The following is a 72,089-nucleotide window of genomic DNA, read 5'->3' as shown; positions in this document are numbered from 1 at the left end:
CCCTAAATTTTGTATAATGAAGCTCAGTGTAAATATGTGAGAGAATCAGTCAGAAGCTGGAAGGGAAGGAGTAGTTCTAATAAGAAACTGAGAGCATTGTAGGGATGATGTACAAGAGGAAGCTAACAGGGTAATTCCCTTAAAGAATATTTGTCTTTCAGGAAAAGGCATGGATATTTGTTTCTCTCCTCTCCAACCCAGTGCCCCAGACTAAGTGATTACCAGTTGCCCCCAGAGAAAACAAATGTACTTACAAGATCTCTATTTATCAATTCTGCAGACCATAGTAAGGCCAAGACCTCTCTGCTGTATGCCATGCTGTGCCTTTCTGGTGACATTATATTGGTTTTAATTAATTAGTAATATGACTGAATATGAGAAGTTTTAGAATGTTTTCTCTACAGATAGATACTTAGCACTATGAGTTTGCTTCTAGAAATCTTTGGTGAGAAAATTAATAGGCATATAGTTGTTTGCTTCAAGGTACTTAAAAATTAGAGAGGTGACTTTAGTAGTATTAAATAAAATGTGATGTAGAACAGAATTATTGTTACTACTGTCCTTTTTAACGAAGTTTAGAGATCATCTTATGTCCTGTTTTTTACTCTTTGCCACCTTCTTTAGAGACCTTCCATTATGTCAGCCTGACCTGATGGAGCCTGTAGAAAGCTCCTTTGGGAGCTGCTGGTACCACTTCTATATTTGGAAAGGGAATTGCTAAGAATGATGCAAAGTGTTCTTCATCTCTGGGACAGATATACTGTGGGATATATAAATGGGATCCTCATGCTCATCTCTCCCAAGACCCTTAGTTTCTTTATAGACAGAAGATTTTGTGGAAACCAATGTCCTCTGATGTCCTTAGAGGAAGAGTAAAAATGTTGTTTTCTGACAGATGTGTCTGAGGCATGGGTAACTTTGAGGCTGTACAATTGTGTGACCTACCTCTTAAGAAAAGAAAAATATTCTAAGACTTTCTAAGCACATATCCTACATGCGTATCTTAGCCACAAGACTGAACTTTCGATATAGTATTATTTAACAAGAATATGTAGTTGTAAATGTTATGAAATTCCATTCACGCAATGGTATATGAACATCTGGTCCTAAATGTTACTTTATTTACTTCCCGTAGAAGTTGGGATTTTGGGGATGAAGGGACTGAAATTACTTTATTCTTTGAGAACCTAAAACATGCAGTCAAAGCAAAGTGATGACTACCTTCTTAGATGGTGCTTTTGTGGGCAATTACAACAAATTTCCAATGTACTTTTATAAAGAAGCACAAACACCATATTGTATCTATCAGTCTTAGAATACATAAAATATTTCTAAATTTGGAAAGGGAGCTAACAGTGATATTAACACAGTATTCTACACTGTTAGTATCACTGTGGAATACATAAATGGAAGATAGCAGGTTTTCTTTGTATCTGGCATATGAATGTTATCTTTTTGAAAAAGTTGTTTATGCTCTAAACAGAATAATGAGAAATACTGGTATTGAGAACTCTTGCTTGAATGAAGAGAAAATAAAGTGGATGATAACAAGTATTTTAAATATTTATGATGGTGGTGATTAAATAATTTAGGCTGTATTTGAAGGAAGAGTGTAAGTGACATGCAGTTATATTTCCTTTGCAAAACAAGTCTTCACAAGATTTTCAATTAACAAATGGATTTATATTAAACTGTTGGAGCTGCAGACTGCTCCAGTGGTATCCTTGGAGAGTAATTTTGTTGACTCTTGGAATATCTGTTGTTTGTTTAAAAGATGGCTTTGGATTTTTATGAATGTGACTACCACATGTAATGTTTTGCAACTGCTGCAATGCCATCTCTTATTTGCAGGTGGGCACTTGGCAGTATACAGGGACTACACATACTTGATGCTAACACTATACACTAACAATCATAGTGAACTTCCTTCCTTTACTCCTGCTTATCTTTTTTGTATTTTAATACCTAATACAATTATTTTCAAATTATTAGGATCTTGAATAATATTTTGCTGAGTTACCTTGTCTACTATTTATAAATGTTTGTTCAACTTGCATCATTGTAACTGAGGATTGATAAATGTTCACAGAAGCAAATGTTGTGGGAATATATATCAATTTTTTAATGATTTCTTTTCATAAATCAAAAGACTTACTTTCTCTAAAGGAACTGAAGAATCATAAAGAATCATTCATATGAATTTTTATCAACCATCCCCTTTCCTGGTCCAGTCCTGAGGCTTTTGAAATGTGTTTCAAGCTCTTAGTTGGATTCCAGTGAGTGCACTTGTTGCTTTTTTAATCTATTTATTCCTTTATTCTACTAGAATTTTTTTATTTTAACTTTGAAAATTATCAACGGTTTATATCTGTTGTTTTTGTAGAAAACATTTTTGAAATATGTCAAAGAATACCTACTTAATGAGGAATAAGATAGAAGAAGAAAACTGAAAAAGAAGCCTTTAAGATCTTACATCTATTTATATGAGGACCCTAATGTAGTTGAAAGTCAGGTGAGTTAGATGTAGCATTTGGTTTTCAACTAAAACATTACTTTGTAAAGCATAAGTTTCATATTACTAGCATCATGTGCAAGAGTAGTGAAAAAGTGATAAATTATGTAGCCTTTCCTTCCCAATATATAAAAAAATTAGTTCAGGCAGGACCTTTATGCAATAGAGATAAGGAGCTTTCTGTTCAGTTTTCTAAAATGGGGCTTAATGCAAATAGCTATCTCGCGAAACTTGGGTTTGTTATTTAAGGTTGGAGGGTTAGATCCTTTTCCATGTAAATACTTGTGTTGACTTCAGTGAGACTACATACATGGACTTTCAGTTTTGTAAGTGGGACTGAGTATACATAATCAGTGGAACTATCAGCATTGTATGTTTGCTTTTACACTACTGATGAAACAGAAGATACAGACAAAACATAGTTTGCTACTAACAGGAAGAAGGTGATTTGTGACTTCCATTTTTGTTTCGAGGCTTAATTAATTTACCAGTGTTTAGTAAATAAAAATATATGTTTTTTTGCAGCAAAGTGTGCTCTCAAGGTGCAAATAGGAGCTCATGGAACTAAGCAATCTTTTATGTGTCTGTGTTGGAGCAGTGACCAACTCCTAAAATAACCACCCTGCATTCTGGGCAGCTTGGGACAGCACTGAGCTCTGCAAAGGCTAGCTACAAAGGAACGTGCTGTGGGGGCATGGGAAGGTTGTTCATTCTCTGCTGTTGTGTCTGCACTGCAGTTTATACATGAGTTACCTAGCTGATACTCAAGTGTGAGTTCATCGACATGAGATGCAGTCAATGTTTGACTTAAAAAAATTGCCTATTTCTTTGATACACCTTAACGCAAATATTGCCAGCTAACATCAATATTCTTTTTTTTCCTTCCCCAAAATTGCACTAGGGTGCAGTGAAAACATCTTAGATGCATGCCACCCTTCCTGGAACTTCTATTTGTCTTGCATAGTTTTTGCAGCCCTCTTTAGCAACTAGCTTGGAACCAGTTCTTAGGGTAATTAGTACTATGTAAAGATTTTGATTGGGATTATTTAGATGTGTGGAATTCATTGCAGTGAGCACGTGTAAATTATTGTGTGGTGAAACACAAGGTCTTAAATCAGGGTTGTCACAGTGGTCCTTTTACAGTACACAAGTCCTACTAGTCATCTTTCAAACAATAATGAGCATGAATGCAGGAAATAAATCCTGGAAGAGCTATAGAAATTAGGAATATAACTTATTTTTCTATGTATGACCAAAAGTTTTGTCATGGAAAAAATGGTTTTGAAGACTTAAAATAGTCAGTTAATTAAAAGCATATCTGAAATGAAAACAAAAGCTAGAGTTCTCACTAACCTGCTTTGTCAAGGGGGATAGACTAGATGATCTCCAGAGGTCCCTTCCTGTAGGAATGTGTCTGAGAGAAAATGGTCACATGAGCCAGCCTCCCTACTGTGAGAGATTAGATTAAGGGCAAAACAGGTGGTAGAAGATGGAATTAGTACATGGGAAAAACGGGAACTGAGAAGGTAGAAAACATGTTGTGCTAATGACTAAGCAATTTACTATGCGAATTCTTGTAACCAATCTGATCTGTGAATGAACTGCATGGACAGCGCGTGAACAGAGACTGTAAGCCAATCATATAGCTGCCGCTAGCGCGTGCTCTTATTGCCTGTCTATATATACTCTGTGAAAACTTGAATAAAGGGAGAATGATCATACTCATATTGAGACTCCATCGTTACTCCGGGTCCGTCTCCCACTCCGACATCTGGTAGCAGAGGATGGTTCAGCGCGACTGAGTTCTCCGAGACTGCGGTAAGCAGCTAGAGGAGGGGAGTGGGAAACTTCGGCTGGGAGACGTGCTGCTTGGGCGCATCAGCGGGAGCAGACAACGGTGTGAGGTTGCTCCTCACCTCCCAGGCGCAGCTATGGAAACAGAAGCTGCGGCCACGCTACTCGCTGGGATCCTCTCTAAGAGAGGGATTGAAACACCAGCGAAACAGTTGCTCAAACTGATTAAGCCGGGGCAGGAGATGGGGCAACAAGTAACAAAAGAAGAAGGGGCTATATTAAGACTTCTCCTGCATATCCTCTCTAAGAGAGGGGTGAAATACAATGAGCGTATGCTCCGAAGGTTGTTAACCTGGTGCAGAGAGAACGGATTCGCACCAGAGCCCCAGACAGCTTTTAAACCAGAAATATGGGAGGCTGTTGGGAGAAACCTGTGGGAAGTGATAAGTAAAGGAGACAAAGAGGCATCACCGTTAGCGATGACATGGTGGTTGGTGTTATCGACCTTACAAGATATGAAGGCGGAGCGAGCCACGGCAGCCGGGGCTTGTGCAGCATTACAACCCATGGGAGGGGGATTGAACAGGCCAGGTCCGAAGGTCTGGGACGATCCCCTGCTGATCCCCTCTGCTCCACCTGAGGCCGAGGGAGGAGGCAGAATGTCAGCAGAGAAGGACAGAGCCGGAGCTGTTTGCTCCTGCCATTGCCCGCCTCGCCCCCTCCCCTCCCCAGTCGTCTCCCTGAGATAGAAGTGCTGGTTTGTATGTCTGCTGTGTAAGTGTGTGTGGGCGCCAGCTTATACCTGCTGATCAGCATCGGTGCTACTGTTTGCTTTTTGTTGTGTGCAGTGTCGTTAGGTGACTCCACTTGAGCAGGTGTTCTGCCTGGTGTGGTACTGTTCTCGTATGCAACTAGGGCTGACACTCCGTCAAGTGAAGAAGTTTGTATATACACAATGTTTAGACGTAAGGCGAGCGCGCCCCAGGCAGATACACCAGGATGGGCTGTAGAACCGATGGAAGTCCTGAAATATTGGGGGAGTTTTCACGAGCAGACACGTTTACACTCTCGGGAACGGCTCGCCCATGCAGGGCGTATGGCTGGTTGTTTGTTGTTTCCCTATAAGATCATGGTTGATTGGTAAAAGGAGTTGAGCCAAAATCTATAGGATGCTCTGTAGGAAAATGAGAAACTTAAGGAAAAATGAGAAACAGCTCTTGTTGCAAAGGCAGACTTTTATGTCAGTCGTAAGTGATGGGGGGAAAAAAAAAGAAAAAAAGAAAAAGAGAGAAAAAAAGAAAAAAAGAAAAAAAAAGAAAAAAAAAGAGGAAAAAAAAAAAGAAACCAAACAGGAACAATTAGATGGGAAATGTGCCACGTTAGCACAAAAGTATGCCATACGCATTACGAGAAAGCATCAGAAAAAGAGAAATAGGACACCTGATTCAAAGCAGTACCATAGAGATATGTTTTTGGGTTTTTCCTATATGTGTATATGTTATTGCATGCCTTAGTAGATTGCTCTGTGTTATACCCTGCGAGACTAAAATGAACCCCAGCAGAAGCGGTCTCTTGAGCAAGGGGGTGGAATAGGGGAAAGCAACGGAAGATCGGCGAGGAGGACTGTAAATACACTCAAGGGACTTGCACCTGGGTGCTGGAAAACACATATATCACACCAATTGTTATTCAGTCTCGGGTGCTGGCAAGAAAAACATTTGGATGACATAAGCCTGTAATGGACTCACAGACACCTCATCTAGCTGCTTGAGAATCTTGGCCTGTTGTGGAAGAAGATCAAAGCACAGTACCAGCAAGAACAGGGAGTCCGCATGCGCTCTTGCTAACAAGGACTCTTTTGCTGCCAAGGATTCTTGATAACAAGGACTCTCTTGCTGCCAAGGATAAGTTTAACAATGCTACTAGTACAGCTATTTCTGAGGTATTGCTAGATGTAGATAGTATTCGATATGCAATGTTGCAAAACAGAACTGCTACTGATTTTTTGCTTTCAGCTCACAGACATGGTTGTCAAGATTTTAAAGGACTGTATAGTATGAATCTAAGTGACCACTCCAAATCCATCCATGCCCAGCTGCAGGAATTGCACCGACCGAACCAGCAACTTGTGGAGACCACTGGGTGAAATCTCTTTGCTGGATGGACTTGGGGGTGGGGTTGGTTGAAGCAAATTATACTCATTGCCTGTGTGGAAGGAATTTGTCTGTTATGTTTAGTATGCTGTTTGCTGTGTTTAATAAGCATTATACGATCAGTTGTAGATGCCGCTTTGCATCGTACCCTTGTACGAGTTGTAGAATATGTTGCTCTAAAAACTATGTGCTTCTCCCTGAGAATCTGCCCTTCACAGAAGAAGATAACAAGAAGGGATTACAACAATGTAGTCACGTATCAGACAGCTGCTGTTAGCAAAGCTGGATCATGAGTTTGGTGAGACTCGCTGCATACGCTGGCCACGCGTGCAGCGACTCTGGCCTGTACTTCTCCACTCAATCCAGTGCAGGATATAAGGGGGCTGTCTCGGGTCAGAGATGGGGAGAGAGACATGAGCGCACTTTGAAGATACAGGGGATGCCCTGAAGCACTGTGACTGCCCCCGCCCCCCCCCCCCCCATACGTTCTATGTTCATTAACCCCAACAGCTCAGAAGGCATTACAGCATGTTGCAAGATAAGATATAGTCTACTACTGCTGCAAGACGCATTGAACACCTTCCTGCAAGAATTTCAACTTTATGCCCTGATAGGACAGTGGGATGATGCACTCGCAAAGAGCCTGACTGCATTAGAGTGGGTATTTTTGCCACATACCTTTTCAAAAACAGTAACTATGATGATTGAAATGTTACCATGATTGTTTTTCCAGGGTCGTTTGTGCTGTCAGCAGCTTTCTGGAATGGATCCAAGCCACATATATGTCCCCATCAAAAAGGATGACCTTGACCCTTGGTTATCACAAAGTCTTAACCTACAAATTGCCTTAGTACATTATATTGGGCAAATAAATTATTCTTTCCCCTAGCACAGACTATTACAGTCACTTTCACAAATTCCTTTACAGCCGCGCATCCTGCTAGCACCAAAGCCTCTTGCTGGCACCTGTACGGTGTTTGTAGATGGTTCAGGGACACAGTAAAGGCTTTTGACTTATTTCAACAGGAACTGTTAAATGTAGGCAGAATCTCAATATGTTACTGGTATTGTTCAAAGACTTGAAGGTGCATTTACAAAACAAGTAGAGAACCAATTGTTATTTAGTCTCTTACTGCAATTAATGTTGCTTTTATGAAAAAGACAGTTTCGTTATTTTATTGTCCACGTACGCTCTCATAGCTGTTTACCTGGTCTTTTAACTGAGGGAAACACAGTTGCAGATTATCACACTGTTGGTAACAACTCCGAACATTATGCAGCAAGCTAAAATGTCACATGATTTTTTTTCATCAAAATGCAAAGGCATTGAGGAAGCAATTTTCTTTAACACAACAACAAGCACATGATATTGTGTGAACTTGTGCCGATTGTCAGCAGCTGGCTCCTCTGCCATCATTTGCGGGGGTTAACCCGCGAGGGCTTACACCTGATGAACTTTGGCAATCCGATGTTACGCGCATTATGGAATTTGGACATGTTTCAGTTGATTTGTTTTCTCACTTTGTTGTAGCTACTGCTCATACAGGAGAGAAGGCTCGTGATGTTATTCGACATCGGTTGCAATGCATTGCAGTCATGGGAGTACCGAAAACTATAAAAACTGATAATGAACCAGCTTATGTGTCCGCTAAAGTACAGGCCTTTTTTTTTTACAGATATGGGGTATTAAACATGTCACCAGTATTCCTCATTCCCCAACTGGGCAAGCAATTGTGGAGTGTATGCATCATACTTTAAAAACCATGCTTGCTAAACAAAAAAGGGGGAATCCCGTAGGTATGACACCTCAAGAGTGATTGTATAAAGCAACTCATGTTTTAAATTTTCTAAACATGTCTTCTTTGTCATCCACAGCAGTAGAGCGACATTTTGTAAGAACTGTTGAATGGCCTGAACAACCGAAGGTGTATTACAAGCACCTTAAGTCGGGGTGCATGCTAACCACAGATAATACTGCAACAAATAGAAGTTGTGAGCAAAACAATTCTGTAATGATTTGTACTTCTCATCCGTCTGTTTGCTTCAGCTCAAAATGGAAGTATACAAGAATGTAATCAATCTTATTGTGTAAATTTAACGCGAGTAAGGTATAAAACAGCAGTAACATGGATAGGGGATCGGCAAAATGCATTAAAAACACATCTTTCTCTGTATTGTGATTGGGAGTACAACTCTCGAAGACTTTGTGTTACATCTCTCCCCTGGAATACGTTGCTACATGGCTGAGAAATGGTTAAACACCATCTCCAAGGTGCTTTTGACATGTCGTTGCAACAAAATATTCGTCCTTTACATGATCAGCTAAAAGCTCAAATACTAAAGATTCAAGACTTAATGAACTGCAATGTATTTGAAATATTACAGAAGGATTTCTCGTGGGTAAATCCAAAGAAATTGGCTTTCTGGGCTAAATTTAGGAATCTGGGTATTTATTGCCTTAGCAGGGTTCTTTTTGATTCTGTTTTTAATTGTGTTTAGTATATAACCTGCTAAGAGCGTCACAACAAGTAGAAGCACAAGTCATGGCGACCTTGTTAATAAATGGTCTGGTGTTAAACAAAAAAGGGGGAGATGTGGCAGATCTACGAGCAGAGGCCTGCATACGGCCAAAGACACAGTGAGCAGAGCACACAGTAAACACAGAGCCAAGAGAACAGTTCATACCTTCACTCCATCCTGTGACGACCCTATAACATTCCCGAATCTTGGACAAAGAATAGGGCTAAGTATTCTTCCTTCGCTAGGAACAGCAACGGCATTAAATATGTTGAATAAGATAGGGTGTTGGGCAAGTAAACAGATAAACCTTACAACTGAAATCCTATCTAGCTTGCTTACTGATGCTGATAGCATTCGGCATGCTACGTTGCAAAATCGAGTGGCTATTGATTTTTTGCTGTTGGCTCAGGGCCATGGATGTGAAGATTTTGAAGGTATGTGTTGTATGAACCTTTCCAACCACTCATCATCATCCATTCATAAGCAGTTACGGGATCTGAAGGATAACATGTCCAAATTAAAAGTGGTCAAAAATGGTTTCAATGATTGGTTAAGCTCATGGGGTATAACGGGATGGTTATCAGATTTACTAAAGCAAGGGCTCATGCTATTGTTGGTTATATTATTATTGGTTATGGTAGCCTCGTGTGTTCTCCGCAAAGTGACTGACATGATAGAAAATGCCATGCATAAGGTCTGGCTGGCTCAAGAAGAAAAAGGGGGTATTGTAGGAATGTATCTGAGAGAAAATGGCCATGTGAGCCAGCCTCCCTACTGTGAGAGATTAGATTAAGAGCAAAACAGGTGGCAGAAGATGGAATTAGTACATGGGAAAAACGGGAACTGAGAAGGTAGAAAACATGTTGTGCTAATGACTAAGCAATTTACTATGCGAATTCTTGTAACCAATCTGATCTGTGAATGAACTGCATGGACAGCGCGTGGACAGTGTAACTAGCTAATCAGAAATAAGCGAGTCGCGTGTACAGCTACAACACAGGGTATAAAAGATGATGATCTGTGCTTAATAAACGGCTTCTGTTGATTCACATTGGATCGTCTGGAGTCCAGTTATTTCTCCTCACACACTAATTATTATTCAGGCTCGGGTGCTTGCAAGAAAAACACTTGCACTTAGATGACATAAGTCTGCAATGGACTCAGGGACACCTTATCTAGCCGCTTGAGAATCCTGGCTTGTTGTGGAAGAAGATCAAAGCACAGTGGGAAAACTATGCCTGTTTGAACCCTTTAAATACCAACAAGAACAGGGAGACTGCGCCCACTCTTGCTAACAAGGAACAAGGACTCTCTCGCTGCCAAGGACTCTTGCTAACAAGAACTCTTTCACGCGCTGCGGTGCCTGCGTCCCCTGCTTGCGTGCCTCTGCCCGGGTGTTGCTTCGGAGATTCCCCGGTCTGTGAGGTATCGAGATGAAATTTGTTCTTTGCTTTCCATCTGTGGTTTGTGGTTGTTCCTGCATCCTTCCTGCATCGACTCACACATTTGGCGTAGTCGTCAGCTGCAGGAACAACCATGCCATGGCTGAGGAAAAAATGGTGGGCTGGGGGGGAAACTGAGATGTCTCCCTATATTCTGGAATGGTCCAGTACCGAATACTGGACTCCCATTGCTGCTTTTCTGGCTCAACTGACTCCGCCACAGGCATGGCCTGAATTAGATGACGGAGCAGTGATTACCCCCCAGGCAATTGAAACGGCTATGCGTCAGTTGCTGTGGAAAACAGCATCGCGTTCTTCGTGTGAATTAGCAGGGAAATTAGGCTGGCTGTTAGCTACTGGACTTGGAGCTCTTAATCGTGAAGTTGTTGCATTATGTAGTAAAGTGAGAGAGTTGAAAAAGGAATACAGGAGTTTACAGGATGAAAAGGAGATCGCGCAAGAAGTAATTACTGTTCAAGCAGAGCGGTGCCATGAGCTGCAAGATAATGTAGACCGGTTGGTAGCGGGTATTGTTAATAAACAAAGGGAGAAATATGGGAAAAGTAAGCTTTCAATTTCCCAAGTTCGTGCTCTCACCACAAAATGGTCATGGGATCCCGAGGAATGGGATGTAAATATTTGGAGTGAACCCTCCGACTCTGAGACTGAGTTTGAATTTGATGTGGACTTAAAAAGCAGTGAGGTGGTGGTAGCACGACCCCTCATTCAAATGAGGGGGGAGCAGGAACGAGCAGACAGGGGAGTGCAGATCGCGCGTACTGACACTCCGAAAGAGTTAAGGGAATTTTGAGAGATTTATCAGCAAAAGAGTGGGGAAGGTATACTGGCATGGATTCTGCCAGCTTGGGATAGTGGAGCTGCATCTATCCATTTATCAGAGAGTGAAAAAGATTTATTAAGCCCTGTCCCCATTCGTGATCAGATACGAGGAGATGCTCAGCTGCAAAATGTCAGAGGTCCTGACGGGCAAGACATTATTGCACCTACGTTGTATCAGTGGTTGTGTGCAGCAGTTTTAACAGCATATACAGAACTGGTTGAATTAGTGTCGTCCCTCGGAAACTGGTATGCAACCAAGAAAGGTATTAATTTGGTGCGGCAGATGGGGATGGCTCATGTGTTGGGTACAGGATGCAATCCGGACACTGTAGCAGTGACGAGAAGTATCGAAATGCAGTTTTTGAGAGGAGTGCCTGCCTCACTAAATCCCTTGATTATACCAGCAGTGACAAATGCTATGGGTACTGTAGGTGCCCTAGGAAATACCTTGAGGGAAACTCAGGCTGTGATTTCGGGACCATCTGTGTGGGTGGTCAATAAAGGAAAGCCAACAAAACAGAAAGCAGTTACAGCATGGGTGAGAAGGAAACAAAAGCGGAATGATTTTGTACAAGCTGTTATCCCACAATCAGAGAGAGATGGGATCACAACATCAGAAATGTTTCCCCGGTGGCAAAAGTTAGCATTTATGCAAAAAAGCCGACCTCCCCCAGCCCCACCACCAACTCTGCGCCCCCCCTCCGCCCTGCCTGACACCTCAATGCAAGATGTGACCCGGGAACAAAAGCAATATACTTTACAAGTATTGCCTCAGGGATACACACACAGTCCCTCCATTTGCCACCTAATGATAGCAGCTGATTTAGCAGTATGGTCAGGTACCGTTACTGTTTACTATTATATTGATGATCTATTGATTATGGCAGAGTCACAACAAGAAAGTGAAGCAGCTGCCGAATTGCTGAAAGCGCATTTGCAGGACTGAGGCCGGGCAATTAATCCAAAGAAAATACAGGGCCCTAGTGCTACTGTACAATTTTGGGGAATAGTTTGGCATGGACAGATTAGAGAAATAGCAAATCAGGTACAGCAAACAGTCCAGCGATTTCTTTTACCAATCACAGTAAAACAGTTACAGATCTTTTGGGGACTTTTAGGGTATTGGAGGACTTTTATCCCACATTTAGTGATATTAATGTGCCTTCTGCAGAAATTAACTAGGAAGAAAGTTGTCTGGCAGGGGACCAGACAGCAACAAGGAGCCTTTGATGACTGCAAAAATGCTTTGATTGAGCATGCACAATTATACACTCCTAAGCAAGGATACCCTTTTGAATTAGAAGTAACAATTCCAGATGATACAGTCTCGTGATTGTGGCAGATGACTGGGATGAAAAATCAGAAAGAACCTGTAGGATTTTGGTCCAAGGCATTATAAGGTTCCCCTATACATCATAACCTAACTTCTCCTCTTACTTTACATCCTTTGTTAATATCAGATTCTCGAGTTCTTGTATTTCAGGTGTCCTCGACAAGTACCTGTGCCTTATCTAGAGGAGATAGCATTGGAAAGGTGTTATTGGTATCGCGAACCCAGTATCGAATTGAAGTCCAATCGGAAAAAGCACAAGCCACAACTCCCCAATCTGTGTGGGCAGTTACCCTGCATCGGGTCGTCAAACCTGGGGTAATATTGGCTGAAGGAGCTGGAGCAACAGCGTATGTATTACTGGAAAGTAATGACACTCCTGTATTCCTCCCCTATCACAGGTTGGCTCGCCGTGCTTTATAGTCTGGTACTACAAGTACACACCCTGGATATATCTCTGCAAAAGCAACACGTAAATACTTGGATTTGTTTAGCATCTACTGTAACTAACTCATTTGCCTTTTATATATTAAGGGAAAATCAACAGCTGCAGATATTTAGATAACTTGTTTTCAGTGGTGCATCAACCCCAGCAGCTGTATTACAGAATGATACTATGCTAAGTGATTTTTGATATTAATGTCGTTCGTTGCTATCTTTTCTGAGTAGGTAATGGCTGTATGCCAATGAATACTACAATATCAACTGAAGGTAGACTATTTCCCCCCCGACACCAGAAATGCCACTTCGACTGTGAAGGCATGTGTTGCCTCAACATGACTGATGAAGCAGCCAGCATGGAGCACAACATTCAGCATTCTCTGGGACTTAACACACCAAATGAACCAAACTACTGGTAGTGCCTGCCTGGCTGAGTCGTTTAATCCCCTGACAAGAGGAATGGGACACCTGAATCAAAGCAATATTGTAGAGATATAGAGATATGTTTGGTTTTCTTTTTTTTTTTCCCTTTTTCCAGATATATATGTTTATTGCATGCCTTTGTAAGTCGCTCTGTGTTATACCCCACAAGACTAAATGAACCCCAGCGGAAGCGGTTTCTTGAGCAAGGGGGTAGAATGTGGGAAAGCAACGGAAGATCGGCGAGGAGGACTGTAAATACGCTCAAGTGACTCGCACATGGGGTACTGGAAACCACATATATCACACTAATTGTTATTCAGTCTCAGGTGCTTGCAAGAAAAACACTTGCACTTAGATGACATAAGTCTGCAATGGACTCAGGGACACCTTATCTAGCCGCTTGAGAATCCTGGCCTGTTTTTGAAGAAGATCAAAGCACAGTGAGAAAGCTATGCCTGTTTGAACCCTTTTAAATACCAACAAGAACAGGGAGTCCGTGCCTGCTCTTGCTAACAAGGACTCTCTTGCTGCCAAGGACTCTTGCTAACAAGGACTCTTGCTAGCAAGAACTCTCGCACGCGCTGCGGTGCCTGCATCCCCTGCTTGCGTGCCTCTGCCCGGGTGTTGCTTCGGAGATTCCCCGGTCTGTGAGGTATCGAGATGAAATTTGTTCTTTGCTTTCCATCTGTGGTGTGTGGTTGTTCCTGCGTCCTGCCTGCATCAGCTCACACACCCCCTATGACAAGTTAATAGTTGAGCATAAAAAAGATGCCTGGTTTACAGATGGAAGTGCAGCATACACAGCAACTGGACAAAGACAATGGAGAGCGGTTGCATATGCTCCATTACCAGGAGTCATACTATGGCAAACAGGGCTACAGGCATCTAGTCAGTGGGCTGAATTGATCGCAGCATCTCTCGCTATTTTAGAAGGAAATGCACGATACTTATGTACTGACAGTTGGGTTGCATACAAAAGTCTCACAATGTGGTTGCCATGCTGGGCCCAAGAGGATTGGCACGTGCAGAAGTACCCTATATGGGGTGCAGATATATGGCAACAAATCTGGCAATACATACAAAAACATCCTTTATGAGTAAGGCATGTCTTGGCCCATCAAAAAGACGACTCACTTGAGTCACAGAATAGGGAAGTTGATAAGATGACCTCTGCCAAAGTACATGCTCGAGCAATAAATGCACATATAGCTTGTGGACATCGATCAGCTTGCACTGCACGTGCATGGGACATTGCTCACAATCAAACCCCTCTACCACTACACATTTATAAAACATGTGTGCATAACTGTGTTACTTGTACACAACTACACTTAATGGCATTACATAGGCCATGGGGAAAGATTAAACACAGCCAATGGGCCTTGAATACCTGGCAGGTCGATTATATAGGCCCCTTACCCCTGTCAAGGGGGTGGCAATACATATTCATTGCTGTAGATACAGTGTCAGGACTGTTTTTTGCTAAACCCACCAAACATGCTAATTAGCACAACACAATTGAAGCACTAGAACAACTTATGCATCAATATGGTCCTCCTCACCAAATACAAAGTGACCGAGGAACCCATTTTAATGGGTAAAATGTCTAAGACTGGGCTCAAGGGCTAGGGATAGAGTGGATATTCCACGTTGCTTACCACCCCCAAGCTAATGGCTTAATTGAAAGAATGAATGGAATGCTGAAGGAACAACTAAAAAAATTAACCAGTACTAAATCTTTACAGCATTGGAGTCCACATCTTACTAAAGCAGTTTTTTTGTTAAACAGCTGGAATATCCGTAACCAGACACCCTACGATCGTATCACAACACCCCCAGTACAAAACATGGTAAAGATCGAAGTTCTGCCAGATGGCGTCTCTCCCAAAATACTAACAACAGGGGAAATGTAATTGTTTACACCTACAGACTGCATGGTGGGACTGCAACCTATTGGTGTAGACATGAAGATTCATGTACCAACCCCTGAAAATACTGTATGGTTTTGCACCCCAACATCTCCTCTTACTTTACATCCTTTGTTAATATCAGATTCTCAAGTTCTTGTATTTCAGGTGTCCTCGACAAGTACCTGTGCCTTAGCTAGAGGAGATAGCATCGGGACAGTGTTATTGGTATCGTGAGCCTAGCATCAAATTGAAGTTCAATCTGAAAAAGCACAAGCCACAGCTCTCCAATCTGTGTGGGCAGTTACCCTGCATCAGGTCATCAAACCTGGGGTAATACTAGCTGAAGGAGCTGGAGCAACAGCATATGAATTGCTGGAAGGTGATGACACTCCTGTGTTTCTCCCCTATCACAGGCTGGCTCACCGTGCTTTATAATCTGAAACATTGCTTCAAAGCATTATTGTAGAGATATGTTGGTTGTTTTTTTTTTTTTCTTTTTCCCTTTTTCCAGATATATATGTTTATTGCATGCCTTTGTAAGTCGCTCTGTGTTATACCCCACAAGACTAAATGAACCCCAGCAGAAGCGGTCTCTTGAGCAAGGGGGTAGAATGTGGGAAAGCAACAGAAGATTGGCAAGGAGGATTGTAAATACACTCAAGTGACTCGCACATGGGGTACTGGAAACCACATACATCACACTAATTGTTATTCAGTCTCAGGTGCTTGCAAGAAAAACACTTGCACTTAGATGACATAAGTCTGTGATGGACTCAGGGACACCTTATCTAGCTGCTTGAGAATCCTGGCCTGTTATGGAAGAAGATCAAAGCACAGTGAGAAAGCTATGCCTGTTTGAACCTTATAAATACCAACAAGAACAGAGAGTCCGCACCCGCTCTTGCTAACAAGAACTCTCGTGCACACCACGGTGCCCACGGTCCCAGCTTGCGTGCCTCTGCCCGGGTGTTGCTTCGGAGATTCCCCGGTCTGTGAGGTATCGAGATGAAATTTGTTCTTTGCTTTCCATCTGTGGTTTGTGGTTGTTCCTGCGTCCTGCCTGCATCGGCTCACAGTCACCTATGACAATGACTCATCTTTTCTTCTTTACCCCAGAAGTTTTGATGCAGGGGGTGGTCTGACTAGACCTCAATGACACCTCCAAGGTGGAAGAACTATCATCCTCATCATCCTCCAGGTTCCCTTGCAGAGCACTGTACCTGTTACACAACAGCATCTGGGAAGGTGGGGGAGTCGCTGGGCAGTCACGACTGTGGCACCTGTTGCACCAGGCAGGAACTTCTTGCTATTGCCCCCTGTCCTCCAAGTCACCACATTCAGTCAGGCGGAGAGAAGACAAGGAGTTCTTTGCTGCAGGGGCTCTGTCTGCCTGCTGGGTTTCTATCACAGGAGGCAGGGTTCTACTCCAAGCATCTGTCTCACATTCCCTGATGGCCCTCAACCTGTTTACCTCCTCCCTGAGGTCCATCACTAAGTGAAGGAGCTCCTCTACCTGGGCACATCTCCCACAGGCGTGCCCACTACTGCCATCTGACACGTGCATAAGAGTAGGGCACACCCTGCAGCCTGATGTCTGTGTGGCAGCATGTTCCCACAGGAGCTCCGTCTAGGAAGCCACATCAGAGCTGGTGGTTGTGGAGCTCATGGATGCCATGGTCTTCTTACGAGTAGATACCATCGCTTCCTGGCCAGGTTGGCAGTCTTCCAGCGCTCTCCCGTGTGAACTGCTGTGCAAACTGCTGCGACTGGACTGTTGTGACGCACCCTGTTTGCCCGGTATCTTCACCCACCCAGGAAGTACACCCATATCGGGGTGCTCCCGGGTGACTCCCTGGGTAACACCCAGGCGACGCCCACTCACTGCTTCCTTGCTCAGTGCACAGCAACGTGGTTGGTGTTCTCCTGAAGGGCTTCTTTTATGAGGGAGGGGGAGTGGTCCCACCCCGCCTCGTTTGGATCTGCCGCCAGGGGTGCTGGCTCCGCCCTCGGGTCCTCAGCTGTCTCTGCCCCCGGAACTGCCGGGTATCGGCCAGGGCTTGCCACTTTTCCCAGCTTCGAAAAGCCTCAAAAACGAGCCCCTTGCCGGCCTTTTTTTGCCGCGATTTCCTTCCCCAGTGTGGACTTACCTGCACTGGAGCTGGTCTTCTCAGCGAGTGAGGAACTTTACCCTTGAACATCCAGCCCAGGACTGGTAATCGGGGCGCCAGGAGGAGCTGTGCTTCAGTACCAATTACCTCTGAAGCAGCTCTAACTCCTTCATATGCTGCTAAAATGTCTTTCTCAGTTGGCCTCGGATCCTTTGTATCCTCGACTCCAGAATCCTAGGGGTCGACCTCGAGTCTCCCCTGGAGCTTTCTGCCAGAGGCTCCAGGTAGGGCCATTGTCCCCGGCTGCAGTATAGAGCACATTTTTAATGTCCCATCCTGTTCAGACTGGTCCAAGGGCTACTGCATGCACAATCTCTTGTTTGATTTGTTCAAAGTCTTGGTGCTGCTCAGGACCCCACGTAAACTCATTTTTCTTTCAAGTCACTTCATAGAGAGGTTTCACAATCTGACTGGAATGTGCATTCTCCAGAAACCCACAATGCCTAAAAAGGCTTGTGTTTCCTTTTCGTTAGTAGGTGGGGACATAGCTGTTATTTTGTTAATCACATCCATTGGGATCTGGTGATGAACATCTTGCCATTTAATTCCCAAGAACTGGATGTCTCGTGCAGGTCCCTTGACCTTACCTCTTTTTATGGCAAAACCTGCTTTCAGAAGAATCTTGATTATTGTCTTACCTTTCTTGAAAACTTCTGCTGCTGTATTACCCCACACAATGATGTCATCAATGTATTGCAGGTGTTCTGGAGCTCCACCCTTCTCCAGTGCAGTCTGGATCAGTCCATGGCAAATAGTAGGGCTGTGTTTCCACCCCTGGGGCAGTTGATTCCAGGTGGACTGGATGCCTCTCCAGGTGAAAGCAAACTGTGGCCTGCACTCTGCTGCTAAAGGAATAGAGAAGAATGCATTAGCAATGTCCATTGGAGCACACCACTTGGCTGCCTTGGACTCCAGTTCATACTGCAGTTCTAGCATGTCTGGTGTGGTGGTGTGACTTCATTCAGGCCACAATAGTCTACTGTTAATCCCCAGTCTCCATCAGACTTTCGCACTGGCCATATAGGGCTGGTAAAGGGTGAGTGAGTCTTGCTGATCACTCCTTGGGTCTCCAGCCGACGAATCAGGTTCTGGATGGGAATCAGAGAATCTCGGTTAGTACGATATTGTCATCGATGCACTGTGGCAGTAGCAATTGGCACCTGCTGTTTTTTAACCCTCAGCAGTCCCACCACAGAAGGGTCATCTGAAAGGCCAGGTAAGGTAGACAGCTGTGTAATGTCCTCAGTCTCTACAGCTGCTATACCAAAAGCCCACTGATACCCTTTTGGGTCTTTGAAATACCCTCTCTTGAGGTAGTCTATGCCAAGGATGAACAGAGCCTCTGGGCCAGTCACAATGGGGTGCTTCTCCCATTTATTCCCATTCAGGCTCACTTCAGCCTCTAATACAGTCTGTTTTACCTCAAACCAGGACACATTGCATTGGCCTTATCGCCCATGGTCACAGTGTCCATGCTTATGGAGGGGTGGCAGAGGCCAGGCACAGAGAGGAGCAGCCTGGTGACATGGAGTGCGGCTTCTGCGTTTGTCTTACTGAGCAGAGCAGAAAACAGATTTTCCATGGGGCCTCTTGAAGAAAGGCAAAATCAGTACACACGGTGAGTTTTCACTGCTGCTTATAGCTTTTGGATGGGGATGGATATAAAGATCAACACATCAGCTGGGCCATTTCTAATGTGTGAGAAATTATTGAGCCAAAGCACTAAAAAGTGAAAAAGAGGCCCTATTTTAAAAATATACTATTTCTTGGGGGGGGGGGGGGGAACAGCAATAAATGTCATCAACAACCTAGAGAAAAGAAAGGCAATAGTACCAAATGATGAGTGGGACTAGGGGGGATGTGTGTTACAGAAAGCAGGTCTCTTTCATAAGGAACAATGTTTGACAGTTTAAGATGAGCTGATAATGAAACACATGATTAAATGAGCACCAGAGAGCAGACTCAGCCATAAAACTATGGCTGTTCTAGCTAAGCTATAGCAGTATTTATTGAGTTATAACACTGGAAGAGATGAATAAATATGACTGAGAATAGGCAGGCTCAGAGGAATTACCTTTGGTTTTGAGAGATTTTACGATATTTGCTAAAAAATCTTCACATGGTGTAATTTTAAAGTATGCTTCTGAGTCTGTAGTTAGTGTCAAAGATTTATGGAGGGGATTTATGGTTTATCATAAGATGGGTAAATTAAACCAATACATGAAACTTTTAATGAAATTTCTTGACCTAAATGCAATAGTATTCCCGTGCCCTCTGATTCTGGGCACTCCTGCTGTTTTCTGTTTATCCTTCAGATGATGGGGATGTGGAAACAATTTTCGGCTGTACATTATTTCACCTTGTGTAAAAAAGCATGTCATGTAAGGAAATGTCATGTCACTGATGTCATTTAGGGAAAATCTGAGAGGGATTTGTTTACATTAAATATGGCAAATATCACATCTATTCTAGAAGAATAGGCAAAGATTTAATGGGATCAGTTGGCATAAACACACCTCCCCAGTGCAGCTAGCCAAAGAGATACCATGACACAGAGGTATTTCATTGGTTCATACTAGCACATAATATACAAACTCACTCACAGTCAAATATAAACTGCAGTCTACTACTGAGACTTACTTGAATTGTCTTATAATAGTCACATATTGCTGACACTAAGAAATCAGCCTGATGTGTTATCAAGCCTTTCTTAATAGATTAATGGAACAAATTCCAAGGTTTTTGAGAACATTTTTTAACTATTCCAAATTTTGTTCCACCAATTGTCAGAATCAGAAAGGGAGGTTTTCGTACTCCTGGCAAAAATGCCTCATTATCACTATCACTGACTTGCTGTGGGTTTTTAAATGAGATTCCCACTTGTAGTTGAAAAGAAACCAGATGCCCTTGATACGAAAAGATTTGCTTGTAACAGAATTTGAGCTCTTCTATAAACACCATGAAAAAGCTGCTGTGGGACATTCTTCAGCTCTTCCCAAACATCTCCCCCTTAGGCCATCTTTATTTCTTCATCATAGTAGGCACCCGGTCCATATGGGAGACACAGAAACTTTCTCTTTTTGCTACATTTTTACGTTTACCAACTTGTTTCCTGTCCTAATAGAAACCCTTTTCCACTGATCATCAGATCATCACAGCTTGGAGGGACAGCCTGTGCCACATTTCTGGGCTCCCTGAATCCCTTGTTTGCAGCAACATTTGGTCACAGTTGCCTGTCCTTGGGCTACTGCCATATCCCTTCCTCCAGTAGTTACTGTTTTCAAGAAGGACCAACTCGTTGTCTACAATCCTTTTTGATTTAAGGCAGCCCTCTGGGTAGCTCCTGGAATACAAGATCCCTTTAACTTTGTGAGCAATGAGACACAAGTTTTGTTCCTAAGTCAAATGGCTGCCTCAAACCTGGAGAGGAGGGTATCTGTTGGTACTGCACAGTGGCACAGGCCTGGGGCAATGCCTTCTAGCTCCACAGCTACTGCGCACAACGGTTTCACATCAGTAAGATGGAATCTTATTTTGGCTGCCAGATGATATCTTGTATAGATCGACACGATTAGAGTTAGTTCAGTTCAGACCTGATATTTGGCAAAAAGTTTGATGTTAAATGAAGGGGATTCCCAAAAGGATGCAACATGTTGCCTCTGAAGTCATGTCTCTGATGACGTCTCCATCCAGCACCTGAAAGGAGTTATTGGAAAAAGAATGGAAAACAGAACAGAAAATATCAGTGTGCCTCTGGAAATTCAGGGTTTGCTCCCATCCAGCATCCTGATGAGAGCATCTTCCCCTCAGGAGGCATGTGGTCCAACTGGGGGGGAAGAGAGAGAGAGGAGACAAATTGTGAGAGATATGAGGGCTCCTCAGATTGGAGACACCCAAGGAGATTACAATGGTGGAGTATTGGTGACTCATCAGGACACAGGAATGAGAATGCACTCGATGAAATGGAGGTTTAATGCCAGCAGAGAAGTGCTTGCTCATATTGCACAGAAATAAATTGCCCCAGAGCATAGGGGAGGCTGAAAAATAAATTCACAGAAGAGGAGGGTGGGTGCCTTCCCAGGGAAAGACAGACCTGCCAAGGGCTGTTAGACACTGATAAAACATCTGGCTCAGAAAATTCCTGAACTGCAAATTGTTGGAAGTGGGGTGGTGTGGCAGATCTACAAGCAGAGGCCTGCGTACGGCCAAGGACACAGTGAGCAGAGCACACAGAAACAGGAACGCAGATATTGATATGGATGGAACGAAGAGGAACTGGTCCGATATAAACATGGAACAAGAAAGCAGCTTCGTGTGCTTATCTTGGTGGGAACTGAATAAGGCGACTGGGTTAGTGATCTGAAATATGTGTTTACTTGCCTAGCAGGTGCATGGAAAGTTTTAGAGCTCGGGTATAAAAGCCGAGGCCTGAGAAGCAATAAATGATTTCATGCTTATCACAGCCGGAGTCCATGCCTTCATACACCATAGGGTGGGGTTTCCAGGGAAAATATCACTCTAAATTTGCTTTTTTATTCTGTTCTTTCCTTTTCCAGTTGAGGGCCACTGCCAGAGACTGGGTACTGGGAGATTTTCACCCTTGCCCTGGCTGTGCAGCCATTCTCACCCACAAAGAGCCTGTCTACTCCTGTGGGAAAGGAGTCTCTGTATCTTTTGAAAGTCAGAGTTATCCAAAGTTGATCTCTAAGATGTGGAGGTTTTTTTAAGGAAATGTTTAATCTACAGATTAAAACTGCTATTAAAAATACCAAATGCTAACAAAGAGTGCCTGTTGACCCCTGTTTATATCTCAGAGGGGAATGATTTTAACCTGAAATAAGGGAGTATTTGGACATATTTATAGCATCTGTGATGCCAGAGATTAATGTGGGAGTGATGAGACAGTCAAGGAAGAGAAAGACATGGGAGAGCAGCAACAGAGAGGGAGAAAAGAAGGGGGAATTAGCAACATGGTAAGAGCACAGTGAAAGGTCTTGAAGCTCTGGAAATTGCAGGACACATGAAACAAGTTGAAGACACATTAGTAAGAGAAACTTGGGAGGAACAGAAACAAAAAGACTAGGATGATTGTACAAAAATCCAATCTTTGTAGTTTTATGTGAATACTGCCAACAAAATCAACATCTCCAATGCACTTATTTACATTCCTGCGAAACTGGAGTAATTCCATGGCAGTCAATGGAGCAGCCCTGGTGCGAATGTTGGTGGCTTTAGACCTCCTAGGACCACTCCAGGATAAGGTGTGCAGCTCTGGACCAGAGACAGATGTTTGTATTTTCCCTGGGGTGACAGAGAAGGGAGCATTCCTCATTCAGTGTGCTGGCAGACAGGAAGCCAAAGGCTTGGAAAAAGCAGGAGGAAACCTGCACCTGTGGCCTGGGGCTGGGATTGCTGTCAAAAAAAGCTATAGAAGTTTCCCACAAAAGTTCATCCCTGGGGGTAATTACAGCACCTCTTTGCAGCCTTCAAAAGCCCATCAATTTCTTTGCCATTTCTTCATCTGCATGTAGAAAGGTTTCTCTACTTGCAAGTGACTCTTTTGGGGAGAAGTGAACAAAATGCCACAGTTTCTAAGTGAATAAGCCTTCCTGTGCAAGGAAACTTCCCAGCATCAGGCTGAGCTGAGCACTTGTTTCTTTCTTTGGCAGTAGTCAAAGTAGCCCTTGGGCCAGTCCGAACAGGACAGGACATTAAAAATGTGCTCTATACTGCAGCCGGAGACAATGGCCCTACCTGGAGCCTCTGGCAGAAAGCACCAGGGGAGTCTCGAGGTCGACCCCTAGGATTCTGGAGTCGGGGATACAAAGGCTCCGAGGCCAACTGTACCCCAACTGAGAAAGACATCTTGGCAGCATATGAAGGAGTTAGAGCTGCTTCAGAAGTAATTGGTACTGAAGCACAGCTCCTCCTGGCGCCCTGATTACCAGTGCTGGGCTGGATGTTCAAGGGTGAAGTTCCTTCTACTCATCATGCCACCAATGCTACCTGGAGGAAGTGGGTTGCCTTAATCACTCAGCGAGCTCGAATAGGAAACCCAAATCATCCAGGAATCATAGAAGCGATCACAAAGTGTCCCGAAGGCGAAGACTTCACGATGCCACCTGAGGAGGTGGTGACTCACGCTGAGGAAGCCCCACCATATAATGAACTCTCAGATAATGAGAAACAGTATGCCTTTTTCACTGATGGATCTTGTCGTATTGTAGGGAAACATTGGCGGTGGAAAGCTGTTGTGTGGAATCCTACACGACAAGTTGCAGAAGCTGCTGAATGAGAAGGTGAATCGAGTCAATTTGCAGAGGTAAAAGCCATCCAGCTGGCCCTAGACATTGCTGAACATGAAAAGTGTCCAGTACTCTATACTGACTCATGGATGGTGGCAAATGCTCTGTGGGGATGGTTAAAGCAGTGGAAGCAGAGCAACTGGCAGTGCAAAGGTAAACCCATCTGGGCTGCTGAATTATGGCAAGATATTGCTGAGCGGCTAGGGAAATCTCTCTTCTTCCTCTCCTTGGAGTCAGAGGTGGGGGAGAGCATCTGTTTTCTGATCATTGGCCAACCCGGCCCAAACCACAACAGATTTATTGGCATCACTAAATATGTTCTCCTGCAAAATACCTGCATTTTCTTTAGACATGTTCATAATACATCCCAAGTCTCTCATCAGCCCTTCTTGTCTGACAGCACAATGCTAACTGATGCAACAAAACAAAACAGAACCCAAAGCAAAATTAAAAAAAAAATCCTTAGAATGATGTTGAGTAATAAAACTTAACATCCTCCTGATTTTAAGATCAAATAAGTGTAAATGGTTATGGAGTTTTGGTCCATCCTCTCCCCTGTAAATAATTTGAGACCAGTCTTCTCCTTCCAGAAGGGACCCAGGGTAGTGCTGTCCCTGATACACAAGCAGTGACATAACGTCTCTCCCAGCACTGGCACTACCTATTGACAAATGAAAGTTTAAGCCCTTTTTGAAATCTTTTACGCAACAGCTGAAGAGTTCAAACTGCTTTAATGTGTGCAGGATGCCAGGGAAACACTGCAATCCTTACTTTAACTAGAAAATGAGGCTGAAGGTGCTAGCCCAGCAGTGCCAAGCCTGGGGTTGCAATGGCAAAACACCATTTGCTCTCTCCAATATTATCCTCACCAGGAAGGTTGGGAAAGGAGGGTGAAACAGCTCCATGCAAGCAAACCTGCTCCTGCCAGCTATTACATGGCCCACTTGAAGCCTTTGATAAGGCCAAGCAGGACTTCAGCACTGGCCTTGTTCTTCCCCACCCGCATAAGAGATGATGGGATGTTTGGGCTGTAAGATCAAAGATTCATCTTCAGAGCACCTCACAGTTGTGTTTTACATAGGCACTCCCTCCAGCTCTTGGGAAAGTACATGATCTCTGCTGAACATGAAGCTGCAGGTCATTTTCATGCCAAACGCTTAATGTGTGCCATATTCAACCAGACTGCAATCAGCAGCCTTTGTGCGTGGCGGATGAGCTTTTGCTGCAAGGAGAAGAGGTGGTGGCATGTGAGGAGGAATGCTTTCAATACCATGTGCTTCAAAAGCAGTGCTTGTGAGTTTTGCTTTGTGTTCCAGCGGCTGGGCTAGAGCTGCGTGCATGGACTTGCTCAGCACAAATGAAACCAAGGCATCCATATGCTGTACATTACATTAAGAGAAAGAGTGTTTGATCTCCTGCTCACTGACTCAGTGCTCAGATGCTCCATCTTCCTCTCCATAGCAGTTTTGAGTACAGAGCCCGGTGTCAAAACCTGTAACTCTATGTGTGTTTATTGATGCTGATAGGAACTGCAGCACTTTTAACACAGAACAGTTGAAAAAAATGGTTCTGGCCACAACCACAAAACCTGCCTTCATCTTTTCCATGATGGTGTGGAATAATTACTAAATTGGCCAAGAATACAAAAATACAGCATTGTTCACACATTAAGGAAAGTCATAAAATCAAGAGGCTTCTGAGGTAGAATACAGACGCAGCTAGCACACGAAGAATGCCACATCTGTGATTCCCTGTACAAGGTTGTTTGTGAAACTACACGAGGGATGGAATGGAACGCGCTTGTTCCGTGGCCTTCCCTTGTGACGAATAGCAGATATGGGAACGAGATGGTACTACGGAACACATAAGCGGCCTACACGCTACCCAAGCCAACATTTCATCAAATGTTGATGAAATGCTGTCCTTTGTGCGAACTTTGCTCATTACAATGTACCAAAACACACCTCCATCCCGGAGACTATCCGCCCCCGAGGTGCGACCACTCCTCCTTGAGTACACCAATCATAATAAAAGTACGTATGACTAAAGTCACTCAAACTCCACTTTGAAGGAAAAAAAAAGTATAAAAATAGCCCAAGAGAGAGGGGATATCAGGGAAGACACCATCACGAACCAGTCAGGAGAACTCCATCACTAACTTCCGGGATCAGTCGATGGGCTGAGCCTTTCTTCCCCCCTCCATAGGGACGCCTTTGGGTAAGACTTAGATTATACCGAGTGTTTCCTCGGGAAACTTAGAAATCTCTCTAGAGAATCTCTACCCTACATTTATAGCCAGGCTGTATTGTTTATAACTTTGTTGCGCGTTTAGTATATTTAACAATATCTTTATTTGCACGTGCTTTGCAGACAGTGTATTTATCACCGGCAATCCTAAGAACCTATATATCTGTTGTTTAAATAAACTGCACTGTTTAAGTAGCTAGTCGTTTCGGTTTCTCACTGAACGCGACCAAAGACTTGAGAGTGGCCGTGCTAGTTCATGAGCACGACTAGACTGAAGGTGCAGTCCACTATTAGTGTATCCAAATTGTAATAGTTTAATACATATTAAACGCGATTGGACTGATAGTGCTGAATTGGGCATCACTCAGAATTTACAACTAGCCGCACCTAGCCTCCCACCTCGGTGAGGAGTGTTAGAACGCAAGGGGGTTTATCTTCTGCCAAAACCACTTTGCCCCTTTTCATGCAACAGATGATGGCGGAAAAGAAAATTCCTCAAGTTGTATTTTCCTATTTAAAGATGAAGGGAAAAGGACTGCCAAAGTCAATGGAATTTAGTCCAACTGATGTAACACTGGGGTTAGAAAAGCAAAATGCAAATCTCCTCTGAATGCAGGAATTGTGGCTGTGCATAGCCAAGGCTACCACAAAGCCACCACAGCCCTGCACGGGCAAGGGACAGCTTGGGTAACACCTGGCTTCAAGCCTGCCACTGGGTCACTTATTGTGCCATTGCTTACCATGTATTTTGGAGTCACTTACTGTAGTCACATCACCCATTAATGTTATGTTCTGCTAAGAAGCTACAGACATCTCTGATCTACATTAAAGACCAGGGTGAGATGGAAGAGGAAAGCTCCACTGTGTAAAGGACTTGCTGTTTCTTGAGCATTGCCCTATGCAGGTTGGGAACCGGGTGATACTGTAACTTGGAAGTGGTACAAAGGGGAAGAGGCACAAGCAACAACCAGGTAACAATAGAAATTAGTTTTATTTTGTAAAACGTTATAAAATGAATATTGTACAAAAATAAAGTCTGTAGAGAACTTTGGTTGATTAACACAGTGAAGTAAAAAACTCCAGAGAAGCACACTCCTGTTTTCACTAAGGTCTAAAAAAATTATAAAAAATCACAAACTTTACCCTTTTGTATTTTGAACATAGCGATTTCCTTTGGTTGCAGTCTCTTCAAGCTGCGCAGAAAATGCTTTGGGGCAAGTTTTCAGCAAGTGGGGCCATGCCGGAGCCAGCAAAAGTACACCTCTGAGCACTGCATCCAGCTAACCACCCAGCAGCGCAGCTGACCCTCAGCTTAGCAGGCCTTTACTGCCCAAATCATGCCAATGTTGGTGGTGGTATCAGCTGTACCACCCCTGCCCAATGTGGAGGGTAAGGTGTCCCCGTGACAGTTCGATCATGGACCCTGTGGGCAGGCTCTGAGGCTGCCCTCCATCAGCCCAGGAAAGCAGCGGAGGTTGGGGCTGAACTACATTTCATACACCTGGTACATCTTCCTATGCCTGTTCTGGACTTTTTTTTTGACTACTAGACCCTTCTTCTGTGATGCCCTGAGGGGCCCAAGGCAAAATGAGTATGAAGAGTCATTGCATGCATGACATAAAAGGTCAGATCGACCATCATTTTTTGGTTTTCAGTAAGGATTTTTTTTCTTCCTGTTGTTTTTGTGGGAGTTGATGCTTCACTGGTTGTCAGGTATGTCTAATGGCCTGCACTGCTGCTCCTTTGTGAAAAAAGTCTCCAGAACGAGAGTTTGCATTAGCGGTCAGGTATGAATGCCTTTGCTGTACAACCTCCCTCATCATAAGGAAACTCAGACTGTTCTGCTGTGTGGGTATGATCCTGTAATGTTTCAGCAAATTATACAAAACACTTTGGTTATTTAACACAATTGTTTATCTGCAGGCTATATTAAATCCAGGGCTAACGAGGAATTTAACCTCTTCTATATGGAAATACGGAAGGAAAATCTTAAATAAATATAACAAGAAATTATAAGGCTAAATGTGATTATTTTCCATTTGTCAATAGTTATATGAGGTCAGATGGCAAAAAGTGTGAGAAACAAAATGTGGCTACATTTAAAATATGACTAGAATTAGTTTTTATAACAAACTGCTAATGTTGAGCCAAGTCCTGTGACCCTCACTCATGCAGAGCCATTGCTGCTCCTGCACATGTATGACTACAGTAATTTTCAAAAGTATTAGTGAACAGGAGGAAGGGCTGCAGACTTTGGCACTACATTTTGTGAACACAATCAGGATTTTGTTTAAAAGAAAAAAAAGTAAAGTAAGTGATTTTTTGCATTCAAGTTAATACTTTCAATCAAAAGCATGGACTGTTGTTCACAACTTAATTGTCTCTCTGTATCTTCCAAGCACCTTCTAGTTTGGCACCTCTGAAAAGAAATGTTAATAAATAAGGAGACTCATTACTGAACTGTAATAAATAACAATAACTTAAGCTCAATAAATATCTTCTGTATATTTATGTCTCTGAATGGATGCATTGCATCAAATAGTCTCTGCTCACTCACAATGACCAAATAGAAATATAGTTATGCAAGTGACATTAGTCCTTTGTAAACCAAAAGAAATACATTTTGTGTAGGCCAGGCTTACTATACTAGGAAGAAGTGCTTAAAAACTCAACTTGTTTTCATAGATAGCAGAAGAATGAAATCCTACACTCATTTTGAAGGAACATGAGATGGAAATAATCAAACTTAACCAGTAAGTAGAACTGTTTTTCTTTGTATTGATACTGTCCCTAGAGAACTTAAGCCCGTGAATTTTGATATTTGTCCAATATCATCTTACTTATGAGATTAATCTTATTATAGTTTAGAAGTTCTCCTAAGTGCTTAGGAACTGTCCTTTAATGAGCAATAGTACAATGTGTCTTTCAGTAAAGCTGAGGGCACAAGGGATGAGTAAGATACTCCTAAGCTACTTCACAGCTAAGCTTCCTGGCATGGATGGGATAACTGCAACACAGTGTGGTATGGCAGGGTTGTGTTTTTAAGCACATTCCTCATGGATCTGAGTCTCACCGATGGTGGACTGTGTCAAATGGGAAAGGGGGCGCACACACCATCCAGCCATCGGCATCTCCACCTGAGCTTTTATTTACTTTCCTGTAGGACTTCAAAAGCCTCTATCCTCCTACACTGCCTTGCTCCCCCCCGCCCCCAACAGGCTCCCACAACCCCTTGTTCTGTGTTCTTGGTCCTCTTTTCTCTGCTCCAAGCAGATGCTTTCCTGGGAACCTTGGTCCCTCTCTTGCATTGTAGCAGGAATGCAAAACTGAAGCTGCAGCAGTCAGACACATCCACACCTTTTTGCGGAATGTTTTTTCAGTATGTGGTAAACCAGGTTATCATCCAAAAAGGATAGGTCATCATCAAAGGCTGTGGGTCTGCAACAAGCTCGCCTTACTTTGTCAGTGACTAATTTTTTCTTTCTGGTTAATTTTTTTAAAATTTTGTCATACGTGCTCTCGGCTTCATCACAAGATCCACTGCAATACCGGAAAATTAGCTCTTCTTTGGTTTCATATCCCAAATCCAAGTCAGTCACGTTTAAATGTATTTCTGTTAAGACACATCCTCGATTTTTGCCCTTTTGATTCCTCCTTCCCCTTTTTCTGGAATTCTCTATGTTTGTGGCTGTGTTTTGCCGGTTTCTCTCAAGCCTAGGAAAAATCGGAGTCTGTTTATCCAGCGACCTCCTCAGTCTTTTAATGGTGGCTTGAATAAAGTCCACTACATCATCAAACTGATCTGGATAACCCTCTGGCATATTAGCTGTTTGGGAAAGAGACAAAAGGCTTTGTCACGTGTCAGTTGTTATTAATGGAAGTTTATCCATTTGTGGCTAAAAAATGTTAGACACATGCAAACTCCCCTGCTCATTACTTCAGAGAGTACACCCAGGACCCTCAGAAATCAGGGAGAATTTGGAATGGTTTAGAACATCATGGAAACTCATTTGGGGAAAAAGAAATTAGATATGTATGTATCTCTGTAGGTGTCTGCTGACACTTGGTAGCGCTCTGGCACATCTTTCAATATTGAATGAGCCCTGTCAAAATCAAGGGAAAGAAAAGCATGTCATGATACAAATATTAGTTAATGGGTGTATGAAGCTACTGTAGAGAGGTTATAGAGGCTCTTCCCAGCAAAGTGGCAAAAGGACAAGGTTTCTTTAAATCAATTTGGTGATTATAGTTGTTGATTGTTGTCTTTTCACACTAGCAGTGGTTAGTATTGCTAAAGCCACCTATCAATAAGGTTTTTGGGCAGGACACAAGGAGGAATTTCCTGGGGTGCCAGGCTGAGCTATTATTCCTGGCTGAATGCCTGCTTTTTTTAATGCTTTTAGGGGATAATTATTATAAGAGCTCTTGAAAATTTTCTCATGGAACTATTTCATATCACAAGATGCTGATTAGATTGAGTAGAAATAGGTCAGAAGAGAAGTATTATGTTAATTTTCAAGGGAAATGTTATTAATGCATTTTCTTTTTATGAAATTAAAATATCTATTTCATTTTTCATTTGATATATACCCTATCAAAGATAAATTATTCAAGTAAATTAAAAGTTGAAGTCAATGAAATTTTTTGATACTAGCAGAATGAACCACTTCAAGGAGAGTGAAATTGAATGTGTTCTTCTGAAACATTCTGAGATTTCAGCTTTTCATCATGATTTGGAATAAAATCATGTTTTGAAATCTTTAAACTTCCCATGGACTAAATCCCTCAATGTGATCTCTTTTAGTGAATACAGTGATTTAATGGAGGGTCAGCCTGTCAGGAGCCCATGTGTGGGTGCCCTTATGTTATATTATTAATGATTGTCTCTTAAACATGCAAACAGCACTGCAGTATTGAGATATTTTTTTCTCAGTCATTGTGCCAAAAATCGAGTCTTTGAGGATTCACTTCCTTTACATGAAGACCTAAGAGGATGCTTCTTTCTGTACTTAACTTCTAAGTGCCCACCCATGTAACAGACCAGTGTCATGCACCCGGCCCTGCATGTAAGGGTGCTCCATCTCCAGATGGACCCCTACGAATGTCCCAGGAACTGCAAACATCAGGAAAAGTGATACCTGACACAGTGCACCTGGCTAGGGGTTGGTACCTCCACTGGGCCACGAAGGCTCTGACTGGGTCAGGTGCTGAGATAGGAACAGCTCCTTAGGCAAAGGCTCAGTGCCACATTTCCCTAATAAGCACTATAACAGACAGGAGCCCTGATGGGAGACCAGGCAGCAAATGTATCCAGCCCACACATGGTGGCATGGACTCTGTTAACAGGAGAGAAGACACAAGACTGCCTCCCATTGCCTAGCAAAGGTGCGCCTTTATATCCTCAACAGAAGCAACAAATATGCCGGAGATGGGGGCAGAAGGGTGTTAACTCTGTGCAAAAACCTGCTGAAACACAGTGCATCTGCACTTAAGGAAGAATATGGACCCCACTCCAAAGCAGCCACATCCTAGAAGCCCCCTTCCATGATAAAATAGGGATGGATCAGAAATATACGTTTTTTCTTGGATGGCTCCAGCAAAATAGTGCAGACTGGTAAAAGAGTCTGCAGGCAATCTTGTACCTTCACATAATGAGGGTGACACATGGGAAGCAGGATTCTATAAACTGTAGAGTTTGTGACTGGGAAAAGTGAATTCCACTGTGTTTTGCAGGTATCCAATGCTAATGGCAACAATCTCCCAGACCAGTGACTGTGAAAAGACATGAAAGAGGGATGGCTGCTACCTGTACAGCTCTACAGGACCTGAACAAAGCAGGACCTTGTGCCAAGCCCCATAAGCCTGTGAAACCAATGGTAAGTGCGCCCTTCTTGCACTCCTCTGTCATTAACTCTGTAGCAGGTACCAAAATACCCACTATGAGCCATACCTACTGGAAGGGGGTAGCTTGGATAGATGTGTCCATTGGATGCACCACCTGGCTCTGTTCCAGGACAGGCTGGTTTGCCTACACCATACCAATACTGCCCTACCGAGCAAGGTCCAGGTCAAGGTGATGGGTGGGCTATGTTCCTTAAAAGCAAGAAGGGGTAGATACCTTGCTAGACTCGTTCAATCAAGATGATCCATGTGGAGCTGGCACAGCCCCCATCGCTGAAGTATGACTTTGGCCCTGGTACAGATGGAGAGGAGTTTGGCAGGAGGCACTTGTTCTTGTTGCTGTGGGACTAGGTGGTTTTTAGATTTCTTACACAGAAGCTAGGTTTCTTAGCTTATAACCCAATAGGGGAAGGATGTGGCCCTGAAGAGATGGCTCTAGCTGTGCCATTCTCCACCCTCACCTTCAAATTACCCCCTCATACTACTGTGACTACCCAAGTCCACACCTCTGTCACATATTTCTGGCCCAGTACTTATAGCAACAGTATGACACAATGAGACGTTGTCTGTGGAGAGTGAAATACAACCATCAGGGAAGTATACTAATGAATTAATTATATAATGTATAAGTATACTAATGACAGCGGTCGACAGGCCAGAGGGACAGGATGCCATCCAGAGGGATCTGGATGAGCTAGAGAGGTGTGGACGAGCAAACCTCATGAAGTTCAACAAGGCCAAGTGCAAGGTCCTACACCTGGGTCGGGACAATCCTCGTTATCAATACAGGCTGGGGGATGATGTGATAGAGAGCAGCCCTGCAGAAAAGGACTTGGGGGTACTGGAGGATGAAAAGCTGGACATGAGCCGACAACGTGCACTTGCAGCCCAGAAGGCCAATTGCATCCTGGGCTGCATCAGAAGAACCACGACCAGCAGATCCAGAGAGGTGATTCTCCCCCTCTACTCTGCTCTCGTGAGACCCCACCTGGAGTACTATGTCCAGCTCTGGAACCCTCAGCAAAAGAAGGACATGGACCTGTTGGAGCGGGTCCAGAGGAGGGCCATGAGGACAATCAGAGGGCTGGAGCACCTCTCCTATGAAGACAGGCTGAGAGAGTTGGGGTTGTTCAGCCTGGAGAAGAGAAGGCTCTGGGGAGACCTTATAGTGGCCTTCCAGTACCTGAAGGGGGCCTACAGGAAAGCTGGGGAGGGGCTGTTTGCAAGGGCATGTAGCCATAGGATGAGGGGCAATGGTTTTAAACTAGAGCAGGGTAGGTTTAGATTAGACATTAGGAAGAAGTTCTTTACAGTGAGGGGGGTGAGACACTGGAACAGGCTGCCCAGAGAGGTGGTGGAGGCCCCATCCCTGGAGACATTCAAGGCCAGGCTTGCTGAGGCTCTGGGCAATCTGATCTAGTTGAAGATGTCCCTGCTTACTGCAGGGGGGTTGGACTAGATGACCTTTAAAGGTCCCTTCCAACCCAACACATTCTATGATTCTATGATTCTACATAATGAAGTATACTAATGAATTAATGAAATCCATGCAAGAGTCAACCATCAGGAAGGAGCTGGGAGATTGTTGTAGAGAAACCCAGTCTATACATGGAGTCTGCAACCTTCAGCCTCATATTTATCCCAAATCTGGTATGCTGACTATGCAGTGAGGGAAGTAAGTTTCCCCCCACCTAAGAAGGGAGAAACAAAACTGTGGATTACTTGAAGAGATAACAAATGAACTAGGCACATCATTTTTAAACTGCTTGCAATTCAGGTGCAAAAATGTCACCTACCCCTGCAACAGTGCTATATGCAGGAATCTACTTTGGTTAAATATTAATCAGAAAGTTATAGGGTCCAAGCACTGCTCTGCCCAAGCCAATCCAAGTATGCCTTGGAGGCTAGATAAAGAGGGGGAAAGGCCCATGTTGTGGACTGTGTCCCTGCTCGGAGCCCATGCTGACATCTATCCTGGTTCATGCATGATAACTGCTCCAACTGCATCAAGGGAGCTAATGTTGCTGAGAGCCTTCTGTGCTGCAAGTGGTCTATGATACTTAAGGTGGAGGAAACACACTGTAGATGAGCCCTATGCAATGCTGCTAATGCAGGCATGGGGTGTCAACATGGCAGAAGGTGGAAGCAGTAGGGGAACAAGTAGATCAAGTAATCAAGCCAACAGGGTATCCAACTAGAGGAGCCTTACCTACACACGTGGACTTGCTGCAAACAGAAGATGGGGTAATTGGCAGCATGGCTGATCCCACTAATCTCGCTGGGGCTCTAACACAAACCATGCAAGCTCTCCAAGTTGTAACCTGGGATGAAGCGGGCATGGCTAATACGTCTAAGATAGCCAAGGATCCCTACTCAGCTCATCCCCTAATGCAACATCAGGCCACTTGGGAGATTCGCTGGGAGAGATGCCAGCACTATGAGTAAGATGAATGCCAATTTTCTGTCTCCAGGGTGGATTTTCCCTTCAGCCCAGGGGACTGGAAAATATCTGAAACAGATATCCAAATCTGTCCAGAGGACTCCTGCAGTGATCCCCAGTATTTGGAGATTACATCACTTGAGGAGACACAAGGCACATGGGTGATATTAGGGAACCAGTGGGTGAGCACAGAGTTCCCCTCAAGGAAATGTGTGCTGGACCTATCAACCCTGGTCAGTGTCTGCCCACCTACAACCACACATGTTGTTACAGGACTGTGTGTACACGATGTTAACCACAATGGCAGCTGCATTACTGGGCTACCCAATGAGTCCTTGCAAGTTGTTGCAAGCAACAACACCCTCTACCTGTGTAACCCCAAACTAGTCATGATCAATGCAACGATGCAGTTTTTGGCACCTTCCAACTGGACTGCCAATGTGCCCCAAGTTTGCTTCCAAAATTTAGCACTCTTCGAGGAACACCTCCAGTCCCCCACACTCAACTAGCCTCAACGCAATCCCAAAAAGCTGAGTTTCAACACAGGCTCAGTGGTGTGGGCCTGTGCTCTTGGTACTGCATCAAGCACAGCTGGACCCAGCAACCACTGAATCATGGACCCAAGCAATGAGGCTCATACTGATCGGATGTGGCTTGGTGCTAATTTTCTGCTGCTTAATGAAGCATAGTCATCAGTGTGACTACAGACATTTACTAAGAGTGGCTCGCAGGGGTTTGAAGGAAACCTTGACAGCCAGGAGTGAAGTGAGAGTTGACTTAGTGGCCTATGCCAAGGTGCCAGTCATGACTCAGTAGGGATATTCGGTTGTTCAATAAGTATGGGTGTGAAATCTGAGAGCCCGAAACAAAATGCCATAAAAAACTCTTGAAGTAGGACCCTGGGCAACCAAGTAGAAATGCCAGCATTAATACAAGGCATGACGGGTTGAAACAAGGCACTAGAGATAAATGCTAAGGAAGCTACCACCAGACACCATACATGAATAAGCACTACCAACTGACCAAGGACTAAAGACAAGGACAGCAGGGAAGGTGGAGAAGACTTGACAGCAGGACCACCCCAGCCTGACAGGCACTTGGTAGATGTGCTCCAGGGATGCCAAGAGACATCCCCACACCACAGCCACTGCCTGCCAAGCACTTGTTTGGTCTCTGCACTGCGGTAAGTGCTGCTGGGGGTGAAGAGGGTGCTGAGATGAGCTGCGTGGCTAGGGAACACCACCACTGGTTTGTAACCTGAATAGAGCCACTTGATTGAGCCATGATCTGTTTTACTTAGTTACCCCTCTGTCTCAAACACTGTTTAAAAATTGTTTATAGTCTCAGAATAAAGGCCAACAACCTGGCAGCTTTGCTTCTCTAATACTGCATGGATTGTGCTGACTTGATTGTGCAGCAGGCAGAGCTTTCCGTGGGGTTTTCACATCCCTGGGAAAAGCACATACTATTATCCCTTCTTATAAAATATACAGTTTGGATGTGTGTATAAGTGTGTTGTATTTACATGTACACATGTACAAAGTGCCAGCAGAAAATGCTCAGATACTATGGCAATAAAGGCAGTAAAGATCTTCTCTGAGCAGTATTCCCTGGCTCCAGGGTGTGAAGGAATTAGAATTTAAAAATCTGAAGCCACCTAGGATGGGATAGCCCACAACAGCATGTGCTCAATATAGTTTAGTGAAGGTTGGCTCACACATACATGAGCGTGATGCATCTCAAAGCAGGCATTCCCCGAGGGAAAGGACCATATGTCCTGGAAATGTAAAGTCCTCCCTCAGGGGGCACCAGGGCCTCTGTGTTCACAGTGTGCCATTCTGCTCACAGTGTGGCAAAAAGGCTCACAGACCCCATCGGTCTCCCATGTCCAGCTGAACCAGGGCTCTTGATCTGCTAGGAGTTTCTCACAGGATCAGAAAATGAACAAAGAAGCAAAGAAGGAAAGAATGACACATCACAGGACTGGTGTGATACAGTAGCTGGTGATACAGTAGCCTTGAACAGCACAAAACACTGGGGTGGAAGGCTCCTCAGGCCTTACTGATACTGAGTTAAAAAGAACATATGGTTTCCTCCTTACTGGAATAATGTAGCTAAGTTTGAAATACTTTGTAAGCGGATGGGTTAAACATCTGCTAGGTTTAGTTTGATAAAAGGAAGCCTTGAGACATTGTATCCTTGAGTAGAATAGATAGGGAGAGATGCTAGAATAAGCTAGTTTTGTGAAAACAAGAGTTGCAAACTAGGCCAAAAGACGAACCGAGTATGCATGAAGACCGAGTTCAATCAGCAGACACAGTGAGGAAGACTATCGACGACCACCAGAGGACACTGGAAGACCACCAATGGACATGGATGCGCATGCGTCAAGGACATTTACATATATTAATGAGTTCTAGGTGATAATATGAATATGTTAATCATTTCTGGGAAATGTAATGAATATGTATATTCTGATTGCTTATAACCTTTGTAGTTGAGCAACTCAGCGCACACACTAGGCAGAGTGATCCCCTGTGCGCCCAGCGCTGCAATAAAGAATGCCTGCTTTCTAACACTTCAAAACTGAGTCTTAGAGAGTCCTTAATTGCCGGCTTACGGTATCAGGTGAACATAAGAATCCAGAAGAGTGACCAAGCTGGGCACCGAGTTGGTTAACACCAAACATCCAAAACTCCAGAAGTCAAACAAAAATAAAGAAATGAGACTCATTTAAAAGACGTTTAAAAAAAAAAACCAAGAAGAACATTTGCATCATCTGCTTGCTGTTTGCTTGCTTTCTGAACCTTTAGGGCACACTCAGATCATAGTTTTGGCCCAACCTTTCGGGTTAGGAACACCCCTCTTGAATGTAAACTGAAATTCTCACCTCTCTGCTGCTCTCTGAAACCTGAGGCTTTGACCTACCCATCCCCGAGCACAGTCCTTGACCCCTGGGCACTGCAAGAGCTGGCAGCACATACAGGCACAGGCTCCTGCAGCCAAACACCTGTGGTGCTCCCCACCAACCTCTGCAGAAAGCCACCCTGGAGCTCTGCTTTGGGCACACAGGGAAACGTGCCTTCCTCTGGGCATCTTCCCCACTGCAAACCCCCCAGAGCCTGCCTTTGCATTTCCGGTTAATAAGAGACACTGCGTGCCAGCAGGATCGGGATCTGATGCCTACACTTTTTAGAAGCATAAATTATACAGTGTTCAGACAGACTTCTACATAAAATAGGTCTAAACAAACATCCAAACCAAACTCATCACATTCTCAAGAAAACAGTTTCCATAAAGGAAAAATGGACAATTTATTTATGTCTGTTCAAATGTGACCACAATTACATTTTGTAAAACTATTCCTTTCATTTCACTAGCAACATATTTACATATTTATTTTAAAGCCAAAGTGGCAGTAACCCAGCATGGTAGAGCAAGAAACCATCAGTTTGTACCTGACCACAAATTAATTTCAGTGGGAACAGATGGATCTCCAGCTTTTGAGAAAAAAATCCAGTTACTCATTTTGGTGCTTTGGATGTAAAAGGCTAACTACAGTCTTTTCTGACCACACTGTCTATTATGGTTTACAATAAAAGCTTAAATTCTGTTAATTGCAAAATAATAATTTCTATAAGTGGGTTTTCCTTTTTTAAAAAAATCTCATAAAACTTGAAATTTTAAGTTATTGGAAACTGTACTTTAAGGAATAGTTTTATATACTGATCTTGGGAAAATGTAATTACATTACTGCAGCGTCATTTGGCACTTTGTATATCCCCAGTTAAAGTGATACAATAAAAGTCACATAAGGTACACTAAAAATGATAAAATTAAATTTTTATTTTGCATTGTAGCTTTTATGCATGCATTTGTGAGACTGCATAGCTACTACATCAAAAGTTCAGGACAAACATTTAATAAAATTACCAGGATATTTTACTTAAGCACAGCTGTCTTTCAATTAGAGAAGTTCAAACAGCAGCAGACTCTTGTGTAAAGTATGATTTCAAAGTTCAAGGAGGTTAATCCAGCTCATTATAATGATAAGCATTATTTAGAAAATTCAGATCCAGATCTGTGTTAGGATCAAATTGCCCTTTTTCAAAACAGTTCTGGTACTTTAATCTGGGACCTTCTTAACTAAAATATTTAAATTACCTTTCTTTCCTGGTTGTTTTTTAAGTTTCCTCCAAAGTTATACTCACAAAGATGTTTCTTCTTAGGTCATTTGCTAGCGGGGAAAAAAAATTAATGTGCCTCTAACTGTGACTGCAATGAATCACCCTATTTTTTGCTGCTTATGCAGATAACTGTGGTATACCATTTATTCATTAGTTATTTTTGTATTTAGCTTGCTTTGCAGTAATGTTTTCAGGTACTTATTGTAGTGGACAAGCCCTATCCAAACACAGAATCTCCCCATCTCACACCACAAAGGTATACTTTAGGAGACCCTTGGAGTAACCTGTTTGTGGAAGTGTAACCTTAGTGAGGTTAAAATTACCAATGTGATGATCAGAACTGTGGTGGGGATAAAACATTTATTCTATTAAAAATGAAATACTTTTCATGAAAAACAAAGCCTATCATGCAGGCATCAAAGCAAAGGCAGGTGTTAAAACTAGTTATACTGAAAAGTTTTCAGAATTTAAACCATTAAAATATCACCTCTCTGAGGTATGACTTTGCTTTCATGCCTTGCATGAAAATCTGTGAGGCTAAGAGTAAAATGGAAACCAGTTGGTTGTGTCCATTAGTAAAAAGAGCATCAAACACACCAGGGTCAGCTCATCTTTAAATGTTTAATACAGTTCTGATTCACTTCCTCACTCCCTGTCTCACCAGCTCCCAGGAAACGCTGCATCCTACCCTCTGCCTCAGAGAGCCTTTAGAAATGGAGCCTCTCATCAGTGTCACTTGTCTTTTGTTAAGGTAAAGTGCTAAGTAACCTGGAGGATAACTCTGGGGCCGCTCACACCAGTCAGGTACAATAAGGCAGCACTGGAAAAAGGTACAGGGTTAGCCTACCTGGTGTGCTTGTTCCTAATGGAGCAGCCAAGTTTTGTGTTTGCAGCTCACTAGCTAACCCTGCTGCTTCCCATGTGTTGGTCATAATGGCAAATCTGCAGAGTACTTTGTATTTTCACACTGCCATGCTTAGCAGTGCCTCCCCTTGCATCTTTTACCTGCCTTCTCTCAGGTACGAAATACTGGTTCCTACCAGGAGAAGAAAGGGGAGAAACAACAGGACCATCATAATTGCTGCCAGTTGGGGGAATGACCTGGTAACAGAGGGAAAAAGCAAGGTCAGGTGAACTGAGTGAAGTAAAGGAAGCTGCCTTGCAAGCTGACCTGTCTGCAAGAGTTTCTTGTTCTTTGTCTGGTCCAGGCAGGAGTTGTTCACAAGATCCTGTCTGACTTCAGGCTGGCACCCGGGGCTGGATCCCTCTTCTGGCCCCTGGGCAAAGGGGTGTCTCATCTGGCAGTCAAGCAGCAAAGGAGCAGCAAGAGGATGTGGTCTTGTCTCTGATTCAGAGCTTTGAAAAAACAGCTCTGAAGCACTGAGGAGCAGACAGCTTTTCAGCAGTCGCTCTTGAGGTTTTGTGACAGCTCCTGCAGTAGCTGCCAGGAGCCCGTCTGCACTAGGGCCTTATTGAATGTGGCTGTGTGGGTACTTGAGCACCCACGAGGCAGTCTCTGCACCTGAAGAAGTTATGGCATAAACAGTATAAAAGGGGGAAAAAGAAAAAGTGGTAGTGCCCTACCTGAAGCCACTGACTGAGCAGGAGCCAAACCTGGGTGAAGCACATACCTGCCATGTCTCCTCCCTAAGGCCTTGTACCCCTCCAAATTCATATCATGCTGAATAAATCTCCAGCTTCCCAGTAAAACCTGGGTTTATGCTTAATATTTGGTTCTGCCCCATCCCTGCAAGAGCATCAAATGAGTATGTATGACTGGGACCTGAAACCTCTGATCTCTATTAGCAAGAATGCACGCAGCCAGCTAACAGGCATGGCACTGAGACTTTAATGGAGGAAATACTATTGGTAATAAAAAGAAATTCTCTTTAGCATTCCTGGTGCAGAAGTGATCCAGCCCAGCCCTCGCACGACATCAGTAATCCCCCACATCAGTCACCCATCCCCACTTTAGTGCCAGCTCACTGAATGGGAACAGCATAACAGAAATAACAGCAGAAATGTCACTGCAACAACAGTTCAACCCTACTCCAATCAAGCAACTGTTCCCAGGCTGCCTGTGCTCTTACATTGTATCTCCCGTCAGGTTTTAGGACTGTCCCCAAGAAACAAACACAGACAGCAAAGCAGCAGGAAGGGACCCTATCCCAGTCTCTTCCCTGGGGCAGTAAAGCAGAGACGTCTGGGCAAAACCATGGCCGATTCCTCTACTGTGACAATCTCTGCTGCTATCAGATTTTGATCTGACCTATAAATAATACACATTCTTCTACTGTCACCTTTCACTACCTGCATTTCAACCTGTTTACAATAGGAACAATATGAAAAGCTTTAATATTGCAGTTTGGAAAGTGTTCTTCTTATAATAATCACTGTAGGACAGGTGCTACGTGCTCCACTGCAAGAGGTCTCACCCTGGGATGTGTGGACCACGACCTGTGAGATGGCATCGGCAGCTGCTCAGAGGCAGCTGGGCTCCAAAGAGCTCTGCCCCCTTCCCAACTGATATGCTGGGTCCATACCTCCCTGTCAGAAATTTCCTGAGTAATTGATGGTTTTGCCAAAGAAATCTTACACGCTTGGGATGGGAGCAGAGGTAGTCCAGATATTTGTATGTAGCTTGTTAGTTAAAGTGGATAATGACCAGCTTGCCTCTAAAAACATGTCCACCTGAGAAGTTTTGGCTTACCTGCTGTAACACTGCCTGGCCTGGATGCAGGAAAACAAGTATTTTGATTTCAGTGTTTGCTTCTTTTGAAGCCTATTCCTGTTCAATAATCATTAAAGCATTTGTACAAATCCCACTGACTTCAAAGAAATGTACCTGCAGGTTTCAGTTTAAGTGCTGTACCAATACATACAAAGTCAAAAGCCTAAATATCTGCTAGTGTCATACAATGTGGCTTTATTCCTTAAAGTGAATGCTGATATTTGAAATGTTTTACATAATTAATTTTCTGTCCTTGATCTTAAAAACAGACATACTCTAATGTCTTTGTACCTTTCCCAAATAAATCTTTTTGATTCTGTTTTCTTTCTTCTCTTTGTAATTAGGACTGTATTTCCAAGAATCATTGAAATCTTTCCTTTGGCTCCCCTTACCAAATATTACTTAATCAGAAACTACAGCTGTTTTTGTCAAAAATTACAATTGTGCAGTGTCAACCATTCTACCAACACTAATATGGCAGTGGCCTATTTAGATGTCTGAAGATCCTGAACATAGTTATGTTGCAATATTTAGTATTCCTCTTTTATTACTTGCCATTGACTTAGTACCTCAACAAGTGCAGTTATATGGGGTTTTGTCTATGTACTACAAGTTTTAAGTTGCAGTTGCTTGGCAGTGTGTGTGTGGGATGAGGACTGGATATTTGCACTAGATGTCCATCCCTGATCGTCTGCAGTTATGGGGATGGGACTCAATGACTCCAATGGCTTCTCTCAAGCTCTGTAACTTTAAATATTTTAAACTTACTTTATGCAGTCCTAATCAGGAACAGTATAATTTACAAAGACATTACAACTTATCAATCTGAGGATCCTATTCTAGTGGACAAATGCCTCTCCCATCAATTCATCAATAGTCACTACACAGCTGAATTCTTCAGCCTTCCAGGAAAGGTTTCACAGCTTGTCATCTGTAGACCCTGAACACGGGGATTTCTAAAATATATTGAAGAGCCCTATGAAAGGTGACCAAGAAAAGTATGCTCAGGTATGTTATCTAGCAACCCACACCTGCAAAACATCTAAAAGGATCCACACTTCCACTGGGAAATTTTTGAGGTCCCTAAATTGAAAAGGAGCAAAGACATAAAACTTTAAACAAAGGATAACTGTTAAAATGAGAATAAAACCATATTCTCTTACATTTCAGTCCTTTCCTCCTTAAGTCTCAAAACACCCTTCACAGGAGTATATTCAGTAGTTATACCTGAGACTGTGGAGAAATCAGCTTCTAGGGCTAAATGTATCTGGATTTACCCAGATGTGTCCTGTTCTTTCTTTTTTAGAATTTTGCCCATGAAAAAAGGTGACTTTGAATGCTTAAGATTTCTAAAAGCCTAGATAACCTGGGCATGCCCATGCAAACAAACTGCCCCACTCGGTCCAACACTGGCTGGATGCACCAGCTGTACTGTATACACACAGATCAAATGATGCAGTGTGGCACCTGCTTGGTGTGGCTGATACCTCTCCAATGCATTTGATTTACTGTGCATGGGCAGGTTACCTCTGTAGCTTCCGGGCATCTTAGACTAAAGCGCATATGCCACACCATAAGTGTGTTGAGCAGGAAAGCCTGGACAGAAACATGAGAGTTCTGGTTCGTAACACTGAATGTGCCTAATAAATACTGTAGGGAAGGAAATGCATTCATTTGGAAGTATAATTTTTGCCTTAAAGAGCCCTACAATATCACTGTTTATTCTAGATACCTTCCATACTAGTTGATAATGTTGCAGCTAAAGGCAGTAACTTAACATTAAATACCTCTTAGCAGGGGTATGAAGAATGTTTAGCAGAGGTATAATGCACACATAACACAATGTGTTATAGTATAACATACCAAAGGAGCTCCAACAACAAATGACCATCCAGTGGCCATGGATAATGCAGAAACATGTTTTCCTTCTATTAAGAGGGAAAAGCCTATAGTGAGATTTTTTTTCATTTAATTCTACATGCATATCACTAGTTCTTAGTAAGGATGTCGGGGGCGGCTAGCAGAAAAGTACAAGTATGCAAGAAACTCGAGGGCATGCCGGCCTTGCAGATCTGAGACAAATAACTCTGAGGAGCCAGGGAACAGCTGGCCTTGCAGGTCCGAGATAAATAACCTTGAAGAAGTAGGGAGTAGGCAACAAGTTATCACTGTAGCTTTTAGCACATTCCAAAACTGTAGCTTCTAGCATGTAGCGAAACCGCAGGTAGGAGGGATTATTGTAATGAAACATTTAGAGCTAAGCCAATTAGAAATGATAGAATTTGCGTAATTTATGTAACTGTTAAGTAGCTGTATAAAAAGCTTTCCGACGCGTCTAATAAACCAACATCTTGCTTGCATCAAGCAGCATCCCGTCTCTCAATCGCGGCAAATTGATGACCCCGACGTGATGGGGTGGTGAACCGCCTAGCTGAGCGGCTTGCTGCGAGTCCCACAGAACTTTGAAGGAGCTGCTGAAAGGAAGCAGGAACTGGCCAGGAATCCCTCTGGAGTTAAGAGGTGAGCTGTGGGAAACATGGGGAATCAGATGTCCCCCGCAGAGAGAGACGTATATGAGGTTATGAAAACGCTCCTCCGGAAACATAAAAACGATATCTCCAGGCAGGACTTAAAGATTATGCTTAAGTGGGTACAAATGAAGATCCCCACTGTTACGGCCTCCAGTATTTTTACCTGGGAACTTTGGGACAATGTGGGGGTAAAGTTGTGGGACGCGGCGACGTCAGGGAATGCCGAGGCTCAGCGTTTGCTTCCGTGGTGGAGAAATATCTTTGAGGCTATTAAGGCACAGGAAAGGGGCCATAAAGACTCTCCAGATACTAAGGGGGAACCTTCATCAGCTCAGCCTTTGCTTCCCCCTCCGCTACCTCCGCGACGCGCTAAGTCGCCCGGACCCTTAAAGGTCTGTGCCGCAGGCTACCCTCCTGAGGAAGATCCGCTTGACCCGGCGCCCGTTGATCCCGATAAAGAGCCTGACTTGTACCCCCCTGACCCTCATGATATGTGGGCGAATATTAGATGTCAAGCTTTAAAAGAAGGTGACTTGGAAATAGCGCGAACGATAGTCGCCCCTGTTATTTATCAAGGCCGGGGAGTGCAGTGGGAGGCTTTGTCCTTCCCGGTGATTAAAGAGCTGCGCCGTACCGTCACAGAACACGGGCTCTCTTCCCCATATTTTGCGAGCCTGCTGTCTTCTGTCTTTGATACGTACGTTATGACTCCCCATGATTTAAAATCGCTAGCGCAATTGTTATTAACCCCTTCCCAGTATTCCCTCTGGGAGTCGCGTTGGAGGGGGGGCCTTCAAACTCTCCTCAACAGCTACGTGGGTCATAATAATGCTGCTCTTGCCGCACTGACCATGGAGCACCTTATGGGTACAGGTCAGCACTCTAATCCAGCGGCACAGGCTCGAGATTGTCCACGAGAGGCCCTGGAAGCGATCCGCGAAGAAGCAAAAAAGGCTTTACTCAAAATACCCGATTCCTGTAAACCTCAAAAGGCATTCACCTCTATTACGCAGGAACCTCGGGAGCCGTACATGCAATTCATTGATAGACTTAAGCAAGCTTTAGAACGCCAAATAGATAATACCGAAGCTCGAGAAATTTTGCTATTAAAATTAGCAGTTGAAAATGCTAACGCCGACTGTAAAAAATTACTTAAATCTCTCCCTAACCCAGCTCCGACTTTGGTTGAAATGGTAGAGGCTTGTAATCGTATCGGTACTGTGGACCATAAACTTGAAGCGATGGCAGCTGCTTTCGCAGTTATGAGAGGCATGTCTGGGGGAGGAAATTGTTACGGTTGTGGTAAACCAGGCCATATCAAACGAAATTGTCCCGCTTCTAATGGGGAGGCTAAAGCTCAAGCCCCTGGGATCTGTCCCCGATGCAGGAAGGGGCGTCATTATGCTAATCAATGTCGTTCTAAGTATAATTTTCAAGGGCAGCCGATACAGGGAAACCGCTTGCGGAGCGCGGGGCAGCGATGCGCACAGACACAAGTATCGTCGCCGGTGAATCGAGCCATGCAGATGGGTGTGACCCTGCCACAAGTCTTCGCCCAGCAACAGCCGGTAGCGCCAGATTGGACCTGGCAACCTCACACGCAGTAACGTTGCTTGATTCCTCTGTTCATTTATTAGCAACTAATGTTTCAGGTCCTTTACCCCCGAAAACACAAGGGCTACTATTAGGGAGGTCATCGGTAACCTTAGCCGGACTTTTTGTATTGCCTGGAGTAATAGATGCGGATACCGTTGGGGAAATTAAAATCATGGTCTGGACCCCATTTCCCCCTTGCACAGTACCCAAAGGAAGCCGCATTGCACAATTACTATTGATCCCGCAGAACGCAAGCTCTCTTTCGCCTCACCCACCTCCGCAGCAAAGACAAGGAGGTTTTGGATCTACTGGGGATCCACAGATTCTCTGGGTACAGTCCATTTCCCAGAAGCGACCACTTTGTCAATGTACTCTTATTCACGGCACTCAGCAAGTAATCCTAAATGGGATTATTGACACCGGGGCCGATGTTACCGTAATTTCACAGGCGAAGTGGCCTCCACAATGGCCTTTGGCAGCTGTGCCTCAGGCACTAGCCGGAATCGGAGGAGTTGGTAGAAGCCACCAATCCTCGGAATTGATCCAAATCAAAGGCCCAGAAGGACGAGTGGCTTCCATCAAGCCTTTTGTGCTACCTGTCCCTATGGTCTTATGGGGATGTGATGTGCTATCACAATGGGGAACTTCCATTCAGTCGCATTTTTAGGAGGGGCCATTGAGGCGCGCGACACCCTGAAACTGACTTGGAAAACTCAGACACCCATTTGGGTAGATCAATGGCCCCTACCACTCGAAAAGCTTCGCGCTCTCCAAGAACTGGTTATGGAACAATTAGCAAAAGGACATATAGTACCTACTACTAGTCCTTGGAATTCACCTGTCTTTGTTATTAAGAAGCAATCTGGCAAGTGGCGCCTGCTCCATGATCTCAGAAAAATCAATGATGCTATGGTAGATATGGGAGCTCTGCAGCCAGGGCTCCCTTCTCCAACTATGATCCCCCGCAATTGGCATCTCACCGTTATTGACCTTAAGGATTGCTTTTTTAACATTCCACTACACCCTGATGATGCTGCCAAATTTGCTTTTTCAGTCCCAAGTGTCAATATGCAAGCCCCTGTGCAACGATATCAGTGGGTTGTACTGCCACAGGGAATGAAAAATAGCCCGACAATTTGTCAATGGTATGTCGCTAAGGTACTTAGCCCTGTCAGGGTTGCGTTGCCTCAAGTTCTGTTATATCATTATATGGATGGTATCTTGATGGCTGCGCCTCACCTTGAGCTCATGGAAAAGGCCGTAGCCCTTGTCATGGCCGCTGTCAATTCGGCAGGCCTCTGTATTGCGCCCGAAAAAGTCCAGAAAATGCCCCCTTGGACCTACTTGGGTTGGCGCATCAGGACCCAGCCGATAGTTCCCCAACCTGTGCATATACAGGCGGACATTAAAAATTTGCACGATGTTCAAAAATTATTAGGGACCATTACTTGGGTCCGACCCTTGCTAGGAATCTCCAATTCAGACTTAAGCCCTTTGTTTGAACTCCTCAAGGGAGATTCCGATTTACGCTCCCCTCGTCGACTTGGTCCTGAAGCCGCTGCCTCATTACAAAAAGTAGCGGAAGCCATCGCCTTACGGCAAGCACACCGCTGTGCACCTGAATTGCCCTTCAATTTAATTATTTTGAACCCTGCACGTCAGCCATGTGCTTTGATTTTTCAATGGGACCCTAACAATCCTGATCCCTTATTAATCATTGAGTGGGTCTTTTTACCCAACCAGCCCACGAAAACAATTTGGACGCAACATGAAATGTTTGCTTCCTTGATAATTAAAGCACGACAGCGCTTGCTTGCCCTGTCAGGGATGGACTTTGCTTCTATCTGTTTACCTGTAACTAATATGTACCTACAATGGTTATTCCAACAGTCTGATGCTTTCGTGTTTGCCTTAACAGATTATTCGGGTCAACTAACCTCACATCCTCCGTCCCACAAGCTTCTACATGCTCATTTTAACTTAATACCCATACCAAAGAGATGTCACCAGCCCCTCCGAGGCCTTACTGTGTTCACCGATGGGTCTGGAAAAACACACAAGTCGGTGATTGTCTGGTGGGATGACCGCTCTCAACAATGGGAGTCGGACGTTGAGACAGTCTCCGGGTCCCCTCAAATCGTAGAGCTTGCCGCTGTTGTTCGAGCTTTTCGTAAGTGGTCTACACCACTGAATCTTATTACTGATTCTGCTTATGTTGCAGGCGTCGTCGAACGGGCAGAGGCCTCGGTGCTGCGTCATACTTCGCATGCTGATTTGTTTGCTTTGTTGCAGGAACTTGTTTTCCTTTTAACCTCTCGAACACATCCCTATTTTGTTTTACATGTTAGATCGCACACCTCTTTACCTGGGTTTATTGCAGAGGGCAATCGACGGGCCGATATGCTCACTCTGCCGGTACAAGTTTTACCTGACCGTATTGCACAAGCTAAGCTTAGTCATTCCTTTTTCCATCAGAATGCAGGGGGCCTCAAACGCCAGTTTGGCCTCACTTCTCAGCAAGCGGCGAACATTATCGCTGTCTGCCCTGATTGTCAAAAACATTCTTTTCCTACGGCACCAGGTGGGGTTAATCCCAGAGGCTTGCAAAGCCTGCAATTATGGCAGACGGATGTCACACACACTATCCAGAATTTGGGAGATTAAAATACGTCCATTCCTCTATTGACACCTTTTCAGGCGCTCTATTTGCCTCCTGCCATGTGGGGGAGGCGGCGAAAGATGTTCGCAGGCATCTGCTGCGTGCTTTTGCTACCTTAGGCATCCCTGCACAAATCAAAACAGACAATGGCCCTGCTTATATCTCGGCTGCACTTAAAACCTTTTTTATCTCTTGGGGGATCACTCACATCACTGGGATCCCGCATTCCCCTACGGGCCAGTCCCTGATTGAACGCTCTCATCAGTCTTTAAAGCGCTTGTTACAGCAACAGAAGGGGGGAGTAGGGACAGCCACCCCTAAAGAACGTCTACAGAAAGCCCTGTATGTTTTTAACTTTTTAAATTGTTCTTTAATAGATAACAACCCTCCGATCGTTCGCCACTTTAACACAAACACTTCTTTCGAAGCCAGCGTAAAAGCTCCAGTCCTGATCCGCGACCCTGAGACAGGTAAGGTCTTGGGGCCATACCCCCTTGTCACATGGGGCAGAGGCTATGCTTGTGTTTCCACAGAACAAGGCCCCAGGTGGATCCCAGCGAAGAGCGTGCGACCTTTCCGTGAACCCCTACCACAGTCGGGCGGCCACAACACCAATCCACAGCTAGATCGTTCCCCTGAACAGCATACCGGAGAACATTCAGAGGACTGATGCAGTGCTTTTATGGACAATAGAGCAGAGACTTGCTACTAGCCCACGGACATGGCTGTGAGGATTTTGACGGAATGTGCTGCATGGACTTAGAGGACCACTCTTCTTCGATACATAAGCAAATTACACAACTCCTCGCGCATTCACAAAAGGTGCAATCTGATACGGACTTCTTCGGATTGGGTGCTTTGGGTGATTGGTTTGGGCTAAAGGGCTGCCTTAGGAGCCTGGTACAATCTGCTATACTCATATTAGTTATTATATTGGTAGGCCTTTTGATTCTAAGCTGCGTTCTTTCCTGTGTTAGGTCTATGGTGACTAAAGTTGTTCGACATACATGGTTTATTCAAAACGGCGATATTCCGAAGATTTACGCTAGTGTTAGTTCTGTCCAGCTCACTGAGTATGATGACCTTTAAACCCGCGCCTCAGTTCTGCCTTTAAAGAAACAAAAAAGGGGGAGATGTCGGGGGCGGCTAGCAGAAAAGTACAAGTATGCAAGAAACTCGAGGGCATGCCGGCCTTGCAGATCTGAGACAAATAACTCTGAGGAGCCAGGGAACAGCTGGCCTTGCAGGTCCGAGATAAATAACCTTGAAGAAGTAGGGAGTAGGCAACAAGTTATCACTGTAGCTTTTAGCACATTCCAAAACTGTAGCTTCTAGCATGTAGCGAAACCGCAAGTAGGAGGGATTATTGTAATGAAACATTTAGAGCTAAGCCAATTAGAAATGATAGAATTTGCGTAATTTATGTAACTGTTAAGTAGCTGTATAAAAAGCTTTCCGACGCGTCTAATAAACCGACATCTTGCTTGCATCAAGCAGCGTCCCGTCTCTCAATCGCGGCAGATGCCCACTTGATCAAGAGACTATATATCATATCCTGGATCTTAGGATACTCCAGTCCTCACATACATGTTGATTATGGCCATACAGTGGCAAGCAGTTACAAAATGTATTCAACTGGGAATTGCATATAAGTCAAACCAAGCATTTAGCTCCTTCTGCACTGTCATGCTTCTGAAGCTGCTGACTTAGTTTTTAGCTTATAGTAATTTGGTTTATATTTGTTCTGTTCACAGTTGCTATTTAAGCTAATTGTATCCTTCCCCCAGCAGACTGTAGCATGACGGAAAGACAGGGTTTTCTAACTTTACAAATGCTACAGCTACTCTTCTTCATGTGAAATAAGCTATCCCATGAACACTGATACCTAAAATGCCTACAAACATTGGATTAATCTCAAATGCACTGCATTTCTGGAGGCTACTCTCACTTCAGCATCTAGTCAAGTAAAAAATGCAGAAGACTTGCAATTACCAACACCCTCTGCCATCTCTAATTACTGCCCCGAACAGCAAAGGTCAGCACATTACACCTGATAAGCCTGGGAGGTTAGGACCTTGCCTGTAGGCTGGAATGAAGGAAGGTTTCGAGCCAATCTGAAAGAGATGGGGTAGCATCAGGTGACCTCAGAGCACTTTGCAGAGAAAGCAGTCCCATCAAATGAGAACACAAAAAGGTGTAGAGGGCCTGGGAAAACAGATCTGTGCTCCAGCAAGGTGTTTGGCCCATCCCAAGGAGCGGGACATGATCTCACAACTCTACTAACCCCTGCTGCTGCTGGTGTATGGGAGACCTGACCTCCCTGGAGTAAGAGCAATGCACACCTTGGAGTGCAACTGCTATTCCCCACCCAGCCTGCGTGGGAATCACTTTAGGGGAGAGCAGTGCACCCCCCTCTGAACACACGCAGCACCCAGTCCTGCTCAGCACCCACACACTGAGTCAATGTGGGTGATGATGGCGCTCCCACCGCTTTGTGAGCTGCCTCCTGCAAAGCCGCTTGGTGAAGCAGCTGACCAACAGTATCCACAGAGATATTAATACACAGCAGGTCCACCAGCAGATGAGCCGGGGAGCTGCAAGCATGCCTGCATGCTTGTGGCGTACTGCCCTCTGCTTGTAAGACAAAACTCGAAGAGGAGAGGGAAGTCTACATGGTGTAGATGTGACTCTTGTGTATGTTGTTCTATGTCTTTTGTGTGTTGAAGGGTGCTTGCTGCCAAATGGTAAGCGGAGAGAAACAAATATGTCAAAGGCACTGTCAGTGGTGACTCGAACAAAGTGCTGCTGTGGTGGGAAGGCGGCAATGTGCCTGGACAGACTCAGCCTCATGGGCTCTGTGTTTGCAGACTGCTCTCCAGACACCACACACTTTTAAATCAACTAAAAACAGCGTAAAAATGGATCAAAGTATTTTACCGTTTTCTTACAGCTGCCTTTCTGCAGGTCTCCCCTGACTCGTCTGACTTGTCAATGTAGCAGAGAGGAGTTTCTGACTTTCGGGCATGGGTGCTGTGTAAACCACTGCTGTGTAAAGATCACAGGAACTCCCTGGAACCACATTCCCAGAACTAAGTTTCAAGATAAAAGCAGGATCCTACAAATACTCCCACCCTGGAAAGACAGAGCATTAATGATCTCCCACCCACACTGCTTTCCCCCTAATGCTCTTCTTGCCACCAGTGCTGCAGCAAGCCCGTGCAGAGGGGACTGGCACAGCAGCCTGAAAAGCTGATCGCTGCCTCTCATAGGATGGCTCAGTGCCCCGGTACCTTCCCCGCCACACAGTTTGCCATGGAGAAGAAGATAACCATGTGTGACAGCCCTGCATCCCTGTCAGGCTGGAGCCCTGTGAGGAAGTGCTTTCGTCTGACCTCCCTGCATGAAGGGGCTGAAAGGACGTCAGGGGCTGCTGGTCTGCAAACAAACAGCAGGAGACCAGGTTGGGATAGGATTCCAGCAGGGGGAAAACACAAGCAAGAAAAGGAAATAGAGAAGACTAAATGGGGAAGGAAATAGATATGTGTGCGTGGGGACAGACGGAAGAGGAGATGGATGTTGGAGAGGGGATGCAAAGCGGAGTCACGGCACACGATTCCCTGCTCGGCGCCTCCACACTGCGTTAGTCCAGCTGGTCCCAGAGAAACCAGAGCAGGGCTGCCTGTGGCTGGAGCTGCAGTAGGCACAGGGAAAGGACATGCCTCCAGAGAAGGAGATAAAAATGAATACCAATTACTGGATACTGTCTGCATCCTGCAACAAGCTGAACAGAGAGGGCTGGGCAAGGGCAAAGGGAGCAACCTCCGAGCTGTGTCTGTGCCTTTGGTAAATGAATATCTCCACAATTCATGTGAGTATTTTGCCACTTCTTACTGAGTCATATTAACTCTCACTTTTAAAAGCCACCAGTGTCAGCATAACATTCATGTACTGCTGTGAAAATCCTGTATCTGCTATTGTAGGAGACCTATTATTAGCAAGGCGTTATTATGATCTGTCATTTGGATTGTAAACTGTCTTACTGTGAGCCAGTTCATGTGGATTGCTCTGCATCAAGCTAACTCTGCCACCACTACTCTTCTGTAAACTTCCATGCAGACACACTAATTTCAGGATCAGGATCCAAGGCGGATTTAATGAAACTCAGCAGCACTCCAGGATGTGTACAGCGCCTCCCACCATGGAGCCCAATCTCCATCAGGACTTGCTCCCACTACAGACAGTGAATTATTGCATTGGCAGGTCTGAGCAGGGAGAGGAGCTTAAAGCGCTGGAGAAGGAGCTTCAGTGCCTGTACTGGGAGGTGTACATACCTGATCCTCCTCCCGGCTCCTTTGCCTACAACTCACTTTCCCATGTCTCTAGGTTTTTCAACCAAAGGGATCTTATGACTGCCAGGAAGGTAGGGCTGGGGGTGGGAGGGAAGGGGGGTATTTCCACTGCAATTGCCAACCCCAAGCTTTGGAGGATGACTTGGTTTGGAACTGCTGGAGCCAGACCAGAACCACTGACTCTGCCTGGGGGAGAAGTGGGGGCAGAAAGTAGGCTGGGGGGGGGAGAGTGAGGGGGATGTGTGGGGGGGAAGTGTGGGGGTGTCCTTTCCTCACTCTGATGCCTGGGCAAAGGGGAGCAGGTTTAGCAAGACAGATAGCTGTGGCTACAAAGGGGAATGTTTCTTACAGTCACTGTGCACAGCATAGGGAGGCAGTAGGCTGATGGGGGAGAGATCGTCTTCAGGCCCCTCTACCACTGAAGAGGGCCCCTTGGAAGGCATCTTACCAGTGGGCAGGGGCAAGGTGGAGACTGTGTTGAGCAGCACCATGCAGAGAGCCACAACATCCCATAACTTCATCTTAGATCTCCTTCCAACATGGGCCCCTGGCAGAGAGGAGAGGCAGGGTTAGTTCCCAGCTGCTGTGCTCCCCCAGTCCTGCCCTCTTCCCTGACAGCCCTGAGACAAAGCTGCACAGCCTCACACCCCAGATCAGCCAGGTCCACCCTGGCCAGGCGTGGGGACAGAGCAGGGGGAAACAACCTGTGCCCAGCTCACTTTCCCATCTCCATCCTTATTGCCTCCCAGAGGTGAGGTGGGCTCTCCCCAGCGAGCGAGCGAGCTGTGTGGGAGGGGGCAGTGCCTCCAGACCCTCTATGCCCAAGCAAGCTGCTTTGAGGAATATGGGCAGGCAGATCCCAGGAGCCTGCACCCAGGGATGTGGGGATGTGACCATGTCCCTATGCTGGCAGCCAGGTCACCTTGTGCTCATCCTCCCCCAGCACCTGGGCAGCACCAGGGCACCTGCCCCTGGGCTGGGCCAGCGTGGACCAGGTTGAACTGGGGTACAGAGCTGCACGGCTTTGCCATGCTACAGGCAAACCTTCCTTTCCCTCTCCTCTCCTCTTCCCTTTTCATTTTCCTTTTCCCTTTCCTTCTTCCTTTTCCCTTCCCAGTCTTCTTTTCTTTCATTTTTCTCTTTCCTTTTCCTCTTTTTCCTTTCCCTCTTTTTCCTTTCCCTTTTCTTTCCTCTTTCCTTTTCACTTCCCTTTTCCTTTCCCTATTTCTTCCTTTTTCCCTTCCTTTTCCTTTCCTTTTCCTCTTCTTTTCCTCTTTCCCTTCCTTCTTTCCTTTTCCCTTTCTCTTCCCATTTCCCTTTCCCCTTCTGTTTCCATATTTCTTTTTTCTCTTTCCCATTTCCTCTTTGAAAGGAAAGAGAAATAGAAACATTTCCCTCTCCTTTTCCCTTTCCTTCTCATTTCCCTCTTTCTTGTTTCTCTCTCCTTCTCATTTCCTTCTCCTTCTCTCCTTTTCTTTTTCTTCATTTTCCTCTTTCTTTTCCCTTCTCCTTTCCCTTTCCTTCTCTTTTCTCTTGTCTCCTTTTCCTTCTCTTCTCGCTTTCTGGTCGCCCCGCCCGCAGTCAGACACGGCACGCACCCCGATGGCCGCCGCCCGGGGATGACAGCTGCCCCCAGCCCGGTTCGACGCGGCCCGGAGAGGCTCGTGTAGCGGCTGCCGTCTGCCGCCCGGTGCGCGCTTTCCCCGTCGGCCGCTGCCTTCGCACCTCGCCGGGGACGGGGAGCTGCGGGGCGGCCCTGTGCCCCTGGGGAGGGTGCCCGCCCCGGCTCGCCCACTCCGCCGCAGCCCTCGCCTCGCCCTCACCTCTGAGCTGGTCTCGTCGGACCCGAGATGGACATTAACGCCGGGGAGCCGAGCGGCCGGCCAGCCGATGCATGTGGGCCAGGTCGAGGTCCGACCGCCGGGACTCTCTTTGCGCAGGGGGGAGGCGTGGAGATGGGGAGGGAGGCAAGGTCGGAAGTCTGGATGGAGGCAGAGGCAGCCTCCGCCGCCGCCGCAGGTCCTGTGGCCGCGGCAGGAGCGGTGCCGCGGAGGTCTCTGCCCGCTCCGGCCCCGGAGCCGCGTTCAGCAGCGGCGGGAGCGGCCCGAGCCGCGGGGAGCGTCGCCTGGCAGCGGGAGCTGTCTCTGGGTGCTGCTCTTGGGACCCTGCCTGGAAATCCGAGAAAGACACTCCATCAACAACTGCGGGGAGTCAGATGAAGACATCAGGGCTCCTGTAACGCCAGCTTGCCCAGCACCGCGGGAAGCCGGGCACCGCTCGGACACGCACGCAACGGCGGGAAGGAGAAAAAAAAAAAAAAACCACAGACCAAACCACGAAAAAATACCACCCCAGCCGAGGAGGGAAAAAAAATCAATAATCAAACCACACCCTCAGCCTGCTGCGAGAATCAGAGGCCAGCGCTGGGATTTGTAGAGCCGGTAGTAACAGCAGCGAGGCTTTCTCCTCCAGATTGGGGGTCCCGTCGCGGCGAAAGCTTAGATCCAAGAGGGGAGTGTAGCAGGAGCGGCGGGAGGCCGGGACAGTGCCGAAGAGCACCCGCTCCGGCTGCCCCGGCTGGGCCTGGGCGCGCCCGGCTCCCCGGACGCCGCCGGGGCTTTGTGGGCGGGGGCGCGGGGCTGGGAGAGGCGCGGGGAGCACCACACCCGCGGGCGGAGGGGGGCGCGGAGTCGGACGCCCGGGATTTGCCAGGGTGAGTCGAAGCTGCAGATGGATTTATAGGTCCCTTTGGCAGTGACGCGCCCTCCGATGATTCGCTTTCAGACCCAAACACACGCTGGCCCCCGGCACCGGACCCCGCGGAGCCTCCAAATATCTCCCGGATGAAGTCACCGGCCCGACATACCGTGCGCTGCGCCGACGCAACTTCGCAGCACCCCCTGGCCCCGCGGCGGCGGGGCCGAGCAGGGATAGTCCAACACCGCTCCGCGGCGGCGCATACCTCCCTAGCACCGCTCCTCCGCGCTCCCTACGCGGCCACCGCCGGCCTCGGCCGCGGCGAGCCGCCCTCCGCCACGGACAGACGGACGCACGGCAGCGGGAAAGCCGCCCCCTCTTCTCCCCTCACCGGCCGCAGGTGTCGCCGGCGCGGCAGCAGGGATCCCGGGCCCTGCGTGGGGGGCAGCGGTTTGACTTGCTGGAGGCCGCTGCAAAGTCGCTGTAAACAGTCTCGGCTTTCAGCCCTGCGCCGTGTATTTATGACTCACCCAGTTGTCCGGAGGTATGAAGTCCTCACGTCGCCGGTGCTATGAAATTAACGCGTCGCAGCCCGGGCGGGCGGCTGGGGAGTGCGCGGGGCTCGTGCGGCGGCCAATAAAGCCCTCCGTCCGCTCTGGGCTGCTGCTTTTTTTTATTTTGATTTTTTTATTTTGGATACTGGGGGGGGAGGGGGGATGGGATATAGCAGCGAAACCCTCAGGAGACCATCTCGCTCCCGGAGCGTGCCGCGCCGGTACAGCGACGACCACCAGAGCCCACCGCCGCGGGGGGCGGGGAGACCCGCGCTGGGCATGGCTGGGCCGGACCGGCGGCAGAACTGCCCCCGAAAATTTGTAACCTGGCTGCAGTACTTCCCCCCGGGTGTGTGTATGTGTGTGGTTATGGTTGTGCATTCACACGTGTGCACACCGGCTCGTCCCTCTCTCCCGAGAAAGGCGAGCAGCCCCCGGGCAGCCCCGCCGGTGAACGCTGCCCCGCGGGGGCGGCCGCCTGCTGCGGCGGGGGCGGCCACGGCTGCTGCTGGAGGGTTCGGCAGTTCGGGGAGTGGGGGCCACACCGGAGCCATCTCTGACGGCTCGTCCCGCCCGGGCAACGCCAGCAGCACTGGTGGCTGCTTTTGCCTGACTCCGTCTCTCCTGGGCCACCTCGTCTGCCGCATACCCCCTCCCTTCCCCTCCCCTCTGCCCCATTCCCATGAGTATGCCCCGGCCAGGCCAGGCCTCGCAGGGAGAGGATGCAGGAGACAGGTGGAACCAGCTCCTGCTGCCTGCCCAGGGCTTTCTGAAAGTTGGGCGCCAAAAAGGACTGTGGTGGGCTGACCTTCGCTGGACACCAGGTGCCCACCAAGCTGCTCTATCACTCCCCTCCTCAACTGGACAGGAAAGAGAAAATATAACTAAAGGTTCATGGGTTGAAATAAGGATAGGGAGATCACTCAGCAATTACCATCACGGGCAAAGACGACTCGACTTGGGGAAATGTCATGGTTTAGCCTCAGACGGCAACAAAGAACCACGTGCCGCTCACTCGGGCCTTCCCAATACAGGAAGAATCAGAAGAAAAAGGCAAAATTCTTGGGTTGAGACAAAGGCAGTTTAACAGAACAGCAAAGGGAACAAGAAAACAACAACAACAATAACACGGACAGAGGAATATACAAACACGATTACGGAACCGCCACTCACCGACCGGACCCGGGACGCCCCATCCCGCTCCAAGCAGCGACTTCCTGCCCCCTCCCCCTGCAGCTCAGGATGGGCATGGCTCCCATGGCATGGAATACCTGTGTCCTGGGGAGAATTAACCCTATCCCCGCCGGAAACAGGACAGGAAATTAATTTAATTTATTACAAATAAAGTCAAAATAGGATAATGAGAAATAATAACAAATCTTAAAACACCTTCCTCCCACCCCTCCCTTCTTCCTGGGCTCAACTTCACTCCCGATTTTCTCTACTTCTTCCCCCTGAGTGGTGCAGGGGGACAAGGAATGTGGGTTGCGGTCAGTTCATCACACATTGTCTCTGCCACTCCTTCCTCTTAACACTCTTCCCTTGCTCCAGCGTGGAGTCCCTCCCATGGGACACAGTTCTCCATGAACTTCTCCAGTCCAACGTGAGTCCTTCCCATGGGCTGCAATTCTCCAAGAACTCCTCCAGCGTGGGTCCCTTCGACAGGGTGCAGTCCTTCAGGAACAGACTGCTCCAGCATGGGTCCCCCATGGGATCACAAATCCTGCCAGAAAACCTGCTCCAGTGTGGGCTCCTATCTCCACGGGTCCCAGGTCCTGCCAGGAGCCTGCTCCAGTGCAGGCTTCCCACATGATCACAGCCTCCTTCAGGCACATCCACCTGCTCTGGCATGGGGTCCTCGACAGGCTGCAGGTGGATATCTGCTCCATCTTTAACCTCCATGGGCTGCAGGGGGGCAGCCTCCCTCTACCATGTTTTTCACCATGGTCTGCAGAGGAATCTCTGCTCCAGCACTTGGAGTACCTCCTCCCCCTCCTTCTGCCTTGACCTCAGTATCTGCAGAGTTGTTTCTCTCACATATTCTCACTCCTTTCTCCCGAATGCTGTTGCGCAGCAGTTTTTTCCCCTTCTTAAATATGTTATTGCAGAGGTGCTACCACCAGTGCTTATTGGCTCAGCCTTGGCCAGCGGCAAGTTCGTCTTGGAGCTGGCTGGCATTGGCTCTATCGGACATAGAGTCATAAAATTGTCTAGGTTGGAAGGGACCTTTAAGATCATCGAGTCCAACCATTAACCTAACACTGCCAAAATCACCACTAAACCATGTCCCTAAGCACCACGTTCTATCCATCTTTTAAATATCTCCAGAGATGGTGATGCAACCACTTCCCTGGGCAGCCTGTTCCAGTGCTTGACAACCCTTTCAGTGAAGAAATTTTTCCTAATATCCAATCTAAACCTCCCCTGGCACAACTTGAGGCTGTTTCCTCTTGTCCTATTGCTTGTTACTTGGGAGAAGAGACTGACCCCCACCTCTCTACAACCTCCTTTCAGGTAGTTGTAGAGAGCAACAAGGTCTCCCCTCAGCCTCCTTTTCTCCAAGCTAAACAACCCCAGCTCCCTCAGCTGCTCCTCATAAGACTTGTTCTCCAGACCCCTCACCAGCTTCATTGCCCTTCTCTGGACAGGCTCCAGAATCTCAATGTCTTTCTTGTAGTGAGGGGTCCAACACTGAACACAGTATTTCAGATGCAGCCTCACCAGTGCAGAGTACAGGGGGATAATCACTTCCCTAGTCCTGCTGGCTACACTGTTCCTGATACAGGCCAGGATGCTATTGGCCTTCTTGACCACATGAGCACACTGCTGGCTCATATTCAGCTGGCTGTCAACCAACACTCCCAGGTCCTTTTCTGCTGGGCAGCTCTCCAGCCACTCTTCCCCAAGCCTGTAATGCTGCATGGGGTTGTTGTGACCCAAGTGCAGGACCCGGCACTTGGCCTTGTTGCATCTCATAACATTGGCCTCCACCCATCAATCCAGCCTGTCCAGATCCCTCTGCAAAGCCTTTCTACCCTCAAGCAGTTCGACATTCCCGCCTAACTTGGTGTCATCTGCAAACTTCCTGAGGGTGCACTCGATCCCCTCGTCCAGATCATTGATAAAGATAGTAAAGAGAACTGGCCCCAATACTGAGCCCTGGAGAACATCACTTGTGACTGGCTGCCAACTGTATTTAACTTCATTCACCACAACTCTTTGGGCCCGGCCATCCAGCCATTTTTTTTATCCAGCAAAGCATACACCCATCTAAGCCATGAGCAGCCAGTTTCTCCAGGAGAATGCTGTGGGAAACGGTTTCAAAGGCTTTACTAACGTCCAGGTAAACAACAGCTACAGCCTTTTCCCTCATCCACTGAGTCACCTTGTCATAGAAGGAGATCAGGTTTGTCAAGCAGGACCTGTTGTCCTGGTTCCGGTGGGGATAGGGTTAACTTTTCCTGGTATTCCATGCCATGTGAGCCACGCCCACCCTGAGCTGCCGGGGGAGGGGGCAGGAAGTTGCTGCTTAAAAGCGGGCTGGGGCGTCCCGGGTCCCGTAATCGCGTTTGTATATTCCCCTGTCCGTGTTGTTGTTGTTTGCCTGTTCCCTTTGCTGTCCTGTTAAACTGCCTTTGTCCCAACCCAAGAGTCTTGCCTTTTCTTACGATCCTTCCTGTATTAGGAAGGCGCGAGCGAGCGGCACGTGGTTCTTTGTTGCCATCTGAGGCTAAACCACGACAGTCCTTTTTGGCGCCCAACGTGGGGCTTGAAGGGTTGAGATAACGACAGAATCCAACTAGAACGTGGAAAAAACGGTTTTGGTTTTTTTTTTCTTGTATGCATTTATTTTATTAGGTAAGTAGTCACTGGTCATCATGTTGCTTGGTTTGTTCTCATGGCTGTGTTACATAAATTCCTATATGGCTTATGTACTCCCTGCGATGCTGTTTACCATGTCTGGAAGAGGGATGAGGATTATCATTCTGCTGTCCTGTGCGATATCTGTTTATGATATGATAACATCACTGTTCAGACGGCTATTTTGGGGTGTTTATGTGGTTTTGTTGTCCTGTCCGTACATTGGACACCGTCTCTCAGAATTTGTTAATAGTTTCCCCAGCCCTTTTGCCTCCCTTTTCTCCTTCGGGTCAGGTATGACAGCTTTTGAGAATCTTGAATATCCTTGGGATACTCAAACTAGTGTGTTCCTAGTGCTATGTCTCCTGAATACGTTCCAGGTCTTGTTTAGGGTTAAGCGACTATTTAAGACTACCACCCGGAGATCTCCTCCGAGGCTGGATAGTCAGGGGTGGCATGGCATGTGGGAGAGCATGGGCAGGTACCTAGAGAACTACTCGCCTCCAATGGTCTGGGACTTCACCCCTGAACAATTACAGGACCCTGATAAAGTGGTAGAATATTTGATGGGAAAATGCTGTGGCTATTCTAGAGAGGCACAACTCACTGCACTGTGCTGGGCCCTGGCCAGTATCTACCAGGCACTGCTCAGAATTATGCAGCACCCTCAAGGGGAAGAGATGGAAACCAGACCGGCGGCCCCTGCGGCTGCTGCAGCCCCTGCGGCGGCCCCTGCGGCTACTGCAACCCCTGCGGCAGACACTGCGGCTACTGCAACCCCTGTGGCAGACACTGCGGCTACTGCAACCCCCGTGGTAGCCACTGCCACTGAACCAGGGAACCAACCCGTGCCGGTATCAGTTGCCCCCATACAGAAGAAGAAGTACACAAAGAAATCAGTTCGCTTAGTAAGAGATGATGATGAACCAGGGTCATCACGAGAGCAGGAGGAAGAGGCAGAACCAGAGATAATTACTCGATCCCTATCCTTGAGTGAGCTGCGGGATATGCGAAAAGATTTCAGCCGACTTTCAGGCGAGCACGTTGTCACCTGGCTGCTCCGGTGCTGGGATAATGGGGCCAGTAGCCTGGAATTAGAGGGTAGGGAGGCCAGGCAGCTGGGATCCCTGTCTAGGGAAGGGGGCATTGACAAGGTGATTGGAAAGAAGACCCAAGCCCTCAGCCTCTGGAGGCGACTCCTGTTAGGCGTGAGGGAGAGGTACCCCTTCAGTGAGGATGTTGTATGTCAACCAAGCAAGTGGACTACCATGGAAAGAGGTATCCAGTACCTGAGGGAATTAGCCGTGCGGGAGATGATTTATTATGACTTGGACAATGCAGACTTACCCACAGACCCTGATGAGGTGCGATGCACAAGGCCCATGTGGTGGAAGTTTGTACGGAGCGCACCATCGTCATATGCCAACTCCCTGGCAGTAATGGAATGGAAAGGTGAAGAGGGACCAACGGTGGATGAGGTAGCTGGCTGGCTCCGGCGATATGAAGAAAGTCTCTCTTCCCCCCTTGTCTCAGCTGTGGAGAAACTGTCCCGGAAGGTCCAGCCACTTGAAGAGAATATGTTCTACTCCCCACCTGTATGGGCCAGCATCTCAGCTATTAGAAGCAGGCATTTCCCCACTCAAGAGAGAGAGTACAGAGGGTACACACCACGAGGCACCCTGTGGTTCTACCTGCGGGACCACGGAGAGGACATGAGGAAGTGGGATGGACAACCTACTTGGATCCTGCGGACACGGGTACAGGAGTTGCAAGGAAGGACAACTACTAAAGGGGATCCCTCCAGGAAAAGTGCCGCCCCAGTTTCCAGTGGGCAGTTCCCCAGACAGAGCAGAAGGCCTGATCTTGCTTCTGATCCTCTTGAAGGAACTTCCAAGTCATTTATGCAAGAAGTGAGTAATGGATACTATGACGAGTATTAGGGGGGCCCTGCCTCCGGCCAGGTGGAGGAAAGGGACAACCGGGTTTATTGGATGGTGTGGATTCGATGGCCTGGCACATCAGACCCACAGGAGTATAAGGCTCTAGTGGACACGGGTGCGCAGTGTACTTTAATACCATCAAGCTATAGAGGGGCAGAACCCATTTGTATTTCTGGGATGACAGGGGGATCCCAAGAGTTGACTGTACTGGAGGCAGAAGTGAGCCTAACTGGGAATGAGTGGCAAAAGCATCCCATTGTGACTGGCCCAGAGGCTCCATGCATCCTTGGTATAGATTACCTCAGGAGAGGGTATTTTAAGGACCCAAAAGGGTACCGCTGGGCCTTTGGCATAGCTGCTTTGGAGACAGAGGAAGTTAAACAGTTGTCTGCCTTGCCTGGTCTCTCAGAGGATTCTTCTGTTGTGGGGTTGTTGAGGGTCAAAGAACAACAGGTGCCGATTGCTACCACAACGGTGCATCGGCGGCAGTATCGCACTAACCGAGACTCTCTGATTCCCATCCATGAGCTGATTCGTCAACTAGAGGTTCAAGGAGTGATCAGCAAGACTCGCTCACCCTTTAACAGTCCCATATGGCCGGTGCGAAAATCTAATGGAGAGTGGAGGCTAACTGTAGACTATCGTGGTCTGAATGAAGTCACGCCACCGCTGAGTGCTGCCGTGCCGGACATGCTAGAACTCCAGTACGAACTGGAGTCCAAGGCAGCCAAGTGGTATGCCACGATTGATATAGCGAATGCATTCTTCTCAATCCCTTTGGCAGCAGAGTGCAGGCCACAGTTTGCTTTCACTTGGAGGGGCGTCCAATACACCCGGAATCGACTGCCCCAGGGGTGGAAACACAGCCCCACCATTTGCCATGGACTGATCCAGACTGCACTGGAACAGGGTGAAGCTCCAGAACATCTGCAGTACATTGATGACATCATTGTATGGGGAAACACAGCAGAAGAAGTTTTTGAGAAAGGGAGTAAAATAGTCCAAATCCTTCTGAACGCTGGTTTTGCTATAAAGCGAAGTAAGGTCAAGGGACCTGCGCAGGAGATCCAGTTTTTAGGAATAAAATGGCAAGATGGACGCCGTCAGATTCCAATGGATGTGATCAACAAAATAGCAGCTATGTCTCCACCAACTAGTAAAAAGGAAACACAAGCTTTCTTAGGTATTGTGGGTTTTTGGAGAATGCATATCCCAGATTACAGTCAAATTGTAAGCCCTCTGTATCAAGTAACCCGGAAGAAGAATGATTTTAAATGGGGTCCTGAGCAACGACAAGCTTTTGAACAAACCAAACAGGAAATAGACCATGCAGTGGCCCTGGGGCCAGTCCGGGCAGGACAAGATGTTAAAAATGTGCTCTACACCGCAGCCGGGGAGAACGGCCCTACCTGGAGCCTCTGGCAGAAAGCACCAGGGGAGACTCGAGGTCGACCCCTAGGGTTTTGGAGTCGTGGATACAGAGGATCCGAAGCCCGCTACACTCCAACAGAAAAGGAGATATTGGCAGCATATGAGGGGGTTCGAGCTGCTTCGGAAGTAGTTGGTACAGAAGCACAGCTCCTCTTAGCACCTCGACTGCCGGTGCTGGGTTGGATGTTCAAAGAAAGGGTCCCCACCACACATCATGCAACCGATGCTACATGGAGTAAGTGGATTGCACTGATCACGCAGCGAACTCGAATGGGAAACCCCAGTCGCCCAGGAATTCTGGAAGTGATCATGGACTGGCCAGAAGGCAAGGATTTTGGAATGTCACCAGAGGAGGAGGTGACGCGTGCAGAAGAGGCCCCACCATATAATAAACTGCCAGAAAATGAGAAGAAATATGCCCTGTTCACTGATGGGTCCTGCCGGATTGTGGGAAAGCATCGAAAGTGGAAGGCTGCTGTGTGGAGTCCTACACGACGGGTTGCAGAAGCCAGTGAGGGACAGGGTGAATCGAGCCAGTTTGCAGAGGTGAAGGCTATTCAGCTGGCTTTGGACATTGCTGAGCGAGAAAAATGGCCAGTACTTTATCTCTACACTGACTCATGGATGGTGGCAAATGCTCTGTGGGGGTGGTTACAGCAGTGGAAGCAGGGCAACTGGCAGCGCAGAGGCAAACCCATCTGGGCTGCTGAACTGTGGAAAGATATTGCTGCCCGGATAGAGAATCTGGTTGTGAAAGTACGCCATGTAGATGCCCATGTACCGAAGAATCAGGCCACGGAGGAACATCAGAACAACCAGGAGGTGGATCGGGCCGCTAGGATTGAAGTGGCTCAGGTGGATCTGGACTGGCAACGTAAGGGTGAACTATTCATAGCTCGGTGGGCCCATGACTCCTCAGGCCATCAAGGGAGAGATGCGACATATAGATGGGCTCGTGACCGAGGGGTGGACTTGACCATGGACACTATTGCACAGGTCATCCATGAATGTGAGACATGCGCTGCGATCAAACAAGCCAAGCGTTTGAAGCCTCTTTGGTATGGAGGATGATGGCTGAAATACAAATATGGGGAGGCCTGGCAGATTGATTATATCACACTGCCACAAACCCATCAAGGCAAGCGCTATGTGCTCACAATGGTGGAAGCAACCACTGGATGGCTGGAAACATACCCTGTGCCCCATGCCACTGCCCGGAACACTATCCTGGGCCTTGAAAAGCAAGTCCTGTGGCGACATGGTACCCCAGAGAGAATTGAGTCGGACAACGGGACTCATTTCCGAAACAGCCTCATAGACACCTGGGCCAAAGAGCATGGTATCGAGTGGGTGTATCACATCCCCTATCACGCACCAGCCTCTGGGAAGATAGAACGATACAATGGACTGTTAAAAACTACACTGAGAGCAATGGGTGGTGGGACTTTCAAACACTGGGATACACATTTAGCAAAAGCTACCTGGCTAGTTAACACCAGGGGATCTACCAATCGGGCTGGCCCTGCCCAATCAAAACTTCCACGTACTGTAGAAGGGGATAAAGTCCCCGTAGTGCACATGAAGAATATGCTAGGGAAGACAGTCTGGGTTAGTCCTGCCTCAGGCAAAGGCCAACCCATCCGTGGGATTGCTTTTGCCCAAGGACCTGGGTGCACTTGGTGGGTGATGCGGCAGGATGGGGAAGTCCGATGTGTACCTCATGGGGATCTGATTTTGGGCGAGAATAGCCAATGAATCAGATTGTGTGCTGTTAATTGATAAGTAACACTGTCACTGTATGTCCTCATTGCTATAATTGCTATCAGTTGTACTACAAGTAAGGCACAGGGATGATGGGATAAGAACTGATCTCAGCAGCTGGTGCCCAGCAGTTTCCTCAAGATCTACATCTTCAGCCCACGGACTGCGTGCATGAGCCACACCAGGTGCACCAGTCACAAGCTCCGAAAAATACAGCATGCAACAGACCAGCACCACCCAGCATCTCACCTGCCCTAAGAGACTGTTCTAACAAATGGAGCCCAAAGCCGTGGATTAAAAGAACTCAACGGACACTTTGGAGGGATGACCCATAAACTAAGGGCATTATATGTGTGTATATATATATATATAACAGGGGAAAGTGGTGGCAATTCATTGGAACCTGCTGGGCATGGCATAGATGGGGTGGATAATGTCCTGGTTCCGGTGGGGATAGGGTTAACTTTTCCTGGTATTCCATGCCATGTGAGCCACGCCCACCCTGAGCTGCCGGGGGGAGGGGGCAGGAAGTTGCTGCTTAAAAGCGGGCTGGGGCGTCCCGGGTCCGGCCGGTCGGCGAGTGGCGGGGAGCGGCGGTTCCGTAATCGCGTTTGTATATTCCCCTATCCGTGTTGTTGTTGTTGTTTGCCTGTTCCCTTTGCTGTCCTGTTAAACTGCCTTTGTCCCAACCCAAGAGTCTTGCCTTTTCTTACGATCCTTCCTGTATTAGGAAGGCACGTGCGAGCGGCACGTGGTTCTTTGTTGCCATCTGAGGCTAAACCACGACACCTGTCTTTCATAAACCCATGCTGACTGGGCCTGATTACCTGGTTGTCCTTCATGTGCCATGTGATGGCACTCAAGATGATCTGTTACATAACCTTCCGTCATGGTTTTGGCCAAATTGGCCAATGGTCAGTGATAGATGCTCACCCCCCCCAACCTCTCATACACAGAGGGGAGGAGGAGAGATAAAGAGATTTACGAGTTCAGAAGGAACTAAACTACTTTAATGAAATATTAATAATTGTAGGAATGTGTCTGAGAGAAAATGGCCATGTGAGCCAGCCTCCCTACTATGAGAGATTAGATTAAGGGCAAAACAGGTGGTAGAAGATGGAATTAGTACATGGGAAAAACGGGAACTGAGAAGGCAGAAAACATGTTGTGCTAATGACTAAGCAATTTACTATGTGAATTCTTGTAACCAATCTGATGTGTGAATGAACTGCATGGACAGCGCGTGGACAGTGTAACTAGCTAATCAGAAATAAGTGAGTCGCGTGTACGGCTACAACACAGGGTATAAAAGATGATGATCTGTGCTTAATAAACGGCTTCTGTTGATTCACATTGGATCGTCTGGAGTCCAGTTATTTCTCCTCAAATAATAAGATAAAAAGGAAAATAATGAAATAGATACAGTATATACAAAACCGTATTAAGCTCCCAGGACGACGTCATCGGCAGGCACTGGGGAAGTCCCAGGCTGGACTCAACAATGGGTGCGAACTGCATTCCAGAGTTTGAGTCAGGAATACACGGACTGGGATCAAAGGCAGATGAACAGACAGGGTGTTCCTTGGACGTCAGCCATTGAAGGAAGAAAATTGACCTTTTGATCCCTCAGCTTTTATACTGAGCATGGGGCAGATGGGATGGAATACCCCTGTTGGTCAATTTTGGGTCACCTGTCCTGTCCGCTCCTCCCCGCAGGTGGGACCCCTCTACGCTTTTCCACTTCCGACCCTCCAGCGGGGCAAATAACGAAATTAGCTGGCCTTGGTTGTTATAGCAATAAGTATAAGCAAGAGCCTCTGTGCGTACCATTCCATGGCACAAACTGTCTTATCACTCTGACACAACATGCTGTTAATTTCAAAGAGTTAGAAGAGGCCTAGCTAAGAAATAAAATTACTGAACAGAAAGTTGTTTCTGTTTTACCTCAAACCAGGACATCTTCCCAGGCACTGAGGTCAGACTGACAGGCCTGTAGTTTCCCAGGTCCTTCTTCCAGCCTTTCTTGTGAATGGACATCACATTTGCTAACCTCCAGTCAACTGAGTCCTCCCCACTTAGCCAGGACTGCTTATAAATGATGGAAAGTGGCTTGGTGAGCACTTCCGCCAGCTCCCTCAGTACCCTTGGGTGGATCCCATCTGGCCCCATAGACTTGTGTGTGTCTAAGTGGTGTAGCAGGTCCCTAACCATTTCCCCTTGGATTATGGGGGCTTCATTCTGCTCCCCATCCCTGTCTACTAGCTCAGGGGCTGGATACTCAGGGAACAACTGATTCTACTACTAAAGACTGAGGCAAAGAAGGCATTAAGTACCTCAGCCTTTTCCTCATCCTTTGTCACTGTGTTTCCTCCCCCATCTAATAAAGGACAGAGATTCTCCTTAGTCCTTTCATTGCTTTAGAAACTTTTTTATTGCTATAGAAACTTTTTTTATTGTCCTTAACATCAGAAGCCAGATTAAGTTCTAGTTGGGCTTTGGCCCTTCTAATTTTCTCCCTGCATAGCCTCACAACATCTTTATAGTCCTCATGAGTGGCCTGTCCTTTTTTCCAAAGGCCATAAATTCTCCTTTTTTTCCTGAGTTGCAACCATATCTCTCTGTTTAGCCAGGCCGGTCTTTTCCCCCCATGGCTTGTTTTTCGGCACATGGGGACAGCCTGCTCCTGCTCCATTAAGACTTCCTTCTTGAAGAATGTCCAGCCTTCCTGGACACCTTTGCCCTTCGGGACTGCCTCCCAAGGGACTCTGTCAAGCAGACTCCCTGAAAAGACCAAAGTCCACCCTCCAGAAGTCCAAGGTGTCAGTTCTGCTGACCCCCCTCCTTGCTTCTCCAAGAATCAAAAACTCTATCATTTCATGATTGCTATGCCCAAGACAGCCTCCAACCATCACATCCCCCACAAGTCCTTCTCTGTTCGCAAACAATAGGTCCAGTGGGGCACCTTCCCTAGTTGGCTCCCTCACCAGCTGTGTCAGGAAGTTATCCTCAACACACTCCAGGAACCTCCTAGACTGTTTCCCTTCTGCTGTATTGTATTTCCAGCAGACATCTTGTAAGTTGAAGTCCCCCATGAGAACAAGGGCTAGTGATCGTTAAACTTCTCCCAGCTGCTTATAGAATATGTTATCATCTGTCTCTTCATCCTGGTTGGGTGGTCTATAACAGACTCCCACCATGGTATCAGCCTTGTTTGCCTTCTCCCTGATTCTTACCCATAAACACTCAACCCCTGTTGACATGGGGGAAGCTTCTAGCAGCTTCTCACAGAAGCCACCTCTGTAGCCCCCCTGCTACCAAAACATTGCCACACAAACCCAGTAGAGTGTCATATGCGCCAAGTGCTGTATGCACCAAGTGCCGTATGCACAAAAAGCCATTCCCAGCTCCCAGACTGAACAAAGCAGGCAGAAAGTTTAGAGGAATGGATGCAATGTGATGCCTCTATTAGGGGTCAGGGACTTAGACACGTTGAAATGAATGTCTTGGGTACCTCATTAACATGCAGTGAGATGGAGTCCGAATATTTTAACTAAAAGACCATTAACTAAACCTTCGCTGCACATATTGGATAAAATGAGCTCAATGCATTATTCCTTTGCATGGGTTTTGTCAGTTCAAAGCCACTAATTTTCTTAAAATAACATCAGGTGATGAAGCCAAGACAGAGATTATGTATCTGTAATACTGCAGGAGTTTATTTTACCTTGCTATTAAAAGCCACTGAAAGCCCGTTTTTTAACATATGCATTATTTAGCTCACGTGAACCATAGTGGAAGGAAATGTTATGCAGATATTCTAATTGCACTAATAGGATGGTCAAAATAAATGGAGAATAAACGTGTTAGTTCTTAATCAGAAAAATAATGTTTCTGTCTCTCCCTGCACCGCCTTTGTGAGTCTCTTGGTAAGGAGGGTTACTGAGAGCCCTGTGCACTCTTACTTTGTGGAAACGAAAGTAGCCACTGTAAAATTTCCATAGTTCTATGTCCTGGTTGCAGCGGGGATAGGGTTAATTCTCCCCAGGCTCCAGCAGGGACACAGGTATTCCATGCCATGTGAGCCATGCCCAGTCTGAGCTGCCGGGGGAGGGGGCAGGAAGTCACCGCTTGGAGCGTCCCGGGTCTGGTCGGTGAGTGGCAGGGAGCAGCGGTTCCATAATCGTGTTTGTATATTCCTCTGTCCGTGTTATTGTTGTTTTCTTGTTCCCTTTGCTGTTCTGTTAAACTGCCTTTGTCTTGTAAGAAAGGCAGGTATTGCTTTTGCAGAGGAGAAAAGCCGTTTCCATCAGAGGTGACATGATAAGGGAATGACTAAGACAAAGAGGCTCCAGCAAAGGCTTGTAGAACATCTCTTATCACACAGACAAAAGGACAAACTGATTCATACCGGATTAGTGTCTAGAAGGGTAGTCAAACATTTAACCAGGGCTAATGACATTGAGCAACTTTTTTACCAAAAAGGAAGGAAATAAACTAGTCAGATAATCCCTTTAGGTGTAGCATAAAGAGAAGTAAACAGAGGCAAGACATCTGGGAAGAATTTTAGGTGCCTCGGACAGACTGTGAACCCTGGAGTACCTAACCAATGGGAAACAGGGGAGGGAAAAATTCGGCCGGGATTAAGAAATAAAAAGGTGTGTTTCAAGAACTGGAAGTGTGCCTACTTGCTAGGTCACCCGCTCTTGCAAGAACGTGAATAAAAATGTGCTTCACAGAGGATTCTGCCTGAGCCTATTTCATTCAGACCGGAACTTGTTTCTCACAGTCTCAACCCAAGAGTTTTGCCTTTTTCTTCCGATTCTTCCCGTATTGGGAGAGCCCGAGCGAGTAGCACGTGGTTCTTTGTTGCCATCTGAGGCTAAACCACAACATTCTATTAAAAGCTAACAAAAGCTACAAAAACTTAAGAATTGACTATATTTTTCTATAGAGTTCATAAAGTTTTAAGCACAAGTGTTTAGGAGCTGCTTGAGATAAAACTGGCTTTGGTGAAGAAAAAAAAAGAACTTCAGTCAGGAAAAAAAACAGAAAGACAAAAATGACCCATTCAGATCTAAATAAAGCGTACCTTTACATTGTAAAGGTTGCCTCATTTAAAACAAGCTCAAAAGCTGCTTGACATTATGCAGTATGGTCTCAATTATGTTTATATGTGTCAATATGATGTATAGATTTCTTAAGATGTCTAGCACTCCAAACTGTAATTTTTAAGTTACATTTGAAATATGAAACATGATTTCTTAGTCACAGTATGACTGCTCAGGCAATAAGCAGTTGTTTGTTTGTGATTAGTAACAGAGGAGATTGTGCTGTTGTTGAAGCAAGATCCCTTGCAAATCATCTGAGTTACCAGGGAAATGTGCCGAGTGGTTGCATGCCTGGGGAAACAGTTGTGTTTTAGGCTACAGCTGCTTGATCCTGTGTGTTGTTGAATGCCCTTGGTCATCCCTGGACCTGCAAGAGGTCCCTGCAGGATTGGGCCATTACATGAAACAACTTTGAGCATTCATTCCCTTTCTTTGATTTAAGATGGTTAAGGTATGTATGAATTCACATGTTTCGGGAAACGGGTAGCCATTTTGCTCTGCACTGACATCCAATGCTGGACCTGCCATTTCTGCATCCTGTGGTATGTGTATTATAGTGACTCAACTGGTGGGCAAGGGGTGAGACCTTAATTTAGATAAGAACCAGAGTGAAAATGTGGCAGCATAGCTATCCGCCTGGGTAGTGTAGGTTTGTTGAGGCCCATGAGGACTTGCTTGGGTGCACAGCCTGTGCTGGAGCCCAGACTACCTGCATTGCTCAAGCAATTTAGTTAAAGCTGGCCCTAATTGCTGTGCCTATTAGAATTATTTTGAGCCAGTTCCAAGGTCTGTTCTTTAGCCTGGGGGCCAACTGCATACATTTGACCACATCCTTCCTGCTCCCTCCCAGAGAGGATGACTGCACACATGTAGCCTTGGGGGTGGCTTCTGGTCCCTGTGGACTCCTGCACCCATGTGGGGATGGGGTTGCCTGGGACGGCACAGGCCCCAGCATGACAGTGACTGTTCTCCCAGCATGAAAGTATCAATGGTTGGGCCTGACAGCACCCCTGGCAGTGTTTATTTTCCCAGGATAGGTGCAGCCAGCATGTTTTCACATGCTTCAGGCAGACCTTCTAGTTGCAATGGAAACAAGTCCTAAGCAGGGGCTCTTCTCTTGCTGAGGTGCAAGAAGGAGAGAAGACACCCTGTTTCTAAAATTGTTCTGAGATGTGGCAAATGGGGTTTAAAAGCAACCTTAACTTTTTTTCTCTTTGGGTAGATATTTACAAAACTTTATTGTAGATACCTGCTTGTAGAGTTTAACTTGTATACTTATAAGTAAAGTTTAACTGTAGGCAAATTATGTTGAACAGTTCATCTGGACAGTGCCCAAATTCCCTCCATGGATGAAGTTCCTTTAGCCTTTAGGAGGCATTTTTCAGGGAAATATTAGCAGATCATGCAAAGCTTTTCTCCTAAAGCCTTTCATGAAGTAGTTCTCTAGCAGAAAGCTACTCAAAGAACTAAAAAATCATGAACTCAAAGCCTATTCTAACTACATACTTCAAAGAGGAGCCTGATAATAGTGTTTAGAAGTTGCTAATTAAAAGTAATTGTAAACAGCTGTCACATGCTGTTACTGTTTTAATTTGCATTCATCACAGTTGCATCTGTATTATGCTGCCACTGGGATCCTGATGTATTTACTCTAATTTCAGCATATGTCACCTTCTGAGAGATTAGGAGATCATAAAAGCATAAGGGCAACATATTTGTCAGGGTTGAAGGTCATTAATGTGTGCTGAAAGCAGCTAAGAGGAGTGAGCCATGTAGAGGGACAACTGGAGCAAGCAGTGATATTTTTCAAAACTGATGAGCTTTTACGTTTGGATTCTCTCCCAAGAGTTTTTTCCGTGTTTCTGAATTTGTATTCTTCTGTCAGTGTAAGACATAAGGAAAGTCATTCAGAAATACTCATTAGCTTGTTAAATTTAACTTCTGCCAGGCTGAGTTGGTCCAAAAAAAAAAATAATCAAATTATCCAAGATATGTAGCAGAAGCTTGGTTCTTTTGGCCAAATGTCTGTCCCTCTTGGCCTGTTACTACGGATAGGAAGAAGCATCTCAGCAGTCTGAATGACCGTGACGCATTCAGCAGAATATTCAGCTGTTTGTTTATGGCAGACTTGCAGATGTAATTGCATCGTCCTTGTAAACCACTGGAATGTCATATAGCAGTGGTTATCCCTAGCCTGGGTGGTTAGGCAGATGTTTCTGGTAGAGTGAGCGGAGACACATAGCAATTGGGATTGGTTA

The 72,089-nt window shown here is 46.1% G+C and overlaps 1 protein-coding gene across 4 annotated transcripts; it reads right to left on the bottom strand.

The window, feature by feature from the left end:
• Positions 1–29,401: 29,401 nt before the first annotated feature.
• LOC141735602 (glial cell line-derived neurotrophic factor-like) lies at positions 29,402–56,246 on the bottom strand. Of its 4 annotated transcripts, none has more exons than XM_074568647.1 (4): positions 55,346–56,246; positions 54,303–54,648; positions 52,829–53,026; positions 29,402–29,911 (listed from the first exon to the last, which is right to left on the bottom strand). In XM_074568647.1, exons 3-4 carry the CDS (start codon positions 52,998–53,000, stop codon positions 29,427–29,429), a joined length of 657 nt encoding a protein of 218 aa, XP_074424748.1. In that variant the 5' UTR covers positions 53,001–53,026; positions 54,303–54,648; positions 55,346–56,246; the 3' UTR covers positions 29,402–29,426. The 4 variants fall into 4 exon arrangements, 3 of the variants coding, with proteins under 3 accessions (XP_074424748.1, XP_074424747.1, XP_074424749.1); XM_074568646.1 differs by lacking the exon at positions 55,346–56,246 and adding an exon at positions 54,871–55,285; XM_074568648.1 differs by lacking the exon at positions 55,346–56,246 and adding an exon at positions 54,871–55,285 and having other exon boundaries at positions 52,928–53,026.
• Between the last annotated feature and the right edge of the window lie 15,843 nt (positions 56,247–72,089).

The sequence above is a fragment of the Larus michahellis genome, chromosome W, assembly GCF_964199755.1.
Source record: "Larus michahellis chromosome W, bLarMic1.1, whole genome shotgun sequence".
Taxonomy (NCBI): domain Eukaryota; kingdom Metazoa; phylum Chordata; class Aves; order Charadriiformes; family Laridae; genus Larus; species Larus michahellis.
The sequence above is the reverse complement of the archived record's forward strand: the minus strand, read 5'-3'. Positions and strand labels throughout refer to the sequence as shown.

Bases quoted from the DNA above. Each gene is read 5' to 3' on its own strand.
- LOC141735602 (XM_074568647.1), bottom strand. From the start codon at position 53,000: ATGAAGTTATGGGATGTTGTGGCTCTCTGCATGGTGCTGCTCAACACA. The intron at 29,912-52,828 runs GTAAGAAACATT...TTTCCCAAACAG, and splicing joins CTATGCTGTGCACAGTGACT to CTAATATGCCAGAGGGTTAT.